Below are 70191 nucleotides of genomic sequence, written 5' to 3'. Positions count from 1 at the left end.
CGTTAGTACATTTTAAAGCGGATACAAATTTATTTTTAAAGCGATAAAAAAATAACGAGTTAAAGCAGAGAATAAAAATATTTAAAACGTAAGAGATATATTTAAATATAAAGTTCGATATTTAAACAATAATAAGAAGTATATACACGATGCCTGAGTCGACATGGATTCATTCCACGATCTGCGATTGTGACTCGAAAGCGATAGCGATGGCTACAACGCAACTTGCGGACCTCGGGACGCTACGACTCGATCCTCTTTCGTCTCAGGACACTCGGGTTGCCTTCTCGTCGCGAGTCGCAAACGCGAGTTCGCGATTTTTCATCCATTAGCTCGTCGTTTGTCCGGGTATGGGGAATATAGCTTCCTTATACGCCATTTTTGAAGTCGAAGCTTCCTTCCACGATCACTCGGTGTTTCTCGTTCTTCGATAATTTGAAGTCGAAAATTCCTTTTTGATTGCAGAAAATTCCTAAGTGCGTCTACGAAATGTTCAACGCCTTCAAAAACATTGTCGATATCCAGCGACAACACTCGACTTGATCGGATGAGGAAGGAAGGCATGCCACACCCTCGAGCTCGCCATGATGTGGAGCAAGCGTTGCCCAGGATTCGAAATTCCCGCCAACACTTTAGTTTAAAGCGAACACGATCAATATTTAAAGCGAGACACAAAAATATTTAAAGCGATAAACATAAATCTTAAGCGTTAAAACAAAAAAAGTTAAATAATAAGTTAATAAGTTAATCGGAGACAATAGTGTTTAAATGGAAACTTGATAAATGTAAAGCGATGGCGAGGGATAATAAACAATAATTAACTTCTACAACTATATAAACATAAATGAGAAGAAACTTACAACGAGAAGAACTCGTTTTCAGTAGGATACGATGCCACATCATCCGTCCCCAACAACAAGATCAACAATGAACATTTGAAGATGGAGTGCACGTGACACATGCGCTGGAAGTCAACCTCGTTTTATATGAGACATACTGGTTTTATGTCCATCGGGTGTGATAAACTTCACTCGACACGGGAAATATCGAGACCCCATCGCTCACATATTTCATTCTAACTGATTCCCAAGAAGTCGGTAGTGAACATTAGCACTCGTCCCCTCCCCAGTTGTATCTAGCAATAGCACAAAAAAACTCTCCATAATTTAATCGGAAGAGCTAAAATTGAATACGACCAAATGAGAAGAAGAAAAAAAGAAGAAGAAGAAGAAGAAGAAGAACAAGAACAAGAACAAGAACAAGGAGAAACAAGATATGAGCCCTCAAAACTTTGTTTGAGAAAAAAAGCAAGCGAGGAGGCATTGAAAAAACTATGCGTAAAAGAAAGTTATGATTGGGTCTATTTTTCCCACCTTTTGCGAGGCGAAAAAAAGGAATTTCATATCGTGGACCCACTTCAACTTACCGGCGGGGGGTTAAAAGGAATGTAAAATATAACGGAGGGCTGTCCGGGGTGTGCAAAAGTTGGAGGGGGTTTTTGGGAAGTTTTGAAAATTACGAGGGGTGAACAGTAATTTTCCCTTATTAATATTATAAGTAATATAAATAAAAACTTAAATGTTAGAAAAAAAAATTAAAATTATTCCTTAAAACGCTCTTGAAGTAGATTATACATCTACTTTAATAATATGTATAGATAATAGAAATGTATATTGTTATGTTATTTAATAATATTAATTTAATAATACCATACTACAATTACTTTTATCTAAAGTGGTCCATAGGCTATCTTAAAGGTTTTCTTTCTTAGTTACCTTTGTAAATATATAAATGACAATTTCATAAAAAAAAAAGGAAAAGAAAGATCTCTCAATAAATGAAACTGTCATTTTTTTTTTCTAAATTATTTTTATTTATTTAAATATCAAATTATATAATTACTTATTTAATTATAATTCTTAAATTTCCACTTATGACAAAATTTCGGAAGGACAAGCAATTTTGTTATAAATTCAATTTTATATGTTCTTCTTCTTTTATTTATTAATAATTAATATGTGGTTTATTTATTTCAAAAAAAAAATAATATGTGGTTTATATGCTTACATGCACACAAAAAACAAAACCAACCAATTTACGTGTGCAATAATGGTCCCAAAACTATAAAATTAAAAGCAATTTTGATATATATATATATATATATATATATAAATATTAACACTAAAAAAAACTAAAATCGTGCTTATATCACTATATTGCTTTTTTCTGAAAGGATTGATTGGGATTTGAAATATGAGATATATTATTATTAAAAGAAAATATTATAGTGAAAATAATAATAAAAGAAAGCTTTCTTGTATAATTATACTAAAAGAAATGTATAAAATAATAATAAATTTTCACTAGAATAAATTTTTCTAAAAACAAATGAAAATTGTTAGTAATGATATACAATAAAAGAAATGTATAAAATTATAATTAAGAGATGGCATTTAAGGCAGTCAACTGTGGGAAAAAGAAAGCTTTCTTGTATTATTATCAATTATTTAGAGAACTAGTTTTTTTTAAGCAAATATTAACATTAAATTTACATAAAAACCTTTTTATTTGCATTGGTGTCTTGATTAGCTAGACTTTTGTCGCCATATATATAAAGGCTTTGATGACATTTTAATATATATCTAAAAAAATTAAAAAAAGTTGTTGAGTATTCATTTTCCAAGGACATTTCAATGATTATGATTGACTTCAATGTTTTAATTTAATTTTTTTTATAAAACTATTTATTAACATGAATTCACACAACGTGTAAATGTATTTAATTTTTAATAACTAGTCCATACATTTAAAATAATTTCCCTAAAAGAATGCCTATTTAATATTTTAAATATTTTAATATATACATATTTAATGATTTTTATTATTTAAAGAGTATATATGCTTTTAAATTAAATTAAATTAATATAATTATTAGCTTAAAAGTTATATGTGTGAAGGATATATTGTAATTTTTTTATTATTTAAATTCTGATTTTTGTTTTATTTATTTATTAACAAATAGGCGATAAATGTGTCATATTAAAAAGAACATATATATAAATATGGAGTTAATATCTTAACACAATTATTTCTTTATTTTAGGTGAACTTTAGAGTTTGATATTGGATTCTCTTTGAAACGAACATTCATTGAAAGTCCAAATTTATTATTGCTAATAATAATAATAATAATAATAATAATAATAATAATAAGTGGAAATTGCCAAAAAAACCCTTTAAGTTTGTAAAATTGCCAAAAACACCCCGTTAGTTTTGCAATCCCCAAAAACCCCCTCCTTTTAAAGTCTATGTTTTTCAAACCCCCAAACCCTCAGAACGGATGTGAGCGGAGTGAGTTTCAAATTTTTTTGGGACGAAAATGCCCTTGCATGGGGGAGTCGTGGGACTGCAGCCCATCTCGGCGATTTGAGAGGAAGTGGGCGGTTTTCCGTAGGGGTAACCCCGAGAGGCAATTTATTGGAGCTCGTTTAATTGCTTTTTCTCAACTCACGTCTTGACTTTTCCATTTCAGTCGTCTCGAGTTGTCTCTACGTGAGCCTCTGTAATTGGCATTTCATCGACTTTTTCCCTTTCCACGGTATCTCGAAGGAGAAGTCCCCATGCAACTAGTTGGCATTTCATCGATTGCAATCTAAGGTATTGAGTATGGTTTTATGTTAAGCTGCTACATTACAGAAAGATTTTTTTCGGTTTTGTTTTGTGCTCTGCTTTTTGTTGGAAGATATTGAAGTCTGCAGGGGGATTTCTCAGCTGGGGTTTTGTTAGTCTGCAGGGAGATTTCTCGGCTAGGGTTTTGTTTTGTTTTGCATTTTCGTATGTATACACTATCGAAATAGTTTTTTCGATTGTTATGATTTGTGTAATATTTATAATGTACATTTCCATTTGAAATATGCTAACTCACTCCTACTATACAAACCACATGGCGATGTGTGTTCTCCCTTCTCATTTGAAATATTAAAAACTTGCATACCAACGAAAAAGAAGAGTCATTAATATGTTTTTTTAGTAGTTTTATGTGTATTTATAAGACATTTATTTATTTATTCAGATCTTTCCACGATTAAAGTTAAAAAGTTCTCCAGGTAGACAGAGGTTTTCTTGATTTTTAATTATTTTTATTTTATCATTATAAAGAGAATCTTTTTTATCATAATAAATAAAAAATAATTTATATAAATTTACTAATAAATATAACTATTTTTACGCATGTATAAGAAAAATGAGAAATGCTATTTCGACTGAAATGCTCATCCGAAAGAATGGGCTGAATGACGTGGATGCCTATGTGACATCCACGTCATCCCATTATCTCTCTCCTGTCTTAAAGAGAAAAAAACAAGAACTCATTTCATTTCTCTTTTCTAAATCTTTGTCTCTCTCTCCGAAATATCTCCAAAGCGTCTCTTCCACGACGCATCTCCTAACACCATCGGCGCACCGCCGCAGCTGAGAAGCCCTTCCTCATCGTCTCATTTGACGAGACTGGTACACCACGCCACCGTCGATGCCACCAATTGACTCGAGATCATCAGCTATCTCCACCACAACCAGACAAGTTAATGCATCATTGTTATTATTTGTGTTTTATTTTTGTGATTTTTTAAACCAATTCTTACTTTTTTGTGAGATATTTTTCTTGCTTGTTTGTTATTGGTGATTCTTTTGATGAACTTTGACAGTTGATTGAAGTTTTAGAAGGAGAATAAGATGGAATAAAAAGGTGCGTATTCTGTTTTTACCCTTTACCCTATTCTCCTTTTTATGTGATCAGTAACTTCAATTTGCTTGAATTAGTGTATGTGCCTTTTGGTTAACATTTGTTATATTGTATATGTGGTTATGTTGTGTCTTGTGGGTATGTAGAGATTGTTGATCACTCGACTGTAAGAGGGAAACATGAATAATTATTCAAGATGTAATAGAATTTCGTTAAACAATGAACTAGCATGCATCAGGATTTTTATATGTGCCACGCCCCGAACCTGAAACATTGATAAACGGCCGCATACCTACAAAGTCATGACTAAGTAAGTAGGCAAAGCCTCAAAACCTGTCTCATACTAGACAAAACAACCTTTAACAAAGACATTAACTTTCAAAAGCAACATAGAGGCACAATTCCCGAAATACAACAAAAACAAAAACAAGTGTCTCACATGACATTAAACATAAGACAAGAAGTTCTAAGTCCACAACAAAGGAAGTTTATTAAGTTGATAAAGAACTAGAAGGCAACTTGCTCAACGACCCCGCTAAGCTGTCCACTACTCAACCCTACTCCTGATTTGAAAGAGAGAGAACAACTTAATGAGGTTGGGAGCCCAGTAAGCAACCACTAAAAATATAGGGATCACAAAATATTCAATGATCTTTAAAAACATACAAAATGTAACATAACAGAATAATATCAAAAGAAACCCAGAAATCAGAAATAATTCAAAACAAATTTAATTTACCAAAGTAACGAGCATATAAGTCCCTTAAACAATTAATGCCAAAAGTAAACATCATAACTCATTTATTTAAACTCGGTGACTCGAGTCAGATTTCAGAACTCATAAGTTTACCCTCGGTGACCAGAGCCAGAATATCAAAAGCCGTTATTTTTCACCGACGGAACGATGTGAAATTATAGTTTCTATGTCAGAAGTACGTGTCGACACGGTCAATGTTTAACCCCCAGTGACAGGGTTATTGCATAGTTAATTGGGGACTATGAATTTCTATACAAAAATATATTGGTATGTCCAAAATTATTGTCAACACAGTAATACTGAAATTCGGTGATCCCGTTTTCTGATGAAAATAATTCCAATTATTTCAAATTAAGATAATGCTAATGTCTCACAACAATATTTAGAAATTTAATCAATCATGTGACAATAATAATTAATATTTAACAAGTATATCAAAATAATTCATTAGTTTCTATATTAGAAGAAATTATGGTAATTGGAGTTTCTGAAAAAGAATTTAAATAAATATAAAAAAAAAAAAATCCTAAAAGCTCACATAAGTCAGAACATATGTGATTGTAAATCTGAAATAAATAAAAAAAATAACAACACCCTTTTCACACATGCTCACGAAAGTCAGAAGAATGAGCAGTCAAAATTTTAATATATATTAAATAAAATTTAATTGAATGAATAATAATAATAATAATAATAATAATAATAATAATAATAATAATAATAAACCATTACCAAAAATAAATAAGTGAATAAATCAAAATGACAATTTATCAAAATTCAAAAAAAATATGTACTGATATTTATATATGGTATACTTACCTGACTAAATAACACCAAAATTAAAAGCACTCCGAAATTAGGCTTCCACAGAATACCCTATATTTAAGAGTACATTCCAATATATTAAAACGCTAAACATGCTACATATACACATAAATATACAGTGGATCAAATTCCTATCCTAACTATCATAACACTTAAAACATCAAACAATCTAATTTATACATATATATATATATATATATATATATATATATATTTATATATAAATCTGTGTGTGTTAACTATTCATACATAAAACTTCTCCGCTAATCCCTAAGAAATCAAAACAAATACGATATCTAAAACAATTAATCAATTATATATATATATATATATATACCAACTGCAGAACCTCAACCAACTTTGTTCCATTCATCAAAATTCAGTGGAATCTAAAACTAAGTTTTCTTAAAAGAAACAATACAATCTATCAATATATATATAATATATATATAGAACCTGACTTGCATGAACACATCCATCCAATCCAAAAATTTAATATATATATATATATATATATATATATATATATATATATATATATATATATATATATATATATTAAATTTGTGAGTGCTAAAGGGGACGCCAACAACCCTAAATTCCACACTAATTTCAAAAATAATAATAGCAATATTATTATTATTTTTTAAATGAAGAATAATGTTTTTAACACAGAGAACGTGATCATGAACATAGGCAACAACAATTTTTTACAAATCAATATAGAAAATTTATTTTTCAATGGCCGGTTTCATCATGAGAAAAATCAATCCACCAAATACATAGCATAATCCCTAAATAAGAACATTAAACAATAACAAGATTTAGAAGATAAAAAGAATTCCATCACTTAACCCTAGATCTAGGATGAGAACGCTTATCTCACAACAATAACGACACAACCCTTGATGAAAAGCGCTCACCTCGCCATGGCACCACACAAAAAAAAGAGGAAAGAGGCAAGATCTCTCTCTTTTTTGGTCCACACAAGAATCTATATCAGAAGAAACAAAGAGGTGGAGGCAGCTAGGGTTTGAAAATCTAATAAATATAGAGATTAAAAAAAAATTAATAAAAAAAAGGGGTTTTCCCCCTATTCCGTAACAACCATACATGTAAAAATAAATAAATTAAATTAAAAAAAAATGTGTGGGGCCCACAATATGACACATTTGGAAGTAGAGTGGCTTTGTTCTCACATTATTTTGAGCCTTCAGATGTAGTCCTCACTGAAAACATGGTTCGGCTTTTCTTTGTGCATGGTTGTTGGGCATATTTGGAAGTGTTTTTTGTGTCATTATTCTCGTGCCCTTACTGTCTTAGTGAAGTGACTCTTGATTCTTGAATTTTTTTCCACATTATCTTGATCTTTCTGATGTAGCCCTTGTGCACCCCTTTTTTTCCTCCTTCCATGACATGTTTTCCATCAAAAAAAAAAAACATACACTAAAAACATGGTTCATGGATGCTGAGAGAAATTGGATGCAGTGTTCTTATTTTTGTGCCCTCACTTTTTTATTGAATTAAATGACTATAGACACTTGAAGCTTGATAAATTAAGATAATTGGATTTATAGTCATTTGGTTCTTTTGTCATATTACTGAGATATGTTGTTCAATGAGATTTTGATTATTTTTAGTTTTTCAGATTATAAATTGTGATGTAATCATGATCACTACTTATACTGGGTTAATTTCATTCATGGTCACAAATTTTTGCACTTTATAACGCTGTGGCCATAAAACTTTTTGTTATAACACAAAAATCATTTAACTTTTCTCCGATTGCACCTGTGGCCACAATGGCCTGTTTTAAGGCTGTTTCCGGCGAATTTGCCGATGTGGCGCCAGAAACAGTCTTAAAACAGGCCAGTGTGGACACAGGTGGAACTGGAGCAAATTTAAGTGGATTTTGTGTTATAAAAAAAAGTTTTGTGGCCACAGTGTTATAAATTGTAAATATTTGTGGCCATGAGTGAAATTAACCCTACTTATGCTTGTCCTTTCTGTTTATTTTGAGAATTAGCAAGTTTTGGGTGGTTATATTGGAGTAGCAATCTAGTTATACAAAGAGCTACTTAGTAATTTTGTTTTTTACTACAGTTTTGTCTTGTAAGAGCAAAAAATGTGTGTGTGTGTGTTTTTTTTTTGAGTTTTCACATCTAACACCGGTTATCTAGTTATATTTTTTAAAATTAAATTGCACCAATTACAATGGAGTGCAATAAGGAAAATGCAATTAGAGCCAAAGGCATTGCAGAAGACAAGATGTAAAAGAAACACTTTGTTGTAGCATGCAAAATTGCTCTCAAGGCTTAGGTTGCATTTGGTTTGGAAGTAGTCCACCGAAGTGGTGGAAGCCTTGAAGTGCCACTCGACTAAAGTGAAAGTTTCAGTTGAAGTGTTTAGTTCCATGTGTTTGGTTAAAAGCAGAAGTGTCAAATCATTAACCATTTTTTTTTGTCAGTGAAAGTGAAAATTTAAAAAATAATGAAAATGAGGTTCTACTCACCACTTCATCATGGGATGAGATTATCTCTTTGTCCTTGTTGGGTTGACTTTATAATTATTTAATATTATAATTTTAAAAACAAAATTTTTATAAACAATAAAAAAATTAAATAATTAAAAAAATTAAAAATTAAAACGATAAAAGATAAAAAATTGATAAAAACGATAAAAGATTAAAATAATAAATAACAAACCACAAAAAAATAAAATATAAATAAAATAAATAAATAAATAAAAATGGGTGATTTTAATCACCACATGAAACCACGTGGCGAAAATGAAACACCGGAGTCACACTTCGGCCAAAATTTTTTCGAAATCAAAGAGTGAAGTGGAAAGTTTTGGAAGTGGTCATTTCTGCACTTTGGCCTCCATTTCAGTAAACCAAACAAGTGGAAGTGTCATATCAACTCTCACTTCTGTCCCTTCGGTCTCTACTTCGGCGAACAAACACGTAGTTAGCAGCTCTTTGCAGATCTAGAAATGAGATGAAGATTTGGGAAGGAGAAATGAAATGAATTTTGATTTTTCTCTTTAAGACAGGAGGGAGAAAGTATGATGATATGGATGCAACATAGGCATTCACATCATTCAGCCCATTATTCCGGACTAGTAACGATGTCAATTAGCCTCGGTCTCGACTGGTAACCCGATTCCAGAGGGGAATTTTTTTGGGAGTCGGGGCCGAGGCCTCGAATATCCTCCCCGTCCGCTCCGGCCTCAAAATATTAAATATTTAATTTAAATATTATATATATATCTAAATAAAAATTAGAAAAAAACCCATATATATTTATTTATTTAGCAAATTATTAATAATTGATAAACATTGGTATAAAAATTAAATAAAATTCTAAACTTATATTAACTATATTGCATTTTTTAAATTTTTTTAACATTTTACAAATAATTTATTGGTGATTGTGTATGTTAGTATTTTGTGTTAAGTCGTATTTGTAAATGGGTTTCTCAATTATGAAAAAATTTATGGTTTTTTTTAGCACATATTTTATAATTTTTTTAAATAATAATAATATTTTAATTTATTAATTGGGCCGGGAAATCTTCGAACCAGAAAAATTCCTGTAAGGATAGAGATTGGAAAAAAAATTCCCCGTATTCGAATTAGGGGTCAGGTTCGGGGATGGGAGTATAATTTCGGGGTTGGGTATTTTTGTGGATTAATCTCTTGAAAAATCACCCATCTTTGCTTTATTTTCACTTTAGTCATCCAACTTCAAAATGTATCAAAATGGTCACTCAAGTTATAAAAATTTTCACCCGACAGTCACCCGAGATTTTTCGGTGCGCAATAGCCTACGTGGAAACCGAGTCAGCGAATGATGTCCACATCATCAAGCTTATGTGGCTTGTCCACATCAAATTAAGTTGTTGAGTCAGCAAAACAACCGACACCTCAGCCTTTTCTTCTTCTTCTTCTTCCTCTTGGATTCTTCTTCTCTACCCTCTACTTGTCATTGTTCTGGAGATTTCTGAACTGGTGATCAAAGTTTCTCCAACTTCTTCATCTTGATTCCAATGTGCAGGAGTGAGCCCTCTTTCCTCTGCCGTGAGTGGAGGGAGTTGTAGGTGATGTCAATCCGGCGAACTAGGCTTCTATAGAAAACATCATCCGAAGAGAATACTCGTACCATCTCATAGGAGCGAGATCGGTTGCTAGGAGTGAGGATGAGGTTAAGCGATGAAGAAATGGAAGAAAGTTACACAAAGAATAGAACTTCATCACCGTCATCTTCATTGGGGCAATAGAAGAAGAATCTGAGAAGAAGGAGACCAAGAAATGGCTGAGGAGTCAGGTTGTTTTGCCAACTCAGTGACTTAATCTGACATGGACAAGGCATGTAAGCCTGATGATGTGGACATTAGCCACTGACTTAGCTTTTAAGGTGGCCACGTAGACTACTAGGTGCCAGAAAATCTCGAGTGATTGCCCGGTAAAAGTTTTTATAACTTGAATGATCATTTTGATATATTTTGAAGTTGATTGACTAAATTAAAAATAAGATACAAAGTTGGGTGACTTTTCAAAAAGTTAATCCGTATTTTTGTTAAAATAATAAGACCACTGTCTCTCCGGAATATAATGTTAATTTTTAATTCATTTTTAAAAAGTTATGGACAAACCTCTCTCCACGTGCAGCAAGGTATCACAAAAGAATTTCATTATTTTTAAAAATAAATAAATAATAAATAATAAAAATACCAAGATGCGGTAAGTACACAGCGAGTGACGAGATCGCAGAGGGGTTCCTATAAAATGCACACCGCGCTCCCAGCCTCTCCATCTCACTCCCAAAGCTCGGAGTTCAAACCGAGAAAAAGCTTAGCTTGATCTCCAATGGCGCCGACCACGCAGGCATGCCTCTCTTCCCTTCTTCTCTCTCTCTATATATCTATCTATCTATCTTTCTCTCAGTTTGTTCATCAATGGCGTCATCTTCCTCTTGGATTAACGCTATTAATTCCTTGGTGAAAACGCTCTCAGATCTCGGCCAACAATTCTAGGTATTCATCACAGACTCAGAGCTCAGCCGGAAAGTCTGATTCGCATGTCAATAAGCAAAAGACTTCAATTAGAGGCATAGTTGCAGAGCTCCTTTCCTGCGTCAACCCCGACAAACCCTTGGTCTCACTCGGAGTCGGCGACGCTTCCGTGTACCCTTGCTTCCATCGGGGCCAGGACGCCATTAAAATCCTCTCGGATTCCAATTCATCCGGTGAGTTCATCAGCTACGCCCCTTCCTTCGGCCTTCCTAGTGTTCGCAGGTGCGTGTCGATCTCGCTTTTTCTTTGGATTCCTTGATGCATTGGTATTTTCTATGGTTGAGAATTTGTCCCTCTTCTGCGCCTCTCATTCACGTGAGTGTTGCGCAAGCAAGCGAATGTGACTCACTGGATTTTAGTGTGATAATCTCTCTTGATAGCATTTTCATTGACAATGTTAGCCTATTTTTGCCAATTTCTATCTCTTTGTACCACCATTCACATCATTCCCGTTCTTGAAGATAAGGAATTGCGTGAATACTGTGGTTAATCTTGTTTTTATGCGCACCTAGGTTGCATCTCTTCTGGATTTGTGCGACAAGTTGACTTAGTTTTAGTACTATATGGGAAGCGATTCTTATTCATGATATGAACAAAGACCATCCTGATATGCCTGCATGAGTAGGTATGATATGTCTGCATGAGTAGGTAGGACTTGAATTGTATGACACATGGGTATTAAAGGAGAGCAAAGTTTTAATCTTTCTGTCAGTAATATTATTTTATTACTATTTATATACTGTATATTTTGATTCAATACTATTTTTCAATTATGTTTGTGGGTCTAAAAAATTCTCCCTAAGAGAAACAGTGGTTTCACTAGTTTGAAATTATAAGGTAGAATTTTTTTTGTAAAAGACCTGTAAACTATTATAATTTATGCACTTCTATACCTATTTATTTTTTTAATAATAATTTAAATAAAAAGCACTTGTTATTTATTTGTCAAATATATATTTATATTAAAAGGAGGTTGTACAATTGGCATCCTCCTATGCGTTTGTCTTCGGATAGTCAATATTATTGACGTCTCTAACTTGTAGTAAAAGTTAGCATGTCAAAGAGGCGTACAAGAGAAATGTGTAGAAATATGAAATATGAACTTTTTGTTTCTCATTTTCTACCAGCACATGTTCTTAAGGGGCACTTTCATTTGAGTTGATGTGGCTATACCAATCCTAGAAGTTCTATGGATTTGTTTGGTAACTTAAGTCATTGGTTTATTTTCTGCGACTCTATAGTGTTAATCCCGTGGCATGTGCTTCCACATATACTTCAAAACTGTTGAGTTGTAGAGATCCCTGAATATCTTACGAAGTCTGAGACATTTCATTAGTAATGGGTTTCCTTAATTCCTTGGCTGTGTATGCCACACCGAGGTTGCTTTGCGTGTCCTACTAAACCACCACTTTATATATGGTGCATAATAAACTAAATAAGTCTTCTTTTTGTTTTGTTTTTTTCTATGAGGATAAATATATATATATATATATATATGACTATGACTTTTTAATTGGTTGGCACCAAATCCTCTCTACAAAATATTTTTATTTTAGTAAAAATTATTTTAAATCTTAATTTACACAAAATTAGAGTATAAATGTTAAAGTACAAGTACGTTGAGATAATGACATTATGTTTATATACATTCTTAATAATGTGACTAAAAAACTAATTTTGAAATCAGGAATACAAGTTATAAGAATGTAATAAAAAAAGCGAAAATCTTATTAATAAAATATCCATGTTTCCTTTTCGGTGGTACCTTCTCTTGATCATAAATATAAAATTTTGAAAATAGAGAAAGATATCAAAATACTTTATTTTAATGGTATCATCACGGGGTGTCTCCAATTAATTATCTTGATACAGATTAGTTATTGCCTTGAATGAGACTTACAAATAATAAGACAAGATAGCTAATTAATGGTATGAAATGAGGGATTCGTTAGTTCTTATGTTAAGGGTAAATTATAGACGTACAGACGTCATCAAGATCAAAGGTGTATTTAGAACTTGTGAAATTTTTTCTAATTATTTATCAAATATCTCTCGTCATTAATCATTATGGTTATATCCAAATGCGCAATTGCTTGTGTTCTGTTTTGAAAAGGTCAATTTAAGCATATATTTATAGTCATTATATATTAAATTAAATTAGATGTTTTTTTTTATTGCTTAAACTTTAGATAGGTCATGAACATAGACAATCTGAAATGTGCTTGAGAGTCATATGCATATCAAAGTAGTGACAGAAAATCTAATGATTTATCCCTTAGAGCTGGGGCAATACACCATGACGATCAAATTTATCAACTTTCTTGTATATATGTGTACAATTTTCACTGGCCCGGTCCAGTGCATCATGATCTATTTAAGGAGTGAGTTTGGTTATGAGCTGTGGTTGTTAGGATCATCGAAACTTATATCGTACCTATAATTGGGACCACGGGTGAGCTGTGAGCTGTGGCTGTTAGGGTCATCGAACTTATATCCTACCTATAACTGGGACCACGGGTGGATCTTAATACCTAGTGTTGGAGAGACCGATGTAGATATTTTAAAAATTAGGTAGGCTGAGGCTACGCATGCTGCATAGGGGTGGCAATAATCTGTCCGGACCCGCCGGCCCGGTTTTGTCCGGCCCGGAATAAAAAGGGTTTGGACATAAGGTTTGCAAATGCGGGCCGGGTCCGGACATGGCTTGGTTGTCCGGATTTAAATCCGGGCCGGGTCCGGACATAGAAATTCGGACAACCGGGCCCTTTTAACCCATAAAACTTTAAAAGCCCACAACCTTAGGCCCATTTGTTTTAAGCCCATTCTTCTAAAAACTTTAAACATCTATTGTTTTCTATTAAGACTTAGATTTTTCTATAATTTGAGTTGAGTTTTGGATTATTAATGTTTTTTTTTGCATTTAATGTGAATTAAATTATTTTTGTATAATTTAATATTTGAGCGAACTTAAAAATAACTTATAGAATTCGGACAAATTTGGACATCCGGACAACCCGGTTTTAAAATAAACCGGGTTTGGACATACCAAGTTTGTCCAGATTTAAAACCGGGCCGGGTCCGGACCCGAATTTTTGCCACCCCTAATGCTGCACATTCTCACTAATAATGCTGTCAACTATCAGTGCAAAAGTTTCGAACCGCTTGTATTAAGGGTACGGATGCGTTTACTAAGTCAACATCTTCAATAGTTATTAATCAATATCTAATCTAATCATTACTTGGTCTAATGGCTTTTAGTTTAGAAAACCCTCTAGTTTGTTCACCAAAGGGCCAAACAATGAGTCTTCAAGTAATATTTGTGTCATCCTCCTTTATAACCTAGCATGTAATTAAGATTACATCAAGCCTTACCTACCTTGATTCAGTGATTGAATCAGTCTGTCCTCATATCTAGCATCCTTCTCCTTCGGCTTAAAAATCAACACATGAGTGCGAAGTTTGCATTCGTGAGCTAACTATATTAAATAAAACATGTTTTCTTTCTCTTAAAAAGAAAATAAGATTGAGTTGGGATTCAGTAAATAATGTCTATGAGTGAACACCTTTAATTTTGATTGATGTCTTGTATGGTTTTGAACACACAGGGCCGTGGCAGAGTACTTGTCATGGGAAGTGCGGCAAGGTATAAAGGAAGAGGACGTGTACCTAATGGTGGGCGGCACACAGGCAATTCAGGTGTGCACCGCGGTGTTGGCCACCGGGCGTGGCGCCAATCTGCTCATCCCGCGCCCTGGTTTCCCACTGTACGAGGCTAAGTGCTACCTCAGTGGCATTGAACCTCGCTTCTATGATCTTCTCCCTGAAAAGAACTGGGAGCTGGACCCTTCTCAGCTCCGAGCTCTCGCTGACCACAACACTGTTGGCATCGTCCTCATCTCCCCTAACAACCCCTGCGGCGTCGCCTACTCCTCCTCCCACCTCCTTCAAGTATATATATTGTTGTGTTTCTTTAAAGCATCATCTCTTTTTAATTAAGATTTTGAATTTCACAAGTGAAACTAATCTTTCTCTCCTTTTTTTTTCAGATTGCTGAAACTGCAAGAGACTTGAATATACCGATTATAGCAGATGAAGTATATGGGCATATGGTATTTGGAGGTGGTAAGTTTGTACCGATGGCCTCTTTTGCTCATATTGCACCTGTGATCACCATTGGTTCCTTGTCAAAGCGCTGGATGGTTCCTGGTTGGCGCATCGGATGGTTAGCCTTTGTTGATCCTTATGGATCTCTCAAACAGGTTTCCTTCTTAATATATATATATATATATATATATATATATATATATATATATATTTGGTACCTTACACAAATAGACACAATTAAAATGCATATCATCATTTCTTGTGATTATGGTAACAGGTCAAGATGGCAACTGAGACGCTTATGAATATATTTTGTGGTCCACCTTGCACAATCCAGGTAAATTAACAATTCACGTTTTTTAAGTCCACTTTACTACTTAATTTACTCACTTCGTTAACTATATATATTCATCTGTAATTCCCCACACAGGCGGCAGTTCCTAGTATGTTATCAGCTTCTAGTGAAGAGTTCAATAACAATGTCATGAATATATTAGAGTCCTCAGCAAACACTTTGTTTACCAAAATAGAACAAATTGAAGCTCTCAATGGTTATTCAAGGCCTCAAGCCTCCATGTTTATGATGGTTAGGCTTCTTATTATACTCCTTTCCTATACTCCAGTGAATCATAAAAAGTGTGAGGCATGATAACAAACCAAATCCATGGCAGGTTGAAGTGAAAACAGACCTTCTTGATGGGATCGAAAATGATATGGACTTTGCCCGGGCCTTGATGAAAGAGGAATCCGTGCTGGTTCTTCCAGGTTACACTCTTTAATTATGTCACACAGTTAAAAGTTGTAATATAATAAATATTATTGTAAATATATTTATATTTGTAATATCTTAACCATGAATGATGTACATATCCTTCACTCAGGTAGTGTCCTGGGATTAAAGAATTGGGTGAGGATATTCTTTGGAGTACCCACTGAGCTAGCAAGAGAAGCTGGTGAGAGAATTGCATCCTTCTGCAAGAGGAGATTGCTGGTAAACTAGAGTTTAAATGGGGATACAAAGCACATATGGATCATATGTATGTCTCATATCCAAATTAATTTATTCAGAATAATTATATTGAGTGTACCCCAGTACTGCTTCTTGAACTATTATTCTTAAATAAGAAAGTTAAGTTATTGAAGTGCATTTCCATTTATTATTTAATTGCCCTGCAATCCAGAATTAATATTACCAGTGTTTTTCTAATATAAAATTATGAGACATTGTTTTTGGGTTAGTTAAACTGGGTCATGTGGTATCTTGGATTTTTGTTGAGTAGGACTTGGGGACTGGGGGAGGTGCAATGTATTATGTAGCTTTATCTCTAATTCAATTATTGTTTGTGCTCTTGAAGTTTGGCATGGTTGCAGTATGTTCCTGCATGTGGGCCTCTCTCATCCTCATTAGTCACAAGTCAGAAGCTTAGCCTCTGTCTGTCTATTATATTAATTAATAAAGAGAAAAGAAGGTGCTTATGCCTCTTTAATTTTCAAAAAAAAAAGGAAAAGAATTGGAGAACAAGTCTTTAGACGACTTGACTTGTGATAATTTTATCATCCTTATCACCAGCTTTGAGAAGCTGGTGATTACGATTGCAAATTTCAAGCATTACATCATGGTACATATATATACTTAATTCTAGTTTTAATTAATTTTTATCAAAATATATGTATATATATATCCATATGATAAGAGTATACACGTCATAGATATCATAAAAATAAAATAACCTAAAAAGTAAATAGATTAAATTATAAAATAAAATAAAACACACTTTAACACCTAATATCATATTTTATTTTTATTTACGACATATGATAAGCATATATCAGAGATCTAATATAATTTCGATTCTTAAAATGAACACTCTATACCATAGACCTGATATTAATAAGACAAAAAATCATTAATCAAGTTTGTCAATTTATTTATTATTTAACATAAAATATTTGGAGGTCACTCTCTTATTTATAGATTGATTAGGTTAGTGCAACAAATAGTTTTAATGCATCAATTTTATTTATGCAAATTTTTATCAATTAAATCTTTATATATATATATATATTACTACAAACAGCATATACAAAAATGATATCATACTAATAAATCTTTTTGCGCATTTCAACCCTAAGATATCACTCTTCCTACACGAAACTTATAAAAACTCATATTCAATCCATATATACCATATATTGTCAAGTGTTTTCACCATTAAACTAACCAAGTGTTAGGTAAATATATTCCTTTAATAACAATTTTAAATCTTTCGAATATAATTTTATTCATATATTATAAAATAATATTTTATTTATAAAATAATCTTTGATATTAATATTTATTTATGATTTTTTTTAAAAAAGTAATAAGTGTACGTCAAGGACCAAGTATCACTAGGTAAAATAAATAAAAAAACATCGTTATTTATTTACAAGTACCAAAAAACTTATCATCTTCATAATAATAAAAAAGGAAAAGTACAAAAAAAACTCATGTGGTTTTCGAGTTTTGCAAAATAAGGAATGAGGAATTTTTTTTCGATTCTATGATATGTGGTTTTCTAGATTTGCAAAAAAGGGAAAAACCGTTATCAAGCAATTAACGGTGTTAACTCACAAGGACAAAATCGTCATTTTATTTAAAAATCAACTTATATGACATAAAAAATATATTTTTTTAAAAATTTATTTCTCTTCCAAAAATTTCACTAAACAAGAAAAAAACTTAAATTCCAAAAATCAAACAAAAATCACGTTGAAAAAAATCTTATTTTTTTAAAGCTCACATAGTGATTTTTACATAAATAGATAATTTTCGCCTAAAAAATCGAAAAAAAGTTAACGCTAATCTGCTTTTTCCCTTTTTGCAAATCCTGAAAACCACATATCATGTAATCGAAAAATTTCTCATTCCTTATTTTTCAGAAAATTTCGAACTATATGGGCTTTTTACTTTTCCCTAAAAAAAACACACACGCATCTCTATTATTTCCTATTTACCGCCCAAGTCTACTAGCACCTTCCAGCTTGCCACGTTACCCACTATCAACCACATTACGTGTTGCATCCTCAGAAAGCCACCAAGCATTAATAAACCATTTATGATATCATCTTCATCATCCATTCCCCATTTCCCCCTCAAGATGCACCACAACCCACATTAAAAAAAAATAAATAAATAAAAATAAAAAAAATCCAAGAAGCACCCTCCTCCATTCACACTTTCCCTGTCCAAGTTTCACACGCAATCCTCTTTCACCTGTTCACATAACTCCCCACCCCCCTCGTAAGTCCATGACATGACTTCCCATTTTTTGTTGTTTTTATTAAGATAAATGTGGAATAAACCACATTTTATTAAAAAAAATAAAAAAATAATAATACAAAGAAAAAAAATCTCTCATCAGAAATGAAAAAATACAAAATATAACAAAAAAATAAATAAATAAAATAAACATAATAATAAGAGAGGGAGAGAGACATCTAAATAGTCAAAAGACACCATCTCAGATCTGCCTAAACAAAAATGCCTAAACAAAAAAAAAAACATCTACTCCTGAGCTGTATCCTAAGCTATATCATCTCAATACCTCACTTTTCACTTATTATTATTATTATTATTATTATCCCTTCAACCTCATTCATACCCAAAACCCATCCTAATAAATTAATCCAAATAAATAAATAAAAAGTACACACACGAAAAAAAAATAAAATAAAAAAGGTATACTTTAGTAGTAGTAATAGAAGTAGTCTATGACTATGAGAGAAGGTCCCAAGTCTTTTTCTTGTCGCCTTGCGCGCGTGTTTCTCTTCCCTCTCACTCTCAGACCTCTTTTGTCGTTTTCCCCTTTTTAAAAATTAATTAATTAACTATTTATTTATTTATTTTTAATTACAAAAACCCTAACCAATCTTCTATATTTATAGCAACTAGCTTAGGGAAGACCAACCTTGCTATCGGGTCCCACGTTAACGGTTTCCTTCAACCCCACCCGAATCCGCTTCTCCTCCTCCTCCTCCTCCTCCTCCATGGCCGGCAGTGAAGAGCTCAACACCAATGAATCAAGAGTATTTTTTATTTGTTTCAAAAAAAATTTCACTTTATTTTTTCTTTCCAATTATTTTTGTTTTTAAATTATTAATTTGAATTATTTTCAAATAAGTTCAGAAGGTGGTGCCTTTGAACACATGGGTTTTGATCTCAAACTTCAAACTAGCTTACAACATGCAACGGCGACCTGACGGCACGTTCGACCGTCACCTCCACGAGTACCTTGACCGTAAGGTCCCCGCTAACGCCGTCCCTGTTGACGGCGTCATCTCTTACGATCGTCTTATTGACCGTTCCACCAACCTCCTCGTCCGCGTCTACCGTCCCTCCGATAACGTCGTCAACTTCCCCGTCATCATCTTCTTTCACGGCGGCAGCTTCGCTCATTCCTCCGTCAACACCGCCATATACGACTCCCTCTGTCGCCGTCTTCTCCGTCACTGCACCCCCGCCGTTATTATCTCCGTTAACTACCGCCGTTCCCCTGAGCACCGTTACCCCTGCGCCTACGACGACGGTTGGGCCGCGCTTAAATGGGCCGTTTCCGAGTCATGGCTCAAATCCAGCCCATTTTTCCTCGCCGGGGATAGCTCCGGCGGGAACATCGCGCACCACGTGGCCGTTCGAGCCATCTCGTCAGGGATTCCGATCTCCGGCAACATCTTGTTGAACCCGATGTTCGGCGGGGAGCAGCGCACGGAGTCGGAGCTCCGGCTGGACGGCAAGTACTTCGTGACGATAAAAGATCGAGATTGGTACTGGAAAGCGTTTTTGCCGGACGGCGCCGACAGGGATCACCCGGCGTGCAACCCGTTCGGGCCGAAAGGTGGGAGCTTGGACGGAGTTTCTAAGTTTCCGAGGAGTTTGGTGGTGGTGGCGGGATTGGATTTGATAAGAGACTGGCAGTTGAAGTACGTGGAAGGGTTGAGGAATGGTGGGCATGAAGTGAAGCTTGTTTTGAGAGAAGAGGCCACCATTGGGTTTTACTTACTCCCTAATAATGATCATTGTCATGAGGTTATGAACCAGATTGCCAACTTTGTTGTTGTTGTTGTTTCATCTCATCATCATCATCATCATCATCATCAACATCTTTCTTAATTATTATTATTATTATTATCATCATGATGATAATAGTTCTTATTGATGTATGGTTTTAACGTACCATACATATTAGCTTAGAGGAAAGTTTTCTGTTTTGTTTTTGTAGTGTTTGTGGTTGTATATATATATATATATATATATATATTGTGTGTGTGTGTGTGTATGCATGTATGTATTTATTAATTAATGAATATATCTCTTTGTCTACGGATAAGAATGTGTAAAGAAAGATGGGGAGAGAGATGGGGAGATGGTGAAGTGAGATATGAGAACATTGTTAAACTGAAGAATGAAAAGTTAATTAATATTAAGGTCTACAAAGTTATAAATAATAAATATTTGATCATCTTCGAATATAAAAGGTTTTTTTTTTTAAAAAAAAAAATTTATCTGTGTTAAAAATGATTTTGATAGAGTGATCATCCTCAAAAGATAATTATTTTGGAACATCATCATCCATGATAAATACGTGGAACATACATAGGTAACAAAATCAAACGAACATTAATTAACCGGGGTTGAGATTGGGTGTAATATCTCCTCCATATTTGCTTGTCTAAGTCTAAGTCATCAATTTTCAGATAAAAAGAAATATGAGATTTAATAATCAAGAATTTGTTATTATTCCTTGGAACATCATTTTGGAGTGTAGTGTATGTAAAGCTTCCAAACATGGGCTAGGCAGGGACTCTTCATGGACTTATTCAATGGTTCTATAGCTCTTGACAGGGACTTGTAAACCCTTGTTTCTTATTTGACCCTCTTTGTTAGATTCCCTCAAACCAAACCCTAACGCTAACCCAATTTCAGAATTTAGACTTGACTGTGACTCTGATGGAGGGATATTTTCTTTTCACTATACATGAAAAAGGGTTTTGCTTTAGGTGATAATTCAAGTGCTTCTTCACATGTGTTTTATTGTTTAGTTTTATAAACATTTATTAATTATTACATTGTCTGACAAAGCAAAGACTAACATAAGGCAGCAATCATCTTTACACAGAATTATGAAGTCATGCTTGTTCTATTCTGCTTTGCCACTTGTTAAAAAATAAATAAATAAATAAATAAAAGCTTTCCTACCAAAGTATGTCCAAAAGGACAAAAGAAATATATTGTGAAAAGATGGGAGGAAATATATAGAGGGAAAGAAGGTTATGTTGAACTTACAAGACCAGAGGAATCTAATGCTCAACCTGACCAAATAGTTTACTCAAGGAGAATTGACATCCTACAACTTATTTTAACATCATTTTTTTATGGAGCATTATTATTTATTGTTCTTATATGTCAGTGTCACTGTGACATTAATTTCTATTTTCAGAGAATCTGATTGCACATCTCAGTGATCTCACTGTTAGTGCCCTGATTTGTCCTCATCTTAAGTAGTGATTTTCTCTAAAACACACTTACTGACAAAATGTTGCGCCAAAGCAGTGAAAAGAAAGCATACAAGAAAGCAAACATAAAGAAACAAACAAAGAAAGGGTTATTGTGACTGGTGGTCGTAAAGACTAAAGAAGTTTTCCATTTATCATGTCAAATAATTAAATTTATATTACATGACAATTTTATTAATAAAACATTTTTCTCTATTTTTTTTTAACTACAAAGTATTTGAACCACACAACATGACAACAGGAAGCAAATATACCAGACTTCTACGTCATGATTATATACACGAAAAAACCTTAACAAGCTTCGACACAAGTGCAAAAACGATCTTCAAAAATAAGTAATATACAAGAAAACCCATCTTTATTCCTTTAATATCTGGTATGGTTTTTTAGTTCTCTAAAATCACATCACAAGTTGACAAACAAAGCGTCTCAGCATAACCATAAATAAATTTTTTTTATAACCACAATAGAACTAGTCTAAAAATTAGAGCAATTTAATAAAACAAATAAATGTTTAATATTATATAATTCAAAGACCATATCATAAGGCTGGACAAAATCACGTTATCATAGAGAGACCCAAATCATTTGGTTATTGTGGACTCATTCAAGTAATGTTTATCACTATTGTCCAGCAAACATCCAAACGACCACCCTTGCAAAGTGGGGAAACGGCGCCTACCCCTCGCGAAGCGACAACTGAGAGGCGTCTACATAAGAAACGGGTCTCTAGAATACTAAAATGACAATTATAACTCTGATAAGTGATAACCCACAGTAAATAAAGGGGCATTTCAAGTCTTTTTAGAACAGAGACAAGGGTTTTGGACCTTTTCCTAAAGAGAGAAGACACGTGGACCATCAAGGAAGAGACGTTTCTCTCCTTGGAGCATCTAGCTTTTATATGTCCTTCCAGAAAAGATAATGAGGACAACAACAGGTGTGTGGGTGTCTGCGTTTGCATGTGAAGACAAATATAAAACGAGATTGCCCCTCAACAAACCTCACATGCAACGCACCAGCGTTGACTTGTCAACTCTAGGGTTAAACTTTCATTGGTTTGGTTTGCTTCTCTGTTTGAGATGGTGACTGGCGGTTTCATACGAGTGAAAATTTTGGGGTTTTAACGTGTCAAATTACTAGAAGAAAAGACTCTGAAGTTGAAGGTCTTATTGACTAAAGAAACTAATAATAATAACAACAACAACAACCATGATAACTAGTTCTAGTTTCTTCAATTATTTTATGTGGATAGGTAATAATTGTTGGAAATATAGTACCACATCGGTTGTGTAATAGAATTGTAATGGGTTTATATATAGGAATAGAGGTTGAGTCACTAAGTCTTGAGACTCTTTGATGTAAAACCCCTAAGCCCATATAAGGGCCCACTAGTAGCAAAAAATATAAAAATCCAACACTAGTATCGGAGAAATATAGTGGAGCCAATCGATGCTGATCATGAGTCCACGTGTGTATGACCTCCATGTGTGTGTAGGGACCTCCGAGACACAAAAGTAGTGTACAGAGTCCCCAGTAAAATGCACCTCCCGGTGTACAAGTCCATGCAAGTTCGATCGCTAGATTGAACTTGAGGGAGTGTTGGAAATATAGATCACACTCGGTTGTGTAATAGAATCAGAATGGCTTTATATATAGGAATAGAGGTTGAGTCACTAAGTCTCGAGACTTTTCGATGTAAAAACCCCTAGTTCTCATATAAAGTTCCATATAAAGGGCCCACTAGTAGCAAAATATAAAATCTAACAATAATAACTTTGTCATCTTCTATGATTGCTTGGCACATATGCTTCTAATTGGGTTGGACTCTTTGCATATATAAACTTTTATGTCAGATCTGTTTCCCTAAAACTAAGAAGATGAGTAATTGCTGATACAATTTATAAAACTCATGTTTACTCATATAACTTTTAATAAAGCATATAAAAATAATTTATCAAGACACAAAGCCAAGTGTTGTTCATCAAGGAGTATATAAATAAATATCCATTTCCCCAAACTTTGTGTTGTTCATCAAGGAGTATATAAATAATTATCGATTTCCCCAGAAGTGTAAGGGAAAAATATGATGGTGAACATACATGTTTATAATTCTCTCAAAAGAATTAAGGCATAGTATACCACTTCTTTGACTGGTTCTACCTAGAAGTGCTTAACTTGTATTAGAAGGCTTCCTTGGGAGAAAGAAAAAGGTTTATCCAAATAAATCAAAATGCCCAGAAGGGCTTAACTTTGGGAGTTGGGAGAAAGAAAAAAGGTTTATCCAAACAGGACCTTATGCATATATATGTGTGTGTGCATTGTGGTTTTTTTGCATCAATAGTCTTGTGTTTGCTAGCAGACTAAATTTGTCACAAGGAAGTAACGCCCATGAGTTTCTATTTAAGTATGCATCCGATTTAAGATCTATCTACACGTCAAACCAAACTTCTTAAATTGACCAAGTCAAGATTGACTGGGCATCCGTTTTAAGATCTATCTACACGTCAAACCAAACTTCTTAAAGTGACCAAGTCAAGATTGACAGCATCAATAGTCGAATTCATTTTACAAGGTTCAGGTCCATGGTCCATCACTACTTGAATGCAGTTCATTAGTACACATAAACTAAACTACAGCACCATCATGATATGTTGCTCTTCTTCAGTTCTTCTAAATTTGGATGCTAAGACACAAGCAGTCTACCAATCACATTCAGTATAATCAGAAAAATAGTAAAATACTTAAATTGCATACTAAAAGCTCATAGAAAACAATGCAATTATTGCTTCCAACACAAAAGAGAGCTTCAGTGTTCACCTGAACAAGCCAGAATTCTCCCACTAATCGATAGAGCAGAGCTCCTGCCCGCATGCAAGCCCAGCAAAAAATCAGCGTCCTCTTGCAGCATAAGCCAGTGAGATGGCAGCCACAATGGTCGAAGTGGCAGGGTAAACCCATCCCCATCGCTTGCTATCATTCTTCGCCTTCTCTTTTGCCAATCTAGACTCAAAAGAATCCCTGATGACCTTCATCTCGGCAGCGAAATTTCTGACCTCTTCATCCATATCATCATAATCAGCATTCATGTTCTCATCTTCCATACTCCTCAGCATTGTCAGAAACCGTGTGGATTTAGACTCAGAAGCCTTTAGTTTCCTCTCTATCAACTCCTTCTCCTGCATAAGTGCAACAACACTCTTATTTTTCACTTCATTGTCAAGCTGTACATTTTTTATCATCCCCTCAAGCTCCTGAAGATTTTCCTCGATGACACTCTTGCTTTTCTTCAGCTCCTCAATTTGCATTCTCATCCCATGGGAAATCTTTTCCCCATCCCTCTCCAATTGTCTGGCATAATCCTCTTTCTCAGCCAGTTTCCTCTCAAAAACATCCTTTTCTTTACCTATATCTGCAATTTTGTTGTTCAACAAATTCATGTCTGCAACCATCACTTGTGTCTTCGATTCAAACATCTCTTTCATGTCTCTCTTCTCCTCCTCCACTGCATCTCTAATCTTCTCCAATGTCTTCACACAAAGCTCAAGCTCCTTGACCCTTCCTCGAAGGCTATCCATCTCAGCAAGCTTTCTCTCAAACACTTGCCTTTCATTACCAAAGGCCACAATCCTTTGCTTCAATTCCTCTACGTTTGCCACCATGTCCCGCTTCATTAATTCAAACCCGATTTCCATTCTTTGCTTCTCTTCCTCAGCTGAATCCCCCTCGCCTTCCAATACCTTAACACAATGCTCCAGCTCTGCAATCCTTCCCTTCAAGTTATCAATCCCTGAATTAAAACTCTGTGTCAACCTACAAGCATCTGCCTCCGTCTCAGCAACCTTTCTCTCCAATGCTTCTTTTTCACTACCAATCTCTGCAATTCTCACATTCAATCCATCCATCTCCACAAGCATCCCCTGAATCTTCCATTCAAAATGAACCTCCATGTCCTTCTTCTCCTCCTCAGCAGAAAACTTTGCAACCCCCAACTGCTTGATGTAAAGCTCCATCTCCTCCATCCTTTTCTTCGCCATATCAATCTCCGCCCTGAACCTCATCTCCATTTCTGCTTTCTCACCCTCAACCAACTTAAGGTAGAGTTCTCTATCCGCCATCTTCTGTCGCAGCTCACCGATCTCCGCCATCAATTTCAACTCAATCCCCTTTTTCTCTTGCTCAAGAACACTCTTCTCAGAGTCCAGCTGTTTAATGTAAAGCTCCCTCTCAGCAAACCTTCGACTAGCCGCCTCCTCATCATTCACCAACTCTGCCATCCTTCTCTTCAATCCATCGATCTCTCCGCCCAATCTAACCTCCATTTCCCTCCGGTTCTTCTCAAGAGCATTACTCCCAACCTCCAACTCCGCAATGAAATGCTCCTTCTCCACCAGCCTACGCTCAACCTCCTTCTTCTCCACCTCCAGAACTCCAAGCTCCAATCGAATCCTATCCACCTCTTCTCGATTTTTCATCACGACCTCCATTTGTTCCACAAGGCATACAATCTCGCATTCAAGTTCCCTAATCCTGATCTCTTTAAGATGGAGAGATTTCTCGATCCCGACCCTCTTCCACGCCTCATCATCGAGGCGCGAGAAGGCATCGAGAAGGAGATTGGAAAAGGAAACGCCAAATACCTGGTGCTCGATAGAAGACATGAATCCATGCTCGATGGAGAGTTCGTCGAGCTTGGATCGAAGGTCAGCCAGCTGCCCACGATGCTCCACCGTCTCCTTGAGGAGCATACTATTCAGTGTCTTCAAGTTCTCCATCTTGTCCTGCGACGAATCCATAGCCTTCTCGGTCACAGAAACATCACTTGACCTCGTCGCCGGCGCCGGCGCCGCCTTCGTCTGGGTGTTCTTCTTCTTAGTCATGGAGGCGCAATTCGGATGAGGCTAGGGTTTTGGATGGAGAGGAATGAAAGGAAACGAGAGCGAGACGTTCCTTTTATCATGGAAAGAGAGGGAGAGGGAACGCTACGTTTGAATTTCGAAACCCCATGTGAATGGACGGCCGTGATTCCTCATCTCTTCATTATTATCTCTTCTCTCCTCGGGTTCCCAACCGCCACTGTTTTTCTTTGGTTCCTTTGAGGTTTTGCATCGTGATCTGAACACGTGTGATGTCAATGCAATCATGTGGTGCAAAAATCAGAATTATATTCACTTTTTCCAGCAAAAATAATTACAAAATGTCTTTCTTTAACAAACCAATACGAAATGAATTAATCCTGAATTATTTATTTATTTTTTCTTTTTCTTTTTTAAATCTTCTCGTGATGGTGAAACACGAATCTCAAAGCAAGGACAGTCACTCCCTCAAGCGCGCGCACTGGTCCTTGGGTCTCGTCTTCATCGCGCCGCCGCGGTTTGGACACTTGGCCCCGGCCGGCGGGAGCATGCAGTTATACTTGAGGCACAACGTAGTGTTATCCGGCACCCCATTGATGGGGCCCATTCCCTGCATTCCAGTCAGGTAGTTGCGCTGCAGGTACAACACCCTTATCCTGCCCTCGATCATCGCCTTCAGGAACTCGGCCGGGAGAACCCCGGTTAACTTATTGTCATTGAGATACAACACCTCCGCACCCGCTAACGCTGCCGGGATCCGACCCGTTAAGTGGTTGTGGCTCAAATCCACGACTGGTGTTCCGGCAAAGCCCGCCGCCATCCGGACGGGGCCGGAGAAGAAGTTCCGCTGGAGCTGGAGACTGGATATTGGGAAGGAGAAGATTCGGCCGGGGATCGGTCCGGCGAGCCGGTTCGAGCTGAGGTCGAGGTAGTTCAGCCGGGTTAGTCGTGGGAGGACCTTGTCGATGCGACCGGAGAGGAGGTTGTTGGAGAGAGAGAGGTAGCGGAGAGAAGAAGGGAGAGGCGGGATTGGGCCGGAGAGGGAGTTGCGCTTGAGATCGAGGCGGAGGAGAGACGAGCCGGAAGGGAAGGAGGGGATGGGGCCGGTGAGGCGGTTGTGGCGGAGGCTTAGGTAGGAGAGGGTTCGGATTTGGGGTAGAGTTTGGGGGATGGGGCCGGAGAGGAGGTTGGAGCTGAGGTCGAGGGTCTGGAGGAAGGGGAGGGAGGAGAGAGAGGAAGGGATGGAGCCGGAGAAAAGATTACGTGGGAGAGCGAGAAAGCGGAGAGAGTGCGGGAGAGTTGCGGGAATAGGGCCGGAGACGCGGCCGGGGACAAGAGAGAGCTCGGAGAGGGCGGTGAGGAGGGAGAGAGCCGTGGAGTCTAGATGACCGGCGAGACGCGAGGGGCCAGCACCAGAGTCGCCGAGAGCCAGCATGGAGACGCGGCCATTGTGGCATGTGACGCCGGGGAAGGCGCAGGGGTCGGCGGTGAAGTCCCAGGCGGCGAAGAAGCGGGAGCCGGGGAGGTCGTAGAGGGATTTCCGGATTGCTTGGAGAGCAAGGAAGTCGACAGGGTTGAGAACCCCGAGGACTGAAATGAAATTTAGGGAAAGCAAGAGGATGGGGATGGAAGCCATGGGAAGATGGACTGAGGTTCTAGGGGGGTATTTGAAAAAGGTGAAATATGGGAAGACTTCAAAGTTCAAACAAAGAGCTTAGCTGTAAATGGTGAGAAGAGCATGAAAGAGATTAATGGCGGGAAATAAAAAAAGAAAAAAAAAAACCAAAAAAAGAGAGTCTTGGGGACGAAGCCTTGTGTGAGTGTCTTTTTCTCTTTGATTGATACTCGCATCGATGGTGTTGCATTCATGGTTCCTGGTGCTCTTTTCATGATTTTGGCTTGTGGGTCAAGCCTGGAGAAGTACTGGGAGATTGGGGTACTATTACTACCATTATTCACACACTTTGTGATGAATGAATCAAAGATGCTGATTATTAATGAGACTTATTATTTTTGTTATTGATTTCATTTTTGCAGGAACTGGAGATGTGTCTGTTGGAAATGCTGCAGTTTGCTCCTTTTTTTTTTATTATTATTATTAAAAAAAGAAGGTCAGTATATGTTATTATTAATTTGTTTTTCACACGTATGGCAATTGAGAAAAGGTCTAAATGATAAGTGAATTTGTGGTAAGTGATGTGATTAAGTGATGGACCAGTGTGTTCCAAGAAAGGTTGGCATCTTATCATTGTTATCAATGAGTCTCTCACGCATGCATCCATTTCTATTTTAGCAGGAGACAATAGAGGATCCAAAGAATGCTGGCCTTGTTAAAGGATTCTTCTTTAGAATAAATAAATTAATAGTTGTAGTTTTGTAGTTGGGTTTGGTTTATGTGGCACCACATTCTTGTTTACTGCTTAGTGTTTCCTGCCTGCACTGCTATTTTACTGACACTGGACAGGATATGTCTTCCACTTTGTTTTAGAATAGCTCACATGTTTCTTATTGTAGTTTTAGCTTAATGAAAACACTCTTTCACTTCTTTTTTGTAGGGTAAGATGCCATTTTGTTTATGCCACATTGCCCTTCAGCTTTTTTGGTGTTCCTTTTCATCCTTATGTATCCCTTCTCTCCCCAGTCTGGTCCCCATGAATTTTTCACTATGATGTAGTCATGGCCCTTGCTTGTTCCATACCCTACTGCTGTTACTCCGTGATCCAATTCACTCCCACAATCACCATCAAAGATACCCTGCAGTTTTGTTTTATAATTTTAGTAAATTTAGAATGCATTAATTCTTCTTTCTTCACGCAAGCAAGCGGCAAGTCTTACTTACCCCTCTATAGAACTGAAAGTCTTGGCCAGAAGCCTCTATGGCAACACTGACTGGCTGGTGAGCCAGTGCTTTCAATAGACTCTCTTCATTGTTTTCTGGCACATCTTGATAGCCACTAATAGTCACTACTTGTAGCTCACCCTAAATAGAAAAATTAGATGTTCAAACACTGAATGCCATTTTTATATATACTCTATGCTTTTGTGCAATGTACTTAATTACCTTCTTCTTGTTGCAAGTGCCTTCTTCCATGAGATAAGGGTATTCCTTCTCAGTGTGAAGTCCACCATTGGAGACAATGAAGGAAAAGACATAGTCCATCAAACCTCTCCATTGCATCCATTGTTATCTGGTTTATCACAGTCAATCAGCTCTTGCTCAGACAGAGATGTTAGGTTCCCTGTTACAATTTTGTTTATTCCCTCCACTGCTGCCACTGTTGAGAAAGCCCAACAACTACCTGCATTTGAAGTCACCAATTAATATTTTTTTTCATCTATATGATATAATCTGTGAGTACATTCAATGTCCATATTTATGCACCGCATGCTCCTTGATTCTTGACATGAGTAACTGCACCCTTCTTTCTCCAATCCACAGATTTGGGAAGGTTGGCAGCATTTTCATACATGAAAGTGGAAGTGGCATCCCTCTTTGTCTTCATCAAACCAAGATACTTGTTCTTGAACTCTTCATGGCTCAAGTCTGCAAACTCATTCAATCCAAGCCAGTAGTTGCTGATCATCTTGTTCTTCTCATCTATGTGTTTGAGGTTGGCCTTGAATATCTCAAACCTTCTAAGTTTCTCCTCAATGCCTGAATAAATCCTGCTGTGTTTAGCCATCCAGGACTCAAATAGATCAATGAGACTTTCCTGGGATTTTAAATCATCCTCTGAATATCCCATGATTGAGAAGTCAGCTGGGAAAGCCATGCATGTTATGAGGAACATGGAGAGGAGGACTACTAGTAGGAAGAACTTGGTTTTGGAGGAATCCATGACTTGTATCTTGAGCCACAGGTGCAAGAAACACACTTATTTATATGCTTCTCTTTATTATATTCCTTGAAAGCAAACTTGTTGAAGTGTTATGCTGTCTTTTGAGTACTAAACTTAAAGCATCTGTTTGGGTTTAGCTTCAAGCAATCTCTTATTGATGAGTTTTAACTTGAGAGTTTGTGTTTGGTTATTGAAAATTTACAGGAAAGAAAGTGTAGTTGAATTTTCTTCAAAGATCAGAAAGGAACACTGTGCTTTAACAAACATGAACAGCTTAAAAAGTATCTCCAGGTTGTCTGTCCGGAGAGACAGAGTGCCAGTGTAGATACCCATTTTAGTGCGCTGGGCTTCATGAGATGTATGAATTTGGTGGTACTTGTTTAATTAATGAAGCTTTAAACCTTTTATTCTGTTCCACTAGGAAATGGCCAAACACTAGGAACATTAGAAGGTGTGGTATGACATTGTTTGATTAATTTTTTAATTTTACTTGTTATTGTGGGTATTCTAGTCAGAATAAAAGAAGATTTTATAAGGAGAGAGCGAGAGAATTGGAACATAAACAAGGAATAAGATCTTATCTTATCTTTAAAATATAATCCTTAATTTGATCGGATCTAAAACCCAAAACTTCAGTAACTCAAATTCATGAACGGAACATTATTATTATTATTATTACTATTATTATAAATGCTATAAATTAATAGTTATAAGTTATTACTTGTAAAAGCAAAACAATCCTTTTTCCAGAGTTTTTCAAGACTGAAAGTTTGATAATGATAGACAAGGTTGGATAAAGTTGAAAACAAGCACACCAAAATAGTTTGCATTTGATTTTCCAACTAATCTAACAACCAAGAACTCCACCCTGAATTCACAAGTGGCGGCCTTGGAACCTGCCAAGAACTCCCCCAAAAGAAGCAAAACGTGACAAACCACCTGGATTACTATCTTATTAGTTATTACTACACATCGACATTACAATACTTATACTAAAAAGGCCTTTTTTAATGCCACCCCTGTGAAATATAACCAAAATTATTTATTACCCTTTATTTATTTAAAAAAAGTATTCATATTATCTCGCTAACTTAGTTATTTGATAAAAAAATCCCTTTTTTTTTTTGGACACCATTTGATAGATTATTTTTCAATGTTTTTGTCAGAAATATCCTTCAATAATTTTAAATAAAAATACAAAATAATAAACAACAAAATAAGATATTAAACATCAACAATAAATATTAAACAAAAATATTACATTCTAAATAATTTTTTTTGGTTACACATAAACGCATAATATTAAATAAAAAAATATAATTAATAAACAGGAATTATATTTTATAAGCGGACCAAAATTAAATTTTTAAACAAAATAAAATTAAATTTTTAAATAAAAATAAATAAACTGGAAAAAAAATCGTATAAAAAATTGACATATCAATAATTTTTAAAAAAAACCCTCATAATCTTCTCTATTGTCAAAGAAGTCATAATAATAATAATAATAATAATAAGTACAAACCTTTTAAATTTTTAATAATAGCAATCAATTCAAAATATTCATGAACACATAAATATATATATTTAATATACATATAATAAAAGCCTAAGTATAACCCCATCTCTCTCTCTCTCTCTCTCTCTCTCTCTCTCTCTCATTCAGTCATCAATAACATCAACAGTACCAAACTACCATCATCCCTGAACAAAGCCATTCTCTCATCCTCTCCATCATCATCGTCATCAATGAATCATCTTCTTCTTCTTCTCCATCTTCTTCTCCTCTCTTCATCCTTGAACTTACCTCCATCTTCCTCTCAGAACACCACAACAACACCATGTCCACTGAACTTCACAGTCCTTAACAAATTCATACAAGAAGCTGAATCATCCCCTTCCTCCATCCCCACTGAAACCTCCGCCATCTGCACCTACTCTCTCCATGGCCTCCACCTCGTCGAAGCCGAGTACCTTCTCACCAATTCCCGCTTCATACCTCCTCCTTCCTCTTCCCTCTCCTGCTGGTCCTCCTACACTTCCCTCATCTCCCCTCTCCTCCCCTCTTCCTTCAATCTCACCTCTTCTTGTGGCTTTCTCCCTCAATGGATCTCTACCCCTTCTTGCATGAACATATCCACTCTCTCCGATTTTGAGTCCCATGTCAACACCTCTCGTCTCCAGGATCACTCCTCCAAATGCAACCAATCCCTTGTTCCCACCCCCTCCTGCACCGCCTGCACCGCTAGTGTCGCCGCCGTCCAAGGCACCTACTTTCCCGGCTCCTCCTCCGACACTGGCAACATCACCACCTGCTCCGACCTCGTTACTATCTACACCGCAGCCATCATCAACCGCTTCGGTCCCACCGACGATGGCACCGTCTCCTGCCTTTTTCAACTCAGCTCCACCATCTTCTCCACTTCTTCTTCATCCTCTTCTAATTCTTGGATCTACGGCGTCGCTGCTGCTTGCCTCGTCTTGCTCCTCCTTTTCGTACTCGGGGTTTGGTTCTTTTTCCGCCGGCGCCGGCGCCAGCGGCGTCGCCGCCGACGTAAAGATTTTGTCGGTCCTGGCGGGAGGAGTCTCGCTCTTGAATCCATTGAATCGAGCACAACTTTGATCAAATTCAAGTTCGATGAAATTAGGGCTGCGACCAAAAATTTCTCCAGAGATTACATCATCGGTCGAGGCGGCTACGGCAATGTCTACAAAGGCATCCTCGCCGACGGCTCTGACGTGGCTTTGAAGAGATTCAAGAACTGCTCGGCCGCCGGCGACGAGAGCTTCGCCCACGAAGTCGAAGTCATTGCGAGCGTTCGCCATGTGAATCTTGTCGCCTTGAGAGGCTACTGCATTGCAACAACTCCCAGAGAAGGACATCAGAGGATCATAGTCTGTGATTTGATGAAAAATGGCAGCTTGCATGATCATCTCTTCAGCAGAACAGCTGAGAGATTGAGCTGGCCTTTGCGGCAGAGGATTGCCGTTGGCACTGCTAGAGGTTTGTCTTACTTGCATTCCGGCGCACAGCCGAGCATTATACATAGAGATATAAAAGCTAGCAATATATTGCTTGATTTAAACTTCGAACCAAAGGTGGCTGATTTCGGATTGGCAAAGTTTGCGCCTGAGGGAATGTCGCATGTAAGCACTAGAGTGGCCGGTACTCTCGGCTATGTCGCGCCGGAGTACGCTTTGTATGGTCAATTGACGGAGAAGAGTGATGTTTATAGTTTTGGTGTTGTGTTACTTGAATTACTGAGTGGTAGGAAAGCATTTGTGGACAATGGTGAAGGGGAGAAATCATTAGTGACTGATTGGGCTTGGTCTTTGGTTAGGAATGGAAGAACATTGGATGTTATTGAGGATGGAATAAATGAGCCAGGGCCGGATGAGGTTATGGAGAAGTTTGTTCTTGTTGCTGTTCTTGCTTCTCATCCTCAATTGCATGCTAGACCAACCATGGATCAGGTTGTGAAGATTTTGGAGAGTGTTGATGTTGCTGTGCCTAGTATACCTGATAGGCCAATTTCGCTTATTGCTAATTTAGATGATATCGAGAGATCGGTGAGTAGTAGTGGGTCTGGTCAGTTGTCAAGTTTTGCTGGTTATCAGGCTTTCTTGTCCGGGGATAGTAATGCTCAGAATGTGGATGCTGGTGATGGTAGTGATGATTCTGATGATCAAACGCTGGTTTGATTCTCTTTGGTATGTGGTGTTTTATTTATGTCTTGCTTGCTTCTCTTTCTTGATGGATTATACAAACAAGATTGAATTTTGTTTTCCTTTTTTGATTCATTCTTTAGATGCTTAGTGTTGGATTGTAGATCTTAATCAATTTGATTCCATTCAATCTGACAAATGATGAATTAATTTTGGTAATCGGAAAGTTTATCTTGAATTGGCAGTACAGAGTTTGTTTGTACAGACAAAATGTATCTCCTTCATCATGCATTTCTTCTGATCTTTTCTTCTTTCTTGGAGAATCAATTGGTTCTTTGTTACTTTTACAATGAATGTATGAATAGAAACAAAGACACACCAAGTGTAACTACTTCTTGATTTCTTGGATTGTTCTTGTTATGAAAACATGTAGTTATTCTCCCAATCTCAGTTATTTTGTTTTTGTTTTTGTTTTTTTTTAATAAAATGGATAAACCACAAATTTATATCTGAGTTATTTTGTTATTCTGATTCATAGTTCTCTAATTATTATGGGCTCTCATTTAAGTATGAAATCAAAGATTTTTTACTTGATATTTTGTCACGCTCCGAACTTAACTTTATGGACCTGGGATGTCGACAAACGGCCGTACATCTACAAGGCCGAAACCATGTAGGCATACAAAGCCTCAAAACCTGATCCAAAACAGAACAAAGAATCAAACTCAGTGGATTACAAAAAACAATATAAAACTTAATAAAGTGGATAAATTACACTATTTATACTGTTTATTTGCGAAACGGAAGTTGAACACCCGATCCTTTGCATGGATGAAATTTGAACACCCGACCTCTCACATGTACTCTTGTTTTTGCTTGCTTTGCTGCATAGCTATACCATTGCTTGCTTCACTTGATATTTTCACTAATGTTTCCTGAACTATTATTTGTGCATTTATGTAGTTATTCTTATCTCTTAACTTTTTTGTTGATTAGTCTCTGGATATGACATGCTAAACATTTTTTTAGGTTTATTAAATTCTTGTCGTTAACAATTTGTGACAACAAATGATGTTTATGTGGTTATGTTAACCTGTTGCATTTCTTGGATTAATGGTCTTTTATTTTCATAATATCTACTACATCTTGAGGATTTCAAAACTAATTAATACTATATTATCCCATTTTTACATTTTTATGTTTTTATTTTGAGACAAATGTTTATTCTGCAAAATGGAGTAATGTTGTTCTTGCATCTTAAAAAGAATATTTCATTCAAAAAAAAAAAAAAGTTATTTTTATGTTGTCTTCTAAGTCCTTCCCTAAAAAGAAAAAAGTTATTTTTCGATTGAAAAGATAAAGTTATTTATATGGCAATATTGGAAAGGAAAATAAATATACTTCATTTAATTAATTTTTATAAAGTTATTATATTGACTAATTAAAATTAAGACTATAAATACAAGACATTCTATTTGATTTCTCATTTCTCCAGCAAATAGGACAATGATCACTCCACAGTATGGGAAGGTTGGATTATTTTAAAAAAATATATCAGCATTAATTAAATTCATTTTAATTCAGAATTCAGATCTAAATTAAATTAATCGAACAATAATTTTCCTTACCCGAATTGAATTCGATAATTCAACTTCTCTCTTTGCTAGAGGTAAAATACTGTCATTTTAATGAAAGAATATATTTAAATCAAAAGCAAATAATAAGGAATTTGATGTTTATTCAAAAGTTGTTATGGTTCAAAGATAGTCGCAAACAGTTTCTTAAAATCATCATCATCATTATTTAATTACTAAGAAAAACTTAAAGAACAAAATTTAATATTTATTTTTGACAAACACGTCAAGCACCCGATCAAGCAAATACGGAAGTGTACTTGTAGCCTAAATAATTTTATAGGATAAATTCTTTATCATGCAACTTTAAAGGGAAGGACGAGAGGTATTCCTCCCACATAATTCCTACAAAGACTAGTGCAATACAAGTTGAAAGACTTGAACTTGAGACTTCTCAACCATACTACACTGTAGTTACTACTGGCCTAATCCTTGATTCCTTTTAATATTTATTTTAAATTTTTACATTTTTTAAAATAAATTATCTATTTAATTAGTTAATTGCAATCTCTATTATTTCCTAAATAACTCACCACAAAAAATATAGAAATATTTGCTGATCTTTATCCTCTCCGGAATAAAACAGCCATTTTTAATCTTTAATACCTTAATTGGTCGATGGACATGAAACCACCAATCTCAACCCTTAGATATGCCAGGTGTCAGCCATCTAGCGCACGGATCGTGCTATTCTATGCTTTGATTCAGGACAATACCCCGCCATCGCGGCCTATATAAACCCTTCTTCTTCTCCATCGATGAGCAGCGATGGCGAGCAGAGAAGACGGGGAGATCGGAGTGAGCATTGCCAAGCTTGGTGATGATGATGATGATGCTCGGGAGTCGCTCATCAGCAAGGGCAAGGAATCGGTTAGCATGGTTCTATTCAGCACCTTCGTCGCTGTTTGTGGGTCCTTTGAGTTTGGATCATGTGTAAGCACTTCGTTTTCGCTTTTCCTTTTTTTGTTTTGGATTCATCATGATGTTTGTTTTGTTGTTTGATTTTGCGTGCCCTTGTTGTTGTTGTTTGTGTAGATCGGGTTCTCTGCGCCTGCGCAGGCGGATCTCAGGAAGGATTTGGATTTGAGCCTGTCTGAGGTTTGTCTTGGATTTCGATTGACGGTGTGGTGTAGGGAAGGGACTGTTTTGATTGATAGAGAGTTTATTTTTATCTGAAATTTTGTCTTTTGGTGCTCATTGAGTCTGAAACATCATTTTCATAGACCAAATGTAAGATAATGATGTCCAAATTCATGTTCACAAGGAAAAATCAATACTTAGATCCAATAATTAAGAAGCATGTGGCGTTATTGCTGAGAAAAAAAAAGCATGAAAATCCAAAAGTAACGTGTTAATCTTTGTTTGTTTCTGTGGATCTACATATCATCGCAGACAGGAGTAGATTGGACTTTCGTGGATAAACAATTTCTGAGTAATTTTTTCCTGTTTCGGTTTTGCAGTATGGGTTGTTTGGTTCATTAATGAATTTTGGAGCAATGATTGGTGCAGTGGCCAGTGGTCCTACTTCTGATTTTATCGGTCGCAAGGGGGTAATTAATTGTGAAAGCAAATTGTGATCTTTAGTAAGAATTTTTGATATGAAATGTTGGATTCATGCAGGCAATGAGAGCATCAGCTATTATCTGCACCATTGGATGGCTTGCTATATACTTTGCGCAGGTTTTAGCATGTTGATATGCTTGTCATGACTAATAAGCGATGATCTTCATCCATGGTGCTTACATTCATCTTGTGTAGGGTGCTGTACTCCTTGATCTTGGGAGGTTTGCCACAGGATATGGAATTGGAGTTCTTTCCTACGTGGTATAGTAATTGCATGAACTTTGGAACACTCTATTTAGTTATATGTTAATAATAATGCCCCCATTAACACAAAGCTCTAATGCAAACATTGGAACTTAAGAGCACATTTGGTGTTGTATAAATGTTGATGAACAGGTACCAATATTCATTGCTGAAATTACTCCGAAGAATCTCCGAGGAGCCCTCACAACCTTAAATCAGGTTAGGAACTAAACTGACCATGTGGCTCCTTATTGACATATTTATTGTTTAATTCTTAGTTCTGCAGCTGATGATAACCGTGGGAATAGCAGTTGCTTTCATCATTGGTGCACTTGTCAGTTGGCGAACTTTGGCCTTAACTGGTGATGATTTTGAACTTCATTTTGTTTGGCTTTTGAATTTGGTGCAGGAATGTCTGATAAATGTTAAACTGATGCTCTGTAAGTTCCTTCGTGCAGGAATTGTTCCTTGTTTTGTTCTTCTTGTTGGGCTGGTCTTCATCCCAGAGTCTCCTAGATGGCTGGTAGGCTTGTAATTCACTCTCATATTAGTGCACATGTAATGAATGGCTGAACTCTTTAACTCCAACAATAAACTTAAGGCAAAAATTGGACGCCGCAAAGAATTTGAGGATGCATGTCAAATCCTTCGAGGAAAAGATGCAGATATTTCTGCAGAGGTCCAAGAGATTCAAGTATGCACTCAACTCTAACATCAATAGCAAATTTACTTGTGCCTTGTTTAATCTTTTAACATATAAGTAAAAAGAAAATTCCTCTAATTGCTCACAGGAACACATTGATACTTTAGAGACTCTGCCCAAGGGTCGAGTTCAAGATCTCTTTCAATGGAATTATATACGGCCTGTCATTGTGAGCAATCTCACCAACCTTATGACTAAATGAAACTGGGAAATTTCTCAACATTGTTATAAATAAAGAAGTCTAAGGATTGCAGATAGGAGTTGGTCTCATGGTGTTCCAACAATTTGGTGGGGTCAATGGAATCATATTCTATTCCAGTGAAACATTTGCAGCTGCAGGTAGAATGGTTTCTTCCTAAAAGTAATAAAGTTACTACCTGTATTCTATATGCTCACTGTTGTCCCGCCATCACAGGGTTTTCATCGGCTAGACTTGCGACTATCTTGTTGGGCCTTACTCAGGTTTCTTACCAGTCCATTATGAAGTTATGAGATTCACTTGACTAAGATTATTAGTGATAGCTTTGCCATCGTGCAGATACCTGTTACAATTTTAGGTGCTATTTTCCTGGATAGGACTGGGAGAAGGCCTCTTCTTATGGTAAGCCTTGCCAATGGACATGGTAATTATCATTAAAGTTTAATGAAAAAGGACCTTTTCCGATAAATGTATTTGTTGTATATCAGATCTCAGCATCCGGAACATTTCTGGGCACCTTTCAAGCTGGCTTATCATTCTATTTCAGGGTAAGTAATTGGCCTCTGTCATGTATTTACCTTTCTGCTTCTACTTTTTAAAGTTTAAGCGCTAAGACACATCCTATGGAAACAGGACCATAACATGTACACTGATTGGGCTCCAATACTTGCTGTTTCTGGTATGCTGGTAAGTAGTAGTGGACTTTGCAAACAATGGCTTTCAAGAAAGTATCATATAGATTGTCATAGAACAAATACTGTATTGCACTTTGAGCATTTGCTTAATTGAATTACAAAACAAACTCACCAACCTTTGAAACTCATTGTGAAAAAGAGTCAGTTGAACAATTTCTCTTCAGAGTTTCTGACGAAAAATTACAACTTCTTGTGCCTGGCTTCATGAGACAGACTTATCTCGGATCCTTCTCCATCGGAATGGGAGCTATTCCATGGGTCATCATGTCTGAGGTGAGACAAAGCAGTCCATCATTTGTCAACTAAAGAGAAGATTTTTCATGCTTAGTGAAATGGATTGCTTGCAGATATTCCCTCTAAACATAAAAGGAATTGCTGGAAGTTTAGTGACTTTGGTGAATTGGTCTGGATCTTGGTGTACTTCTTATTCCTTCAACTTCCTCATGAGTTGGAATTCAGCAGGTAATTTATATTTTCCTGTATGTTTTTGTGTATATATATACACATTCTCACTCTAAATGCACTAAATTGTATTTAAAAGTAAACTCCAGTGAATAACACTTAAATCAATTTTCTTTTCAGGTACATTCTTCATCTATGCTATAATCAATGCATTAACAGTTGTATTTGTGGCAAAGATGGTACCTGAAACCAAAGGTCGAACACTGGAAGAGATTCATGCATCAATGAGTCCCCATACGAGGATTTAGAAGGTTTGCCAGTTTGAGATTCCAGTTGATGCTAATTATGCAGAATTGATTAATTATTGTTCTTATTTGATTGCAAGTAGTGCAAGATTATTGCAATTCAATTCATTAACATGTGATCCTATTCTGTCATGTAAGTTTCATTTGAGCATTGAGAGTTGACAATTGAGTCTTAATAATATATTATTTAACATTTTTTTCTTTTTATGGAAATATCATTTTTAAGTTTGTGGAATAATCAAATTTAAAATATTAAACTCGATTAAAAGAGAATAATTGAAGGACCCACTTTATAGAAATACTAAATAAAAAAAAGAAAGAAAAAACAAAAGGTTCTGATAGACTTGGTCTCCTCAACTGGATTTTCTGAGTGGGAATCACATATTCTCATTTTAAGCCATTTCTTTTTCTTTGGAGCAAGTACGTGTCCATTTCTTATTCAATCATACCTGCCCTTCTTCCTTTTTTTTTCCACAGCCTTTAATCATAATCACACCAAAACCTTTTTTTTATTTCAACAAATCTAGCAAATTACCGATTAAAAATTTCAACCATTTTTATTTAATTTATTTATTAATAATAACCTTTTCCTTATCATAATAACAACATTTCTTTCCCTTTTTTTTTTTTTAAAAAAAAAATAAAGATGTCTCTCCTCCTTGGAACAAACAAAAAAAATAAAAGAAAGAAACACAAAGATACTCAAATCTTTTAAAAAAATAATTAAAATAATAAAAATAATAAATCCACGTGGGGACACATCAAGGCACCTTCACTTGTTTTTAGGTTCCTACCCCACCAATAATACGCCGACATCCGACCGACCAAACGCCGTTACAGTTCCGTCACCGTCACGTCAAACAGAACGCGTCAATGACCACCCCATTCCAACCTGGTGGCTTTAATCAAATCCTATTCAATCACCATCGTTCGATCTAATCGTAAACACGGATCACGAGGTACAATCGAGGATATTTCTGGGAATTGGGAACGTCACCATCTCCGTCCTATAAATCACACCTCTTTCTTTGCCCCCATCTCCATTCATCCCTTCTTTCTTCTCTCTTCTTCGATCGATCCAAATGGGAACCGAGGTTCTCCGTCCACGAGATTGCTTGCCGCCGGTGACTCCCGCCGGAACCCTCTTCCATCGCCGGAACCCTAACCCTAAGTCCTCCCGAAAGCCCTCATGGTCCCCTCGTCCAGATCCCAAGAAGCAACGAGAAGGTTCCCCAAAACCTTCAAAATCCACCTCCTCGAGCCACATCGTCGCTGGACACGTGACGATCCTCCAGAGAGGTCAACCCCTTGACGCGTTCCGGCGGGCAGATGACACCGTGTTCGGGATCGGACGGCTGGGGCCCGAGCCAGATCTGATCCCGAGGACGGTCTGGAAAGAGGACCGGACGGCCGGGGAGATCTACGCCGGCGCTGGCTTCTTAGTTTCAGCACCAGCTCCTAGCGCGCTTCCCCTGCCTAACTTCTCTACCAGACGGGTTGTGGCCGTTGACCAGACGGCAACCAGAGATCTCCGGCGACTTCTCCGGCTGGACTGAAAACAAAAAAAAAGAAAAAGAAAAGGGGGTTTCTGTTTTCCTAGGGACCTAATCAGAATTTTCACGTCTGTTTTTGAGGAACGTGAAAAGTAGATTAGGTAATTTGAGGAGAATAGAGGGGGTTACGTGAAAAAAAACAAGGGATGAGGAAAGTGTTCTGGTGTAGCATGTGATGTCTAATGAATGTTGTGAAGCAGTTGATCAAACTCTAGCTTTTTTTTTAATTTTTCTTGTAATTAGGTTAGCTACTCTTGTTATATTTAATTAGTGATATATATATATATATGTATATTTATATTTATATTAATATGTTAATATTATTTAAGATAATAAATATGTATATTATTATTATGAGTATATATCATATCATGTCGATTGCATGAACGTGAACATCTGGATCTCTCCACTGCATGAATTAATCAACTTGGTTTGACTTGAAAATTCTAAAGTTAATCTGATGTATATAAATAAATTTATGAATTAATAAGTTTTAACCCTCAATATTTTTCCCAAAGTTTAAATCTCTTATGAATTAAGCTGGTATTCAATCCATTGCAATTTCTTAATTCTAAAACGTAACATGTAAACAAATCATTTAATGAAAACTATGCCCCATAATATTAATAAAATTGATATAATTAAATATATATATATATATATATATATATTAATTGGTAGATGCAAAAACAATCATGCTGGAGGAGTCCACTGACAAATGGCAAGTTATCCGATTGGAGTGATTAGAGATATTAACCGAGTATAAATACTAATTTAGTGACAATCATGCTTATTTAATTAAGCTAATCTCATTTATCAAATATATATACTAATTTAGTGACAATCATGCTTATTTAATTAAGCTAATCTCATTTATCAAATATATATATATATATATATATAGAGAGAGAGAGAGAGAGAGAGAGAGAGAGAGGCTTCTCGTTTCATGTGATCAACTTGTGGTTTACTTTCTCCCATTTCCATTTGTTTTATATCTGTTTGTTTTGGCTTTATCCATTTTTATGATTTTATCCAAAATAAATAATTATTCTATCTTGAGTCCACCAACTCCGTGAGACTTTAGACATTTTTTTTAAATGAGTATCAAACCCAGATAAAATAAGAATATGCTAACACGCACCTCCAGTTGAAGCATGGGAATTTTATATGGGCTTTTACAAGAATGAATTCGTTAGGCCCAAGCCCATAAAGGCATTATGTTTAGATAGGGTTCTTTGTCGATAAAATTTGTTTTTACTAGCAAAAGGTAAAGATACAGAATACGAAAGGGCTTATAGCATAATGGTATTAGCTCAATTATGAAAAATTAGTGTGAGACATTTTTTTTTATTTAAATGTGGATAAATCACAAATTTATTGAAATAAAACGGAAGTAAAAGGAAAGAGTCAACCCTCACCAGCAGTGAGGAAAACAAAGATTAGTGTGAGACATTTTAAAAAATCTTAAATTCAAATCTTTATAATAATTTAATATTTAAGATATTGACTTTTATACAGAAGATAAAATGATTTCACTTTATCTACATTATCTCAAAAAAAAAAAATAAAAAATTTACTAAGGTTTGGCAATGACATTGACAGCAATAAGAAAATATTAATGAAAATATTTGCCTTTTAATTTATATGAATTTGAAGGTCAGCAAGACTAATTAAGTCATTTGTTAAGGTTTAAAGAGAAATTCTAATCCACATTAAAAATTAATCAAAGAAGTCAATATATATATATATATATATATTTTTACGAGAATTGTACTCCTGAGAAACTTCAAGTCAATTAGAAATGACAGCTACTACCAAGTTTGAAACCATTTATTTATATAGCAAGGTTAATTCTTCATAATAGACCATGACCTGGTCCAGGAAAGTGATACAGGGGACCCATGAAAACAACTCCATCTTCATGGCTCCAATACAAATCTAATCAAAGAAACTGTTTTGCTAAGTTTTATGATTTATACCATGAATTAATTGATCCCTCTGATAGATCTTGTAATTAATTGGATGCCAAATTGGATACCAATCAGACTCATGGATGAAATACTAGATAATCCAATTCCGCACCTTTGTGCATAAGACATAATCCAATCAACCAAAAGACTATCTCAAGCAAACTCCAAAATAGAACATAACTTAAAATGAACATTCAGAAAGTTTGTTAGTTTCTACTCTTCTTACTGTTCCAGTTTGAGACTTAATATGAAAACATGCATGGCCTTGTACGTCCTGTCAAGTTGGAAAGTTGTCTCTTTGAACACACAAAATAAATGCATGCATTCAACTTTTGAATTTTCTCAAAAAATACAATTTGTTTTTCCTCCTAAAAAAACAAAAAAGAAAAAAAGAAAAATCAAACATAATATCAACCAAGCTTTAATTGACTACAATTTGTAAGGTCAGTAGCGTGTGTGATGAATATACACCATTCTCTTCTTCTAACTTCCTTCTTCTTAAATAACCTTACCTAAAAAACCACTCCCTACCTCCATCCTCATCCTCAACCTCCTCCTCCTCCTCCTCCAATGGCAGACTCATCTGTGATCCAAATTCCTCTTAGCACCACAAAGACCACAACAACAGAGCTCAAAGAACTCACCCAATCACCACCAACCATAACAACCACAAAGAGCCCAAGCTCAAATTCATCCACCATAGTGATTGATAAAACTTTATCAAGTGCTGCCAACCTAGCAAAACTCCTCCCATCTGGCACAGTCCTTGCACTCCAAACTCTATCTCCATCCTTTGCAAACAAAGGCAACTGCTACACCTCTAACAGATACCTAACCTCAACTCTCATCCTTTTCTGCACCATCTCCTGCATCTTCTTCTCCTTCACAGACAGCCTCATTGGCAGCGACGGCAAGCTTTACTACGGCTTGGCCACCTTCAAGGGGTTCTATGTTTTCAACTATGTTGGAGAGGAAGAGGACTATGACAAAGTGTTCAAGGGATTGAAGAAACTGAGAATAACTACCCTGGATTATGTGCATGCCTTTTTCTCATCTTTGGTGTTCTTCAGTATCACTTTTAGTGATGCAAGTATACAGTCTTGTTTCTTCCCTAATGCTGGAAAGGATACTAAAGAGTTCCTGGTGAACTTGCCTTTAGGTGCTGGCTTTTTGTCTGCACTTGTCTTCATGATTTTTCCTACGTCAAGGAAGGGGGTTGGCTATTCTGATGCCACACCTACTCAACAATATTGAAGAAAGGTTTTTTTAAGTTACATTTTAAGGAATTAAATTATTGTTGTGTATGTGTTAGCTAGTTTTGTGACTCAAGTTATGGAGACTTTGTATAATATTGTAGGATGTTGAGATAAAAGGTAAAATTTGTTTACATTCTATAAGGATTTATGTGGAGTTGTTTAGATCATTGATATTTGATCATATATATATAAATGGAAACATGTGGTTTGGAATGAGCGCAGGTAGATAAACTTCTTCTTCTTCTTTATATATATATATATATATATATATATAGATATATATGGAGCATAATTGTACATGTCCAAGCTGGTCAGAATATGAAAATGACTGATGTGGTTCTGGCTCTTTTCCAGCGCACCATTTTCTGCATGGTTTATATATTTAGAAGGAAATTAGACTAACTTTTAATTGTGGAGAGAGGTGCTTATGAATTTTGTTTATTTATTTATTTATTTGTTGTCCTTGACTGCTTTGTAAGTCCCTTGAGATGCATGGATGTTAATCAGAATCTCCCAGTGGTAAACTTTTAATTAGACTAACTTTTAATTGCTCTAGACTTGCCTCTTGGAAATCTAAATTGTTATCTCTAGGGGGAAGGCTCACACTGGTAAACTCTGTGCTTACGGCCATACCCACCTACTGGATGTCTATTTTCAGACTCCCTGCTTGGGTAATCAAGATCATCTATAAAATTCGGAGAGACTTCTTATGGTCTGGTCCTGATCACCAACAAAGTAAAATTAGACTGGTGTCTTGGAAGAGATTGTGTCACGCTAGGGAGCAAGGCGGGTGGGGAATCCTAAATATTCAAACCTTTAACACTGCCCTTCTTGGTAAATGGTGGTAGAAGATTGTTTCTGGTGTACGTTGGTGTGGTATGGACATTATTCGTCAAATCTATTACCGAAACTCCCACACATGGAATCTTTTCCATAGGCATTGTAGAAGGCGATCTTTCTTCTGGAATGGAATCCTGTACGCTCTCCCTGCCTTTAGGAAAAATTTAATCTCTATTGTCCGAAATGGGTCTACCACCCTGTTTTGGTTAGACAATTGGGTGGAGGGTCGTGCCCTTGCGGATATCTGGCCTCACCGTTTTCAGTCTGATTCGCGAAAGGAAGATTCTATTTGGGACTTCCTTTTTCTAAGACCGTTGGATCATTGGAGTGGGAGTATTGACTGGAACAACCTTATTAACAACACCTTGGCATCTTTATCACCTGAAATGGATGATAAACGCTGGGCCCTTGTTGCCAATGGTAGATTCTCAGTGAAATCCTTTTATAATTTCCTGAATGATGGTGGTCTGCGTTGCTTCAAAACTCCTTCTATCCTAAGAGGCGATTGCCCAAAAAAAATTAACCTTTTTAACTGGTTAGCTTGGGACAACAAGATTTTGACTCTAGAAAATTTAGCCTTGCGCAGATGTAACTATCTTCAATCTACCACTTGCATGTTGTGTCATGCGGATGTTGAAACCACTGGTCATCTACTTCTTCTTTGCCCCTTTGCTGCGCAAATCTGGAACTATTTTGGGCAACTCTTAGGGGTTGCTCACCCTCCAAGGTCCTTAAAGGAGCTCTGGGGAGACTGGAGAAGAAATATTTACAATTCCTTAATCCCGATTTGGGATTTGCTTGTGAGATATTCTTAAGATTGACCTCTTGATAATTTCCTGGTATGATGCAGCTCCTGAGCCTAAGAAAGCGAAACTGGATGAGTCAGTCTCCAAGATCAAGAGAAGCCTGGACTTCTTGAGCTCCAGTGATACGTGGCAGGGTGCCCTGCTGTTGCGACCTACCTCTCCGGGCGATATGTAGTATTGTGCCTTGCCTTGTTTTTTCTTGTTTTATCTTTTTGCTTTTTCTTTTTTTCCTAAAGGAACTGTGCTTCCTTTAGTTTCGTTCCTTACCACCCCTGGTGGTTTGTTTTTGTAGGAGTCTCTACTCCTTTAGTTTTGTTTCCTCTTTTTAACGAATGTAGTTTATCCACTTTTTTTCATGCATGGATGTAAAGTCTAATGCCATTATAAAATGATGAAAAATCCCATATAAACATTAATAGTGGAAAATGATCACATTGATCACTGTTCCTTGAAGACTGATTCCTGTTTCATTGGATTAGAGTACTAAATTATACAGCCAAAGAATCTGACACATGGGACTAATAATTCCGATTGTCATTGTATATTAGTAAAACAACTACAAACATTCTCTTGCTGTATACCTCAATCAAAAACCAATGTATATTTTATAATGTATATATTAATTATTATATCAAATCAGACACATGTTTTCTAAATCCAAATTTACAAATCCGTTCAACCAAACACAATATTCTGTGATCCAGTATTACAAATACATCTAACTAAACACTGGATTTGACTCTCCTGAATTATTAAATCAAAGGATTTGTAAATACAAATCCACTGCATTTTCAACTACATTCAACCAAACATGTGCACACTGGGGATTTGTTCATCTAAATGGAAAGCAAGTGGAAGAAGTCTCAAACAAATTTTTTATTTTATGGAAGGTATGAACTTACAGTAAAATGATTCGCATTCGGACATTTGACGCCAATCATCACAAATAAGTACACACTGGGGACAAGTTTGGAAGGGTCTATATATCATCGAGACCATTTACAAAGGAGGAGCTTAATTATCTGCTAATTGACACCAATAGAAAAAAACCTATGCCACCTATTAATGCTAGATTTTTATATGTAACCCATGATATAAAGTCATGTTGAACAAGTTTATGTTTGTTTACGACGGAATGTCCAGTTCTCTTATTAATTTGAGCAATTTCATCAAGTATTTTTTTATGCATCTCAAGACAAAACATGTGCTTCACTTTGTTATTTCACACTACAAAGTGAATAAAGACAAGCCTTCAAGAGATTTTTCAAGTACTTTTATGGGTTTGATGTTATAATATGAATGCTGCACATAGTTGAGCTTGGAAATATTATATACAATAAAAGACTCTTGAAGTGTTGTACCTTCCTCTCTTGTTAGTGAGAAAGCTATGATGGGGCACTTTATTTACGTTAAAAAAAATATATAAATTTAAAATAAAAATAAAAAAACATTTAAAAAAATCTGAAAAGAAAAAATAAAAAAAATCTTGATCTTTACGGGAAGTGGAGATTCATGCAAAAATAAATAAAAAAATAATAAAAATAATAATAATGAAAACAAAAAAAAAAACATGGGGATTTTGACGATTGGTTTGGGGGATAGAGAGGAAAACCTGTTAAAAAAAACACGAAAAAAACTCGACTGAAGAAAAAGATCAGAGGGGAATAGGGTAAACAGAGAGCAGAACAAATGGAAGAGGAGGAAGAAGAAAAGGAAGCTTGCACAGTGGACTCTCTTCTCACAGGGAGGTCTCAAAAAGAAAATTCATGCTTCTCATGATCCACTGATGAGGTCCAATGTAGGAGTGTTTTTCCACTCTTGTCTCTTGACACTCACAGGAAGGTCTTTAAAAAAAAATCATGTTTCTTATAACCCAATGACAATCTTAGGGGAGTAATGCTATATAGAACGAACAGATCACACGAAACCAGCCACACGAATGATGTGGCTGGTGATGTGTGATCTGTTTTTTTTTAAATTAAAAAAAATAAATAAAAAGAGAACAGATCACACGTGATCTCTCTTCTCTCTCTCTCGTATGATCTCCCTCTCTCTCCTGTATGATCTCTCTTCTCTCTCTTGTATGATCTCTCTCTCGTTTGAGTGTGTGCTCCCATCCCGGGAGGCGGGGAGAGCAGGCAGCTAGGGAGGCGGGGGAGGCAGCGCGGCCCGGGAGTGGGGGAGGCGGACGACGGCCGGGAGGCGGTGGAGGCAGGCAGCGGCTGGAGCGGGGAGACCAGGGCAGTAGGGAGCACACACTCAAACAGAGAGAGAGATCACGTGTGATCTGTTCTCTTTTTAATTTAAAAAGCAGATCATACGTCACCGACCCACATCATTCGTGTGGGTCGGTTTCGTGTGATCTGTTCGTTCTTTATAGCATTACTCATCTTAGGGAGGTCTATAAAAAAAATCATTCTTCTTAGGACCCACTGTTGAAGTCCAATGCAAGGTGAATTTCACTATAGTGGTCTTTGAAGCTCAAAGGGAGATCCTCTAAAAAATCTCATTCCTCTCATGCCCCACTGATGAGGTCTAATGCAAAATGGGTGCTTTCTTTCGAGAGTTTTCTCACTTTTGCCTCTTAAATGCTCACAGGGAGGTCTCTTAAAATTTTTCGCTCTCTTCATAACCCACTGATAAGGTCCAATGCAAACTGAGCGCTCTCTTTAGAGAGTTTTTTCATTTCTTGCCTCTTAACACTCACAAGGATGTCATTGAAGGCTCTTTTTTGAAGATGATGATCCAAGATATGGTCTAATGTAAAGCATGATGCCCTCTTGGATAAAAACTAATGTTTAATGAAATGAAAAAAAGCTTTTCTCCAAACAAGCAATAACAAAAATAAAATAAAATAAAAATAAACAAGGCCTATGTGTTAGTCTATAGGCTAATGAAGATCTGATTATAAAAAAATGCAAATTCAAAAAATAAAAAATAAAAGAAAACCAAAATCAACTAAGTTAAAAAGAAACATTGAAGCATGATTCTCGATGAAAGACTCGAAAGAAATGAAATCGAATGGGCTAAAACCATGTGAAGATGGAAGAAAATTGGCCAATTTTAATTAATGGCCCAGTGAAAACAAAAGACACACATCCACATTATAAAAATAAAAATAAAAAAGGATAATTACTTAGGTTTGGTAATGACACTGACATCAATATATAAGAAAACACAACCTTTTAATTTATGCGAATTTGAAGGTCAGCAGGACTAATGAAATTTTTGCTAAGGGTTAAAGAGAATTTCTAATTCACATTAACAATTAATCCAAAAAGTCATATATATATATATTTACAGGTGTTGTACTGCTGAGAAACTTCCCAGTCCATCAGAAATGACAGCTACTACCAAGTTTGCAACCATGCATTTATGGCAAGTTTCTTCATTGTAGACCATGACGTGGTCCAGGAAAGTGATAATGCGGACCCATGAAAACAACTCCATTTTCATGGGCACAATATATACAAATCTAATCAAAACAGACTGTTTTGCTAAGTTTTATGATGTATACCATTAATTGATCCCTTAGATAGTTCTTGTAACTAATTGGATACCAAATTTGCATACCAGTCATCAGACTCATGGATAAGATATATAAACCAATCAACCAAGAGACTATCTCAAGCAAATTCCAAATAGAACATAACTTAAAATGAACATTCAGATGAGTTTGGTTTTGTTTTTTTTTGTTTTTTTGTTTTTTTGTGCCTCAAAAATAAGTGGCTCAGCCCACTAAGAAGTAGAGACATACTGCAAATTTTTGGTGGAGCAAGTGAGAGTGGGGCACGTATGCACTAGACCAAGACCAGTCCATACATAATCACTATTCACACTTACAGAAATGTGTCCTCACCCAAAATTCAAACTCTCAACACTTATAAAAAATTCTATTAAAAATCAGACTACTAATAGATTATTTGGTCATTGATAACATTGAGATAGAGTTTGTTAGCTCCTACTCTTTTTAGTGATCTCAGTGCATGTGTTCCCTGTTCCAATTTGAGACTTAATATGAAAATTAACATGAGCTTGTCCAGTCAAGTTGGTAAGTTGCCTAAAAGCACATAAAACAAATAAATGCATTCAACTTTTCAATTTTCACACAAAATACCTTTGTTTTTCCTCCAAAAAGAATACTAACCAAGCTCTTAATTGACAATAATTTCTAAGTCCAGTAGCGTGTGTGATGAATATATATACACCGTTCTTTTCTTCTAACTTCCTTCTTCAATGGCATGTTGACTGCTACTCAGAGAAAAGAAGCATTAGCTTGGTGGCTGATAAGATTGAATGTTGACTGAACTGTACGTGCATGGGTAGCGTTAGCCAGCTATGATGGTATTGGTTGGTGGCAAGCATTAGCTTTTTTTACATGCTTTACTTTTATCACGTGATCCTTTGTTGTTTGATTGTGCTTGAGCCAGCACATAAAGCTTTTATATATTGTATGGTTGTAAGTGTTGCGTAAGTGAGATAATATATTTCTCCTTCATATCTAGAATTCGGTCTCTTTAACCTTGCATCCATACTAATCTCAACTCCACTCGTGAAATCGATCCTCACGTTAACGGTGGTATCGAGCCCGAAAAAAAGCTTCGTCTTCTCTTGCGGCCATGATCGACATCGGAGATTCCTCCCATATCTCGGTTCCCTTGTTCAAAGGGGAAAACTACAATCTTTGGAGCTTGCAAATGAAGACCATGTTCCGATCAAAGGGCACGTGGAGCATTGTGGAGGATGGTTTCGATGAAGAAAGTGAGACACAAGTGTTGAGTCAAACAGAATGAAAAGACGCCATGGGTGCTCTATATCTTATCCGAGCAAAAGCTTAGATGAAAGGGTTCTTATCGGAATCATCGAAGCGGCTCATGACCAAGAAGGCATGGGATATACTCAAAACCCGAATTCCAAAGTAACTCGAAAAATACTTTTACATTAAGTTGTTCTCTCTTCGTCAAGAACTAGACAACGTGAAGATGAAAAAAATGGGGAAAAAGGTGCAAGATCTTATAAGTAGAATTCTTGACATTGTATACCAAATAAGGACTCTTCAAGAAGAAGTCCCGAACATGCGATTGTAGGTAAGATTTTTGAGGAGTCTCTCACCGAGTTGGAAGCATGTTGTCTCCTCCATTGTGGGAGGCCAAAGACCTCGATAGAACTCAGCGTTGCGAGCTGAGTGGTTCTTTAAGAAACCATGAAGCTCTTCTGCAGTGTCCAATGGAGGTGAAGAAGAAGTTGCACTTCAAGCTATAGCTAACTCCACAAGTGACTTTAACAAACGTGGAGGAAGGGCCCGAGGTCGAGGACCATTTAGAGGAAGATTCCATGGACGAGGCGAGAGGGACGAGTTGGAGAATCCTCACTCCAAACTGATGCATACAAACAACAACCAAAGCAAAGGGTGCAGTGCTATGTATGCAAGAAATATGGGCATACCAAAGCCCAGTGCTGGTACAATGATGAAGCCAATATTGCCGAAGAAACAAAGGATCCAGAAGAAGGAAATGAAGAAAGCTCATTGTTCATGGCAATGGACAACTCTGGTGTTGAAGAAGGTGACACTTGGGTCATTGATAGTGGTTGCTCGAACCACATGACAGGCAAAAAGGAATTATTTCAATATTGTGAAGATGTTTCTCAACAGACAGTTAGGCTTGGAAATGGCAAAGTATTGAAGGTGTCCGGTGTAGGCACCGTTTCATTGAGATCAAGCACAGGAAATGCTGGCAAACTTTCTCAGGTTCAATATGTCCCTGAACTAACCCATAATCTCCTTAGTGTGGGTCAGCTTATGGATTCAGGGTTTGACATTCTATTTTCTAAGGGTAAGTGCAACATTACAAATACAAATGACAACACCTTATTTGCATCAGTTCAAATGTCATCCCGTAGACTTTTTCCTCTAAAAACTGTCAGCATTGAGATGGCTCTTTGTGCTGGTCAGACATCAAACCTTTGGCATAGAAGATATGGCCACTTAAATCACACAAGCTTGCAACTTCTAAAAGAAAACCATCTAGTTGAAGGGCTCACCTACACCAAGTCAATGGGTCCATGTGAAACTTGCTCCTTGGGCAAACAAACCATGCAAATGTTTCCCAAAGGACAAGCAAGACGTGCGGATTCACCTTTGGAACTGATTCATGCTGATTTAATAGGACCTATGCAGACTCCATCGTTGAGAGGTAATGTATACATTTTTCTTCTCACTGATGATCATTCTCGCTACGATTGGGTTTATTTTCTCTCCAACAAGTATGAAACTTTCAACCACTTCAAGATTTTTCAAATCACTCGGTGGAAAAAGCAAGCGAACCACGTTCTCAAGGTTCTTCGGACAGATGGTGGAGGAGAATTCATTTCAGAGTTACTTTACAACATATTGTCAACTCCAAGGCATTAAAAAGCATGACTCTCAGCACCATACTCTCCACAACAAAAGCAGGGCGTAGCGAGAAAAAACCGAACTGTTGTGGAGATGGCCCGATCAATGTTGAAGGAGATGAACGTCCCCGTGTTTCTATGGGCTGAAGCGTGGCCACTGCTGTCCATATACTCAACCGATCACCAAGTAGTGCAATCGGTTACAAAACTCCATATGAGGTCCTTAAAGGGAGAAAGCCATCTGTGACTCATTTCAGAGTTTTTGGGTGCGTTACACGCATCTTGATTGACTCTCATCTTCGTAAGAAACTAGATTCCAAGACTCAAAGGAGTATTTTTATTGGTTTTTGTGAAAAAACAAAGGGTTACAAATTATTTGACCCAGAGAACAAGAAAAGTGAAGGTTAGTCGAAATGTATGTTTCTTTGAAGACTTTCCATGGGACTGGTCAAGCTCTCAACCAACTACTCCGGAGATTGTGACAGTTAATGTATCTACTGGAAATCCTTTCAGTGAATTAAATCAAAACTCCAGTCAAGTGTCTGCTTCAAGTGCTACAACTGAAGTGCCTTCATCACCAGCAAATCAAAATTCTCCCGTGAGGTATAGATCTATCTCAGATATATATGATAACTGCTCATTTGCTCTCTCAGTGGTAGATTCCACTATCTTTGAGGAGGCCGCAAAGAGCATTGAATGGAAGACTGCGATGTGCGAGGAGATAAACTCCATTCATCAAAATCAATCATGGGTGCTTACAGACCTTCCAGATGGGAAGACTGCGATTGGTGTAAAGTGGATCTTTAAATCCAAATACAACTCCGACGGGTCTCTGTACAAGAAGAAGGCGCGACTTGTGGCGAAAGGGTACTCCCAGAAAGAAGGAATAGACTATGAAGAGGTGTTTGCCCCGGTTGCGAGGATGGAAACCATAAGGGTTTTCATTGCTGTAGGAACTCAGAGAGGCTGGCCAATCCATCAGTTGGATGTTAAATCCGCTTTCCTAAATGGAGAACTCAAAGAAGAGGTCTATGTTACTCAGCCGGAAGGTTTCATTGTAGAAGGAAAGGAGCTACATGTTTATAGGCTTCATAAGGCTTTGTATGGGCTTCATCAGGCGCCCCGGGCATGGTACAGCAAGGTCAACCAGTATTTTGCTGAATTGGGGTTTGAACGAAGCAAGAATGAACCCACTGTATACACAAAAGTTCAAGGAAACATGGGCATACTCGTTTTGTGTATTTATGTAGATGATATCATCTACATGAGTTCATCTTCAGAGATGCTGCAAGAATTCAAAAGAAATATGCTAAAAACTTTTGAGATGACAGATCTAGGGTTGCTTAAATACTTCCTTGGGTTGGAAGTGAAGCAAGGAGAAGGTTTTACTTTCATATCTCGAAGAGATATGCTAAAAGATTTTCCCGAGCGAAGCAGTGGGATGTTACATTGCAAGAAGGAAGCCACCCCAATGAATACAAATGAGAAGTTGAGTCTAAGAGATGATTCAGAAGCTACAAATGGTGAGAATTATCGAAGGATGGTCGGAAGTCTTCTGTATCTCACACACACAAGGCCTGACCTCATGCACCCGGGTTTCACTGCGTCTCACGTTACATGCAAAGCCCGACAGCACATCATTTGGGTGCGATCAAAAGAATCATGCATCATGTGGCAAAAGACATTAGACTATGGATTACTTTACAAAAGATCAGATTGCTTCAAGCTCACAGGATTTACAGACATCGACTTTGGAGCTTTTCTAGACGATCGAAAGAGTGTTTCAGGATGGACATTCAATTTGGGGGTCACTCGCTATTGCGTGGAGCTCAAAAAAACAAGAAATCACAGCCCTATCTAGTACTGAGGCTGAGTACGTCTCGGCAGCTGCAGCTGCTTGTCAGGCACTATGGATGCGAAGATTGCTCGAGGATCTGAAAGAAAAGCAGGACGAGGCTACTATCATCTACTGCGACAACAAATCTGCAATCGCCATAGCCAAAAATCCAGCACAGCACGGGAGAACCAAACATATCGACATCAGATTTCATTTCATTCGTGAGCTGATCGCGGAGGAAAAAGTCAAGCTAATTTACTGCAGCACTGATCATCAAGTAGCTGATATTCTTACAAAAGCATTACCGGTTCACAAGCATGAATACTTTAGAGAGATGCTGGGTGTGTGTGAATTCTCTGAGTAAGGGGGTATGTTGACTGCTACTCACAGAAAAGAAGCATTAGCTTAGTGGCTGATAAGATTGAATGTTGACTGAACTGTACGTGCATGGGTAGCGTTAGCCAGCTATGATGGTATTGGTTGGTGGCAAGCATTAGCTTTTTTCTGTTTACTTTTATCACGTGATCCTTTGTTGTTTGATTGTGCTGAGCCAGCACATAAGCTTTTATATATTGTATGGTTGTAAGTGTTGTGTAAGTGAGATAATATATTTCTCCTTCATATCTAGAATTCAGTCTCTTTAACCTTGCATCCATACTAATCTCAACTCCACCTGTGAAATCTGATCCTCACGTTAACATGGCAGACCCATCTGTGATCCAAATTCCTCTTAGCACTACAAAGGCCACAACAACAGAGCTCAAAGAATTCACCCAATCACCAAAAACCATAACAACAATAAAGAGTCCAAACTCAAGTTCATCCAGCGTAGTGATTGATAAAACCTTATCAAGCGCTGCCAACCTAGCAAAACTACTCCCTTCTGGCACAGTCCTTGCACTCCATACTCTATCTCCATCCTTTGCAAACAAAGGCATCTGCTACCCCGCTAACAGATACCTAACCTCAACTCTCATCCTTCTCTGCACCATCTCCTGCATCTTCTTCTCCTTCACAGACAGCCTCATCGGCAGCGACGGCAAGCTTTACTACGGCGTGGCCACCTTCAAAGGGTTTCATGTTTTCAACTATGTTGGAGAGGAAGAGGACTATGACAAAGTGTTTAAAAGATTGAAGAAACTGAGAATAACTACTCTAGATTATGTGCATGCCTTTTTCTCATCTTTGGTGTTCTTCAGTATCACTTTTAGTAATGCAAGTATACAGTCTTGTTTCTTCCCTAATGCTGGAAAGAATACTAAAGAGTTCCTGGTGAACTTGCCTCTAGGTGCTGGCTTTTTGTCTGCACTTATCTTCATGATTTTTCCTACGTCAAGGAAGGGGGTTGGCTATTCTGATGCCACACCTACTCACCAATATTGAAGAAAGGTTTGTTTAAGTTACGTCTTAGAGACTTAAATCATTGTTGTGTTAGCTAGTTTTGTGACTTAAGTTATGGAGGCTTTGTATAATATTGTAGGATATATATATATATATATATATATGTTGAGATAAAGGTGAAATTTGTTTACATTCTAAGGATTTATGTGGAGTTGTTTGGATCATCTATATTTGATCATATATATAAATGGGAACATGTGATTTGGACTGAGCAGGTAGATAAACTACTTCTTTTTTTATTATATATGGAGCTTAATTGTGCATGCATGTCCAAGCAGCTGATCAGAATATGCAAATGACTGATGTGGTTCTGGCTCTTTTCTTGCTCTTGCCATTTTCTGCATGCATGGTTTTTATTTATAAGGAAATTAGACTAACTTTTATTTTGGAGAGGTGCTCATGAATTTTATTTATTTATTTATTTGTAAGTCCCTTGAGATGCATGCATGGATGTAAAGCCTAATGCCATTATAAAAATGATGAAAAATCCCGTCTAAACATTAGTGGAAAATTAATGATCACATTGATCATTGTTCCTTGAAAACTGATTCCTGTTTGATTGGATTAGAGTACTAAATTATACAGCCAAAGAATTTGACATATGGGACTAAACTTTTATTTAGTCATTGTTGTGTTAAGTACAACAACTACAAACATTCTTTTGTTATATACCTCAATCAAAAACCAATTATTTATAATTTTTCTAAATGAAATGAAGTTCATTGACCATGAGATAATCCCTAGCGACGGTGGATTATAAATATAATAAACTTTTATTAATCTCATGATATTTATCAACGGCACAAATTATTAATATTATATATATATACAGAGAAAACAAGTATTTTATATTAAAAGAATAATATGTTAAATTTCAAGCATGGTTAGAAAGAGTTGATTCTTATATTTCTTACTAAGAGGGAAAAAAATTACCATTCTATATATGTATAAAAAGGACGAATGAGAATAAAATATATATTTTAAATACAAGAACACTTACAAAGATTTATATATATATATTTTTTTAATTAATTTTCTATTTATTTATCCATTTATTTTAGATAATATTAAACAGATACTAAACAAATCTTTCAATCGATATACTTTTCATATTTTAAAAATATGTTTCTTATTTTGCAACATATAGTATCGCAGAAAACGCCACAAGACTAACAAAATGGTTAAATAAATACAGAACAAAATCAATCAGGAATAGTAAGCAATAAATAAATAAATAAATAAATAAAAACCACATTTATATAATATATATATAAAGAGAAGGGAAAATAAAAGGTACCTATCATCATCAACCATCAGATCTGTCTCGTGATCAGCAGCGTCCGTGACTTGACTTTAATAAAAAAACAAAAAACACGTGCTGACAGTCACACACAACGGCAACGCATGGCTTGGTTGGCTGCAAACCCCGGCAACGCGGATAAGAACAAGGGAAATTATTTATTAAAAAAAAAAAGAGTTAGCTGACGTGTCACTATAAGGACCCACACATGAATGACAAGGATAGGGGCCCACAACCATAACCATCGTGTATCCACCTCACCCAGCTACGCTGGCAAGTCCCTAAACGATGCGACCTCTTCTTTGATTCTTTCTTCCTATTTTTATCCCCTTTTTATTATTATTATCACTTAAATAATAAATAAATAAATAAATAATCCAAAACTATCAAGCTTAAATGACGAAAACACCCCAAAAGTTTAAGAGAATTGTGAAAAGGTCCCTCTAGTATATAAATTTTGAATTCTCTCTCTTTCTTTGATTGTGTTTCAGTGGTGGTGTTGTTATATTAAGTCGAGAGCGATGGATGTAGATACCTCGGAAGGGGTTCCCGATCCCGGAGAGCAGCCGGAGATGATGGTGGACGCTGGAGCACGGGGGCAGTGGGGCTTTGAAGGGGATCCGATCGGGCTGTGCACGGAGAGCCTAGGATTTGAGAGCAGCACGGAGGAGGCAGCGGCGGCGGTGGCTGAGGGAGTAGTGGAGGAGGAGAAGGAGGAGGAGGAGGAGATGAGACAGAGGTGGAGATCGGAGAGAGTTAGGACATCGAAATGGAGGTTGGAGGAGAGGGGGTTTCCGCCGCCGTTGACGTGGTTGGAAGGAGGTGGTAGGAGGAGGGTGATCATGAGATCGGAGAGGGAGGGAGGGAGGCTGAGGATTAGGGAGGTGAGGATTGAGAGGCCGGGGGTTTTCGTGGCGTCGAGGGAGGGAGGCAGGCTCCGGCTTTTTGGGATCTCGGATGGAGGAAGGCGTGGATCTGAGGAGCAGAAGGAGGAGGAGGAGGAGGAGATGGTGAGGAGGGAGATTCATGGGAATTCAGAGGAGAAGGGGGAATGGGAGAGGGGGAGGTTGATGAGATGCCAGGAGGCGGTGAATGGTGATCGGATATCGGTGTTGTGGTGTAATAACCACCGGTATATGACGACCGCTTGAGAAATGAGATGATGAGATGAGAATGAGACTGCTTTTCTTTCAGTTTTTAAGGTTTTTTTTTTTTTAAATATATTCTCTGTTATTTAATTTTGGTGGTGTTGTATGTTTGAGAATCAGTAGACAGTGTTAAAAAGTGGGTGGATTTTTGGGGATGGGGACATGAGAGAGGCGAACATCACATCATAGTCCTTTTCATGGAGAATGTCAGACATTTATTCAAAGTCAAACCTTTTTTTTTTGTGAGAATTAATAATAGTTTTTGGAATGATGCTATGCAGACAGAGTTTTGAGAAGAAATGCTTGCCTTTTGTGTTAATTTAAAAAAAAAGAATTATGAAGGAAAAGAAAAATAAGGAAGTTTTATTTATGAATATCTTTTATTGTTCCTTATTAGTATTATTATTTATTAGTATCTGAATAGCAATAACATGAATGATGATAAACTTGCCACATTCAATGGCATAAACACTGGAATTTGAAGTAACAATGAACATGCCAAACTATAAAACCAAACATTTTTGCATTTTGATTTACAAAGCTCAAGCACAGAGCTATTTTCAGTAGAACAGAAATTCTTTTGACTCATTCATTATTTAGCTTCAAAGCTACACAAAGCATTATTGTTAAACAACATTCTGAAAGTCCTGACTGAAACTCAGGAAATATAAGCGCTAAGGGTTGACAGATCGAACACAAATCCTTCGGTGAATTACTGTCCTACATGAAGGACAATCCTTCATCCCCTGCTTCTCATGTATATTATTGCATTCCCTGCAAACAACTTGGTGAGCACAAGGAAGGAAAACAACAGACCTCTCTTCAGACAGACACATTACACATTCTCTGTCACGCTGTATTTCCTCGTCCTCAAGTTCCATGAAATCAGTGATCTTTGCGAGATAATGAGCATTTCTGTCCTTTCCGTCTACCTCGCGTGAAGAATAATTACCGTCTGGGCCCCATCTCAGTGCAGCAATCTTCGAAGAATCTGTCATTAGCCTTAGTTGCGCAATCTGCTGCTCAAGTCTCCCAATGCCATCTTTGTATTTCTGGGTATCATTTATTGCTTTGAGCTTTAGTTCATTGTCCTTTGATTTTCCAGAAGCCTCAAGCTGTTCTCTTTCTTTCCTATGAGCGTTGGCCAGCATGATAGCTTCATCTTTCACTCTTTCTTCTTGTCGCCATCTGGCCTGTGAATTTTTATTTTACAAGAAAACAACACAAATTGAGAAGAAAATGAATACACAGATCACATATGCATAATACACAAATGACTGGCTGAGATTAGTCAATGACTTCTTGAATCAAAGAAAGCGACAAATAGCAAAACTTCTCAATGGCCTTGAACATTGACCTACATAGAAAAAGATTAGACAGATTATGTGTGAGTGTGGGTGCGTTACATAAATGGCTTGGTTAATGACATCTCAAATTGAAGAAATGGCAAATAAGATTACTTCTGAGGGGCTTCAAAAACAAGACCTATATAGAAAAATATTAGGCAGATCATATATATATATATATATATAACACATAATGACTTGCAGAGATTGGTCAATGACTTCTTGAATCAAATAAATAGCAAAGAACGTTAACTTCTCAAGGGCTTCGAACATAATAAATACAGAAAAATATTAGACAGATTATATATATATATATATATCATAATGACTTGCTGAGATTGATTAAGAACTTCCCAAATCATAGAAATAATTTAACTTCTCAAGAGTTTTAAACATGACTTTAAAGAATAAGATTAGACAGAACATATATGTGAAGTATATAATAAAATAGCAGGTAGTTTGTTAATAGCCTCTCAAACTGAAGAAACAACAAAAGAACATAATCCACAAGGGCTGTGAACATGAGCATCAAATAATTCCAATCCAACACAACTGTAGTACAGCTTGTGTTTGAAGACCTTGAGAACTTTCAAACATACCTTTTCAAATGCTACAACAGGTCCTACAAGATTTGTTTCTGTGGCACATGTTGACAATTATAGAAATATTTGCTTGTGTGCTTTTCTATGTGCCTTGAAAGATCACATTCTTTTGGCATTTGGATGCAGCAAAACTATGACACAAGTCTAATACACAACAGGTTGCTATCTTAACTTTTTCTCTTCTAAAAGGTTCTTAGAGGGAGCTCAACTTCAAGAAGAGGTTTAAAAAGAAGAATGTCGGGATTGTAAATCAATCCATAAATCACATTCTACATAGAATGATCAAGGCCGACTCAATGTACAGGAAAATCATTTGAGGCCCTTCTGTAGTAGTTGAGAAAAGAAAGATGGCATTTGGATATTTCAACTCATGATTTTTTTTTTTGGGTGTAAGGGGGAGCAATTAGGCTCAAATTGTAGGCACTAGATTCTTAGAGAAGGAAAGAAGTTTAATAATACTAGTGCCTCCTTATATTTAGTATATAATTATTCTTTTAACCTAATTTTGTGTTCATGTTATTTCTAATCAGCTTCAAATTTTCCTCTCTAGTGCTCAACCAGTTTTCCTACAAGCTAGGTAATAAAAATTACACCTGCACAAGGAAGTCATTCTCAAAACTATTAAACATCCAATAAAAAGGATCACACAGAGCAAGACTGCCGTTTAAGATGGACCCCAATAATGAAAACAAATTCACCTGTGATAGAGGATGCAGAAGCACATACACTATGACCCCTCGATACTTGATAAGTAAAATAAAGCATATTTGGAAAGTGATAACATTAATAATTACCTCAAGTTGATCTCGGCGATCTTTCTCTTGTTCAAGGTGTTGCCGCAGCTGAGACAACTTGCGCTTTACACTAGCTAGCTCCTCTTGTAATAATGACATCTCCTTCTCACATAACTGAACCTTTTTAAGAGTCTCCATCTCCCTCCTTGAAACTTCCTGACAACTGGCTGCTGACTGTGCAGCACGTAACTTTGCGGCCTCCATCTGCTGCCTCAAAGCAGAGTTCTCGACTTCAAGCCTGTGCATAGCATCATTGGCCCTGTCAACCTGGCCGCCTGCCTTGGATAATGCATTCTCCATCTCTGATAGCTTCTTCACTGTGTTCTCTTCTAAAGATTGCTTCTCTTTTCGAAGACGGCCGACTTCTTCTTTCTCTTGCCTCAAGGTTTGCAGCTCAGATCGATCTTTGGTAAGCCTACGAGCAGCCTGCATCACCTTCTGTTGGGCCCAGTCATTCCACTCCTGCAGCTCAGCCTGGAGATCCCGAACAGCAGGGACCAACTTTAGCAGCTCCTCATCTTTCTTGTCTAGAGGAACTGATTGCTCAGGCAAACCACCAGATGTGATGCTGGTATGGTCACTGTAGCTTGCAACCTCAGAAAAACAATTAGATTTTGCATTCAAATCTATAGTGCTTGCAGAAGGGAGTGATAAGGAAAGGTCAGTATTTGCAATATTTAGTGGAGTTGGATGGCTAACAGTTTCCACGTTATATGGCAAACTGGCAGATGAGCCAGCACTAAATGAAAGACTAGGCATGGCATCCATTTGAGCTCTATTTGTCCCAACCACTTTACTTATCTTCAAAGAGGCACTCTTGAGATTTATACTCGTCGAATCAGGAAGCGACCTGCATTTCTTATCTAACATGAGACCACCAAAATTACTGTGTTTTCCTGATCTCAAAGCAGCTTTGGCAAAAGCTCGATAGTTCTTGTCAGCATGGGTTGACTTTTGTCGCAGGGCAGAATCCCTCTTGGAACTGCTAACGTGGCTGTTTCTACTACTGGCAGGCTTCTGCTCTGGAAAAGATGGTTGAGGTAAAGCTAAAGAGGTGAAATTTTGATCAGATGAAGATATTGGATTCTCCTTCCCTGGATTAAGTTTCCTACCAGTGCTATGCAAATGACTCGAGAACCTTGCATATGGTTGAGACATGGAAAGAGTTGTTGATTCTTCTACGCCAAGAGCAGGTGAAACAATCTTACTTTCTTTCCAAGAACCAAGATTTGGAATTGTACCATGCACATTGCTACATGTTGAGACACCAGCAGAGGGCATGGTGATTAGTTGTTGAGTCTTATGAGGAAAAGGTAAGGATGCATTCCGCTTTTTCGATCCAGGACGATCAAATCCAGAAGTGACTGGAGCAGAAATGTTTGAATTGCTTTCTGATTCTGATTGTTGGAGTGCAGTAGAAGCACCGGATGTCTCATCATTTCCCAAAATGCTCAAAAGCTCACCCTCCATTGAACATGCTGTTGCGACATCCATATCACAAATGAGCAAGCACCACATAGCATCACCGATGCTCAAGAACGGCTGGACCTCTTTAAGCACCCCAACCATGTCCGCCAATACAGTCTTCTCCAACTTATGCAGATTCTCATTAAAAGTCTCTCTCAATGAAGATTCCACTTCATGCCCACTTTTTAAGTATTCCAATGCTTTGTCCACAATGTTGCAAGCAAAGTCTTTATACCCATAGCAAATGCCTGAGACCAAAACAGCATTGGATGCAACCTCCTCAGAGTACCCATAAGAAGCAATACTCTTGATCGCAGTCCTAAAGATCAAATCTAAATTATTCAACAACATCTCTTCAAGCTGAGTTTCTGTGATGTTACCCCAATCAGCATCTTGGAACTCATTTGATTCCAATTCCCTATCATGGCCATATGCAAAAGAATTACACAAATCACATACAACAGGATGGTGTTCAAGGGCCAGATTACCCAGAGCTTTTTCCACAGAAGCTAATTCGTAGCTGGCGCACTCAGATTGAACTGCTGGTGGGAGCATACTCAGCTCTGAAGGAGGTGGTTCAGCTCGAAACTTTCTCTTGTTTCTGCTACCCTTTTCTTGAATAGAAATAGAGGGAGGGAGAGGGCTACTGCCCCGGGCAACCATGGCCACCATTCTAAATTTATAATTGAAAATCCTCAGATCAATCTCTAGTGATTTAAAAATGCATGCAATAAGCACCAATGGAAGATCAAAATGAGAAATCGACAAAGAATGACAATCAAAACCAAACCTTATCAGCTCATCAAATCAAAACGCACCAACTCCCGCATCAAAACAGTCAATTTAGTAAAGAAGAAGAAGAAGAAAAAAATTCCCAGAATCCCATTCCATTGCATTTAGAACAAATCTAACAACACAAAGCTGATGGTTTCAACCAAGGAACCACAAGATTAACAAATCAATGATCAAACAAGCATCAATCCTTCATCAAAACAGGAAAGAGGTCAACATTTCAATAACCCGGATGAGAAAAAACCGATCAAATAAATAAAAAGAAGAAAAACAAAGGGAAAACAAAAGAGATTTCTCATCATAATAAATCATATTAACAAGACCATCCCGAGAATTCAAATAATCAAACCCGAATTAGAAAAATGCAAAGCCAAAAGATTCTATGGAAATAAAGACCAGAAGTTGTAGGTAGATATAAGAACGGTCAAAGAATCGGTGAGATCGATGAGAGCTCACCGGATTTAAGCTTGTGATCGGAGGATCGATCGGAGAAGGAGGTGGCGATCGGAGAAGGCGGAAGGGGCGATGAAGAGGCTGCTGCTTCTCTTCTTCTCTAAAGATGTCTCGCTGTCTCTCTCTCTTACATTGCATTCTTATATCGTGCTTTTTCACAGGACGGTACAATGCCGCCCGAAACCCGTTATCTTGTTCGGGTCTCGGGTTTTCTTGTGTTTTGGATCCAATAACGTTTAATTTGACTAAATAGGACTTTTAAAAAACTACGGAATTTACTTGTCACCTTGCTACTTTTCAGGAATATTTTATAACATTTTTTCTTTTTAAAAAAATTTATTTCATTTACTTTTGATATATTAAATATAAATTGTTTAGAATAGATGGGAAGTTACCTTATATATATATATATATATATATTCTGTATATTATATATAATTGATTTATTATCTAGGAGTATATATATATATATCATTTTTTTTAATAAAATTGAATTTTCATTTAAAAATGGGAGAGATTCTTGAATTTAAAAATAAGATCAAATATAGTATAATGGAGATTTTATATAAAAATGGAGTAAATAAATTGTTTTCATAAAACAAGTTAAAATATCAAAATTGGCTAAAAAACAAGTGACAAACACAGTAAAATTAAACAAGGATTATGTGGTATTTTCTAGAATGTATGACAAATAATTTCCCTATTTTCTGGGATTGGCAAGTAAATAACCCTTAATTAAATCCTTCGAGCTAATTAGCAAGGATCTAGTCATGCTATTTATTTCATGATTATGGTTTAGACTTTATGATATTTGTGAAGAATCAAAGGCACATTTTTATGTTTTTGAAAAAAGTGGATAAACCACAAATTTATTAAAAATGAGCAAATAGGGAGAAACAAAGTACAAAAGATAAAACAACAAACAAAGAAACAAAGCAGGAAACTACTATCCTCACCAGGAATGAGGAGAACAGAGTACATAGAAAGCAGATAAGGTGAAGGAAAGAGAAGAGCAATCTGAAGCCGGCGAAGTCAGCCATCTGGAGACACATGCCAGCTCAGAGAAGAAAGAAACGAACTACTCCTGAATCGGATTTTGCGCCAGATCTCCGGTGTGGTCAGTAGATCTGGAACTAAGGAAGTTTAGGGAACGCTTGATCTTCTGAGTACCCTCTAAGGCTTCCAATTAGTGGGAGTCTGAATCTGCAGAAATCCAAGAGAGAATCATATTAGTAGTTTTATAAATTGTAGCAGAAGTAGGTGAACATATTTGGTTGAAAATACGATTATTGCGTTTCAGCTAAATATTCCAGAAGATGGCTCTGGAACAGAGGTCCCAAATATTTCTGAGAGTAGAATTAATAGAGGGTATCCAATTGGTCCAGATGTTTGATACTGAGGAAGGTAGAGTTTTAGTATCAAATAAACATTTGAAGAAAGACCAAATTCGATCAGAGTAGAGACAGTTTAAGAAAAGGTGGTCCACTGACTCAGTGTTATTATGGTATAGAATACATGTGTCAGTGGCATATGGGTTGCAACCTTTTTTGAACAGGTTCTCAAGTGTTCGAATTTTGTTATCCCAGGCAAGCCAACAGAATAAGATGATTTTGCTAGGAGACTTAGTTTTCCAGAATTTGGAATAGAGTTGACTGCGAAGTCTTCCATCAATTAAGAAATTGTAAAAGGATTTAATAGTGAAAGTTCCATTTTTTTTTTTTTTTCTAATGACCAGGAGTAGGAATCATCATGATCATTGGAACAATCCGGTAAGGAATATAGTAAGCTGGCAAAATCATTTACAGTGGCAGATCTAAAAGGATTACCCTGGGAATTGAGAATATGAATAAATTGTTTTAAAGTAATCCAAGGGTAAGGGCAGTTCAGAAAGAGAGATTCCCAGTGATTTTTGGGGGACTGGCCCTCTAGCCATCTATCATACCAAAATAAAGTTTTTTCTCCATTGCCAATTGATTTGATTAAACAGGATCGAAATGAATGAAGTATGGTATTAATTCCCGCCTAAAAGAATGATTTATTTCTTGGAGTTTGGGAAAAAAAGGAAGCTTGGGGAATCTCTGTATAAATAATTAGCTTTAATGATCTTGGACCAACAAGATTCCGGTGTAGTTATAAATTTCCACCACCATTTTCCAAGTAAAGCTTTATTGAATTCCTGGAGATCAAGGATGCCCCAGCCACCCATGCTTCGGGGACGACAAATTCTTTTCCAAGCTATTAATCTTATCCCCTTAGTTCCCAGGTCAGGGCCTTTCCAAAGAAAGTCTCTCCTGATTTTGTCAATCTCTTGTATGACCCAGATAGGAAGTTTGAAAACTAACATCCAATAAACTCGTATTGAAGATAACCCAAAATTGATAAGAGTTAAGCGACCCCCCAATGAAAGGTAGATTGCTTTCCATGGTGTGAGTCTTGAACGAACAGATTCGATCAACTTTGTCCAGTCAGTTCTTCTGGGTCGTCTACCAGAAAGAGGTACACCCAGGTAAGTGATGGGTAGACAATCTTTATTACAATTAAGGATTCTTGCGGAGAAGAAATTCGGTTGGTAACCGAAATTGGTGGAATATAGGCAGCTTTTTGAAAAGTTGATTAAAAGACCAGAGCAGCCTTCGAAGAGGTAAAGAATTAATTTAACAATTTTAAGATCTTCATGTCCACCAACCGAGAATATGATAAGATCATCAGCATATTGTAAATGGCAAATGCTATTAGATTGGTCAAGTTGTACCCCAATCAATACTTTGGAATTAATCGCATGATAGAACATGGCACTAAGAGTATCAGCCGCTAAGGCAAAGAGAAGGGGAGAGAGAGGGTCACCTTGTCTCAGACCTCTTTTGCAGCGAATGTAACCCTGAGTAGTACCGTTAATGAGAATTTGAGTTTTGGCTGTTTTGAGAATGGTGTGTATCCATGAGATGCAACGATTGCCAAATCCTCTAGCTTCTAGTATCTCAAGAAGAAAATTCCAGTCCAAGGAGTCAAAGGCTTTAGCAAATCAACTTTAAGAGCGTAGCCAAGAATTTTCCTTTTTTGAAGATTAAAAATCACTTCTTGGGCAGCAATAATATTATCTGCAATACATCTACCCTTAATGAATCCGGATTGAGAATTATCCACTAATGAACCAATCTTTTGGCTCAATCTAGAGGCGAGAATTTTGGAAATGATTTTACAGGTAGAATTGATAAGACTGATGGGCCTGAATTCAGAGACCTTAGTTGTGGAGCTTGTTTTGGCAATAAGAGCAATGTGAACCCAATTGAGTCGTTCATAGTTGATAGCCCATCATAAAAATCACTACAGATTTGAAATATATCTCCCTGGATAAGACTCCAATGTTTTTGAAAAAAGAACATAGGGAATCCATCTGGACCTGGAGCCTTATCTGCGTTAAGATCGAACACAGCATTCTTTATTTCTTCAGAAGAAAAAGGAAGTTCTAGCGAGGAGAGATCAACTCTATCTTTGAAATTAAAAAGGTGGTGCCAGTTGAACAAGAATCGATGTGAAATCGGTGTACCAAGCAGGGTTTGGAAGTGGTCAATGAATATTTTTCCAATTTCTTGGTTACCTTCAATCCAAATCCCATTACTCCAAATTCTTGGAATAAAATTTTTATTCCTCCTGCCATTAGCCAGAAGATGAAAATATTTTGTATTTGCATCACCCTCTTTAAGCCAAGTTATTCTAGAACGTTGTTTCCAGTAAATCTCCTCTTGTTTTAGTAGAATGTAAAGTTCAGATTGAATGTGGGTAAAACGGGTAGATTCATCCACTGAAAGATTTTTGCTTTCTCGTAAGGTGTCAAGTTAATTTAAATCAGCAAACAAACATTTTTTGAGAAGATTAGAAGCACCAAAATTTTCTTTTGCCCAAATGCGAAGTTTAGATTTTAAATAAGCGAATTTTTTGGAAATGATATAGGCCCCACAACCAACAGGATTATGGTCTGACCACCAGCCTTGAATTAAGTTCTCTAGAAGATCATTGGAATACCAAGATTTTTCAAATCTGAAAATTCTAGAGCGAGCGTAATGGTTGCCAAAATCCAGGTAAATAGGGGAGTGGTCAAAACCGATTCTTGGAAGAGAACTTTGGATTGTTCTGGGAAATAACAGTGGCCAATCATGTGAGTATAAAAATCTGTCCAGTCTGACCCATAATGGATCGGATTGTCCATTAGTCCAAGTGAAGTTGCGCCATGTAACGGAGGATCAATAAGATTGAGATCTCCTAGAAGCTGTTGGTAATTAGCAATTTCCCTAGGGTTAGGATTTCCTTTGTTTTTATCGTTCAAAGTGAATGAGGTGTTGAAGTCTCCACAAATTAGCCAGGGTAATTCGTGTAAATTTCTAATAGTGCGGAGTTCATTCCAGAATTCAATTTTAGAGGAACTATCATTAGGGCCATAAACACTAGTGCAAGCCCATTTAATGTTGAGTGAAATATTTGTGAATTCTAAAGTGATAAAGATGGTCCCCTTGTGAATTAAGGTACCCGTAACATTGGAACTATCCCAAGCAATGATGATGCCAGCAGCGGACCCAAGGGCTGGAAGGTAATCAAAAGAATTCAGTTTCGAGCCACCAATTGATCTCCAAATGGAACTATGAATTTCTTGGAGTTTGGATTCTTGTAAACAAACTATATCTGCTCTAGAAGAAAAAAAATATGTTTTTAACTAAATGGCGTTTAGAGGGTCTGCCAAGTCCCCTAACATTCCAACATAGAATAATCATTAAGAAAAGTTGAGGTCTAGCTGTCAGATCTCGAAGGAGATCCAGTAGAAGAAGTAGAAGTTCCAGCCCTAGAAGATTCTAGACTACGAACTTTAGCTAGGCATTTAAGCTTATGGTTCGGGGATCCTTGAAATTTAACACCACAAGCATTACTATATTTAAAGAATTGTGTATCATTCCATGAAGAAAAAACAACTGCATTAATAGAATTGGGCGTACCGTCTCTAGGGTCATCAGGGACTTTTTTCTTAGAAGATCTGGGTGGAAGAGGAATGAAACCAGCTTCTTCGTTGCATCGACCATAGGGTTTCTTTTGTCGATCACTTCTTCTAATTTGCTGTTGATTCTGGCTAGGAATGGTGACAACAGTAGGAAGCTTCTCTGTAGGTAGATTGTCGTGTGCTTCTTCTACAATCATGTCTGGAGAATGACCCATCTCCCTGATTAAAGATTTCCCTGAAACAGGAACAAAATCAGATATCAGGTCGTCAAGGTGAATATCAGATTCCAACTGATGAGTGTTCTCCTCATTCAGAATAAGTTTATCATCTGTTATCCCATCAGTAGGAATGTCATCATCGTCCCCCCAGTCAAGCAACTCATCATCGGAATGATCCAGAGGAGTGACAGGGGAAGTAGGATCTTGAGAAAAGAATTTCTCTGAATTAACGGTAGGAACCAGTGTCCAACCTCCATGAACAAAGATCCATTTATATCCATCAGGGATAGGAATATTCGGAGGCAAGGAATTAAGATGTATAGGTAATACCTCTGAATTAGGGGAATCGGTTTCCATAGGAATAGCGATTTCCTTGCCTTTAATTTTATTTGAAGAATCTGATAAAGAAGTGGTTTGATTAAGTACAGAATTAGTCAACAAATTCGGATCAAGATTGTGTTTAATTGGGTTCGGGTGAGATTGGGCTGATTGGTTTGAAACAATTAAAGGATTAAAAGAATCATTCCCATCCCGAGGCAAATCCAACTCCGCTGAGAGATCAACTTTGGATTTAGATGCGACCAAATCCCGAGGAGCCAAAATCTCGTGAGAGCCCAAGGATTGAATTTGGGTGTTTAGAGATCAGATTGCTTTTGAATTATTAAGGGGATCAGATGGAGAGTGATCCCGAGGCGATCCAGACACCCGCAAGGCTCCAAGTTGATCCGAAGAGAGCTGATCACGATGCATACGGATGGCCAATGTGTGATCTTTCTTCACGTGACCCCTGTGTATGAACAGCTTGTCCTCTTCCTCGTTTCTCTCTCGAGAGATCGGAGGAATCTGGGGGACCGCTGTGGAGATGT

At 36.8% G+C, this 70191-nt stretch overlaps 11 protein-coding genes and 1 long non-coding RNA gene across 12 annotated transcripts; 8 read left to right on the top strand and 4 right to left on the bottom strand.

Moving 5' to 3' along the window:
• Positions 1-11074: 11074 nt before the first annotated feature.
• LOC120249907 (nicotianamine aminotransferase 1) lies at positions 11075-16649 on the top strand. Its single transcript, XM_039258617.1, has 8 exons — positions 11075-11210; positions 11340-11620; positions 15004-15346; positions 15445-15657; positions 15780-15839; positions 15933-16088; positions 16174-16267; positions 16384-16649. Exons 1-8 carry the CDS (start codon positions 11193-11195, stop codon positions 16500-16502), a joined length of 1284 nt encoding a protein of 427 aa, XP_039114551.1. The 5' UTR covers positions 11075-11192; the 3' UTR covers positions 16503-16649.
• A 2773-nt stretch (positions 16650-19422) lies between these two features.
• Positions 19423-20752, top strand: LOC120283550 (gibberellin receptor GID1C-like). Its single transcript, XM_039290252.1, has 2 exons — positions 19423-19570; positions 19671-20752. Exons 1-2 carry the CDS (start codon positions 19532-19534, stop codon positions 20652-20654), a joined length of 1023 nt encoding a protein of 340 aa, XP_039146186.1. The 5' UTR covers positions 19423-19531; the 3' UTR covers positions 20655-20752.
• A 3846-nt stretch (positions 20753-24598) lies between these two features.
• On the bottom strand, positions 24599-27207 carry LOC120283677 (myosin heavy chain, non-muscle-like). Its single transcript, XM_039290393.1, has one exon. It carries the CDS (start codon positions 26935-26937, stop codon positions 24949-24951), a length of 1989 nt encoding a protein of 662 aa, XP_039146327.1. The 5' UTR covers positions 26938-27207; the 3' UTR covers positions 24599-24948.
• A 76-nt stretch (positions 27208-27283) lies between these two features.
• LOC120283679 (DNA damage-repair/toleration protein DRT100-like) lies at positions 27284-28867 on the bottom strand. The gene has a single exon (XM_039290394.1). The coding sequence runs from the start codon at positions 28547-28549 to the stop codon at positions 27374-27376; it is 1176 nt and encodes a 391-aa protein (XP_039146328.1). The 5' UTR covers positions 28550-28867; the 3' UTR covers positions 27284-27373.
• A 524-nt stretch (positions 28868-29391) lies between these two features.
• LOC120283680 (cysteine protease XCP1-like) lies at positions 29392-30947 on the bottom strand. The gene is given in 5 exon segments (XM_039290395.1): positions 29392-29667; positions 29753-29893; positions 29975-30079; positions 30082-30212; positions 30296-30947. Coding segments are annotated over 5 exon segments (1050 nt in total). The 5' UTR covers positions 30753-30947; the 3' UTR covers positions 29392-29451.
• On the top strand, positions 30130-31249 carry LOC120283681. Its single transcript, XR_005543316.1, has 4 exons — positions 30130-30264; positions 30353-30524; positions 30593-30773; positions 30957-31249. It is a non-coding gene; the product is annotated as an uncharacterized LOC120283681 (long non-coding RNA).
• A 1145-nt stretch (positions 31250-32394) lies between these two features.
• On the top strand, positions 32395-34540 carry LOC120250273 (probable LRR receptor-like serine/threonine-protein kinase RKF3). Its single transcript, XM_039259071.1, has one exon. It carries the CDS (start codon positions 32502-32504, stop codon positions 34452-34454), a length of 1953 nt encoding a protein of 650 aa, XP_039115005.1. The 5' UTR covers positions 32395-32501; the 3' UTR covers positions 34455-34540.
• A 2128-nt stretch (positions 34541-36668) lies between these two features.
• On the top strand, positions 36669-40355 carry LOC120249794 (sugar transporter ERD6-like 16). The gene is made up of 18 exons (XM_039258446.1): positions 36669-36985; positions 37088-37150; positions 37513-37602; positions 37673-37732; positions 37811-37876; positions 38012-38077; positions 38145-38220; positions 38317-38381; positions 38460-38552; positions 38650-38730; positions 38816-38900; positions 38977-39023; positions 39100-39162; positions 39249-39308; positions 39394-39447; positions 39669-39728; positions 39803-39917; positions 40038-40355. The coding sequence occupies exons 1-18, from the start codon at positions 36821-36823 to the stop codon at positions 40163-40165; spliced, it is 1437 nt and encodes a 478-aa protein (XP_039114380.1). The 5' UTR covers positions 36669-36820; the 3' UTR covers positions 40166-40355.
• Positions 40356-41192: 837 nt separating this feature from the next.
• Positions 41193-41942, top strand: LOC120249796. The gene has a single exon (XM_039258448.1). It carries the CDS (start codon positions 41245-41247, stop codon positions 41716-41718), a length of 474 nt encoding a protein of 157 aa, XP_039114382.1. The 5' UTR covers positions 41193-41244; the 3' UTR covers positions 41719-41942.
• A 2113-nt stretch (positions 41943-44055) lies between these two features.
• LOC120249795 (protein DMP2-like) lies at positions 44056-45157 on the top strand. The gene has a single exon (XM_039258447.1). The coding sequence runs from the start codon at positions 44256-44258 to the stop codon at positions 44937-44939; it is 684 nt and encodes a 227-aa protein (XP_039114381.1). The 5' UTR covers positions 44056-44255; the 3' UTR covers positions 44940-45157.
• Positions 45158-54853: 9696 nt separating this feature from the next.
• LOC120250370 (protein DMP2-like) lies at positions 54854-56371 on the top strand. The gene has a single exon (XM_039259178.1). It carries the CDS (start codon positions 55517-55519, stop codon positions 56198-56200), a length of 684 nt encoding a protein of 227 aa, XP_039115112.1. The 5' UTR covers positions 54854-55516; the 3' UTR covers positions 56201-56371.
• A 2801-nt stretch (positions 56372-59172) lies between these two features.
• On the bottom strand, positions 59173-64234 carry LOC120249488 (putative E3 ubiquitin-protein ligase RF298). The gene is made up of 3 exons (XM_039258015.1): positions 64124-64234; positions 61409-63548; positions 59173-59859 (listed from the first exon to the last, which is right to left on the bottom strand). Exons 2-3 carry the CDS (start codon positions 63545-63547, stop codon positions 59341-59343), a joined length of 2658 nt encoding a protein of 885 aa, XP_039113949.1. The 5' UTR covers position 63548; positions 64124-64234; the 3' UTR covers positions 59173-59340.
• Positions 64235-70191: the final 5957 nt, after the last annotated feature.

The sequence above is a fragment of the Dioscorea cayenensis genome, chromosome 19 (assembly GCF_009730915.1).
Source record: "Dioscorea cayenensis subsp. rotundata cultivar TDr96_F1 chromosome 19, TDr96_F1_v2_PseudoChromosome.rev07_lg8_w22 25.fasta, whole genome shotgun sequence".
Taxonomy (NCBI): domain Eukaryota; kingdom Viridiplantae; phylum Streptophyta; class Magnoliopsida; order Dioscoreales; family Dioscoreaceae; genus Dioscorea; species Dioscorea cayenensis.
This window is presented reverse-complemented; position numbering and strand designations above follow the sequence as displayed.

Coding starts and splice junctions, on each gene's coding strand:
- LOC120249907 (XM_039258617.1), top strand. Junction 11,621..15,003: donor GGCCTTCCTAGTGTTCGCAG/GTGCGTGTCGAT, acceptor TTGAACACACAG/GGCCGTGGCAGAGTACTTGT. Junction 15,840..15,932: donor GTCCACCTTGCACAATCCAG/GTAAATTAACAA, acceptor TTCCCCACACAG/GCGGCAGTTCCTAGTATGTT.
- LOC120283550 (XM_039290252.1), top strand. CDS start 19,532: ATGGCCGGCAGTGAAGAGCTCAACACCAATGAATCAAGA. Junction 19,571..19,670: donor TCAACACCAATGAATCAAGA/GTATTTTTTATT, acceptor AAATAAGTTCAG/AAGGTGGTGCCTTTGAACAC.
- LOC120283677 (XM_039290393.1), bottom strand. CDS start 26,937: ATGACTAAGAAGAAGAACACCCAGACGAAGGCGGCGCCGGCGCCGGCG.
- LOC120283679 (XM_039290394.1), bottom strand. CDS start 28,549: ATGGCTTCCATCCCCATCCTCTTGCTTTCCCTAAATTTCATTTCAGTC.
- LOC120250273 (XM_039259071.1), top strand. CDS start 32,502: ATGAATCATCTTCTTCTTCTTCTCCATCTTCTTCTCCTCTCTTCATCC.
- LOC120249794 (XM_039258446.1), top strand. CDS start 36,821: ATGGCGAGCAGAGAAGACGGGGAGATCGGAGTGAGCATTGCCAAGCTT. Junction 38,221..38,316: donor GCGAACTTTGGCCTTAACTG/GTGATGATTTTG, acceptor TCCTTCGTGCAG/GAATTGTTCCTTGTTTTGTT. Junction 39,309..39,393: donor GCTTATCATTCTATTTCAGG/GTAAGTAATTGG, acceptor CTATGGAAACAG/GACCATAACATGTACACTGA.
- LOC120249796 (XM_039258448.1), top strand. CDS start 41,245: ATGGGAACCGAGGTTCTCCGTCCACGAGATTGCTTGCCGCCGGTGACT.
- LOC120249795 (XM_039258447.1), top strand. CDS start 44,256: ATGGCAGACTCATCTGTGATCCAAATTCCTCTTAGCACCACAAAGACC.
- LOC120250370 (XM_039259178.1), top strand. CDS start 55,517: ATGGCAGACCCATCTGTGATCCAAATTCCTCTTAGCACTACAAAGGCC.
- LOC120249488 (XM_039258015.1), bottom strand. CDS start 63,547: ATGGTGGCCATGGTTGCCCGGGGCAGTAGCCCTCTCCCTCCCTCTATT. Junction 59,860..61,408: donor ATCGCCGAGATCAACTTGAG/GTAATTATTAAT, acceptor AAAAATTCACAG/GCCAGATGGCGACAAGAAGA.